Here is a 72089-nt window from a genome sequence, read left to right on the forward strand (position 1 = left end):
TCTGATGCTGGTGCTGTTTCATCACTGTAGCCAGTATCTCACTATCACTATCCTCATTCAGATTTTAAGAAGCTACAAATTATATTCAGCCACAAAATAAGTCTGAAAAGCTGCAAATCAGAACAGAAGTACAGAGAGTTGTTGACTAGAGATGATACACCATCTCATGGTGGTCACTTCCTGTCAACGTTACAGCTCAGAAGCACAGAGAGTTGTTGACTAGAGATGATACGCCGTCTCATGGTGGTCACTTCCTGTCAACGTTACAGATCAGAAGCACAGAGAGTTGTTGACTAGAGATGATACACCGTCTCATGGTGGTCACTTCCTGTCGACGTTACAGATCAGAAGTACAGAGAGTTGTTGACTAGAGATGATACACCGTCTCATGGTGGTCACTTCCTGTCGACGTTACAGATCAGAAGTACAGAGAGTTGTTGACTAGAGATGATACACCGTCTCATGGTGGTCACTTCCTGTCGACGTTACAGCTCAGAAGCACAGAGAGTTGTTGACTAGAGATGATACACCGTCTCGTGGTGGTCACTTCCTGTCAACGTTACAGATCAGAAGTACAGAGAGTTGTTGACTAGTGAACCAGCAGGTTTTTACAACATTGCAGAACGGAGCCCGTTGACAGTAGTTGTTTGTTTCAACTTGTCTCAATGTGAATCTTTGGACTGAACTAGACTTAGGGTTGGGTGATATGACCATGCTACTGTCGAAATGTGTCCACCAATACAGATTCAGCATTAGGGCCTGTGCCCACAAATCGTTTTTTTCTCATCTCAGGCGTCTTTTTTCAATTGTTCTCAATGAGGAGCGACTGTACGCAGCGTGCTTGGAGAAAAAACGCTACACCCAGCCCTGAGCACTTTGAGCTGAAAAGTTCTGAACTTTTCAGAAAGGCGCTGGATGTTGCTAGTGAGTGTTGTACTTTTATCACTGTTCACTTTGTCGGCTTGAGGTTGACTGTGTGCTCAACCTTCTGTTAGCATATGTTAGCTACCTGGCTAATGGTAATGTCAAGATATTGTTGTTATAGAAACAAAACCCATGTGCAGCATGTCATTAAAAAAAGTGCTATGATGAAGTGCTCCCAGGTCGGGGTGGTGGATGGGTCACAAAACACAGAACTTTCTCCAGGAGACCGTTGTGAGGAACCATGTGACCTTTGAATCATTTTAAGGTACGTCCTCACCATTTTTCCGTTCCTAAACTTAACCTCTGTAACTTAATGTTAATTACGTAACTTAAAGTTAAGGATGAAATGTCCTTCATGGGGTGCTAATCTGTAGGATATCATACGAACCGTTCTCTGAGGATAAGTTGCTTTAAGTTGCGTCTTTTTTGGCCGCCTCACTCACCCCTATCAGCATCTATCACATTAGCAAAAACTTGTTGGACTTCAAATTTCACACTGAGCATTATAAAGCAGAAGCACATCATTCTGGATGGATTTAAATTACAGATGAAGAGGAACTGCACCTGTAACTGTTACTGTGGTCTGGACGAAGTTTAAATCAAATCAATCCTGTCTGAATGAAGCTTTTGTTTTAATATATCCCTCAGATTTCATTTAATCTTCACCAGATTTGGTGAATGATATATTTTGAGGCTACATTAACAGGACGACAGGACATTTGCTGAAATCTGAATAATAACACAATCACATTTGAGCTCCCTGAAGAGGTAAAAGTGATGACACGGACATGATACTGGCTGTGTTTGGAGTATTATACCTTCCGTATGAATTATTGTTCTTATCTATTTCAGCAGAGTATTACCATGGAAACCATCCTCAGTCTGAGCAGCCACTGATAAAACTTGCAGCTGAAATATGTAATTTACTTTTATTTTGCTGCTTCACATCAACCTGTTATTATGGAAACATCTGACTGCAACATCGTATTCAGCAGTGTCACAGACAAACCCGGTGAACCATGATTTTAAATGCATTAAAAGCCCAAAATGTTTCCTCCCTCAGTGGCCTCTCCTTATCTCTCGCCTCCTTTCTGGTTCCTTAAATCAAATTGTTACTGTGTTAATGAAGCCTGCGTCATTATTAACCCTCCACACAGGGATTAATTTAATTTCTCTTTCACTGTCTTTGTCTAAATGAACGAGGCGGGGGCGGGAAAATAAAAACAGACAGGTGGGTAAACCATAAAACAAGAATGGACCACACACACACACACACACACACACACACACACGATCGATAATTCACCAGTTAATTTTTAAGACATCCAAATCTTAATGTTTTGTGATGTAAATGTTTGTCTTTTATTTTATGCTATGTATGGCTGCTCTGTTCAAAGCACCACCCAGTTTGTATGGGAGCTAACGTTAGCTAGCTAGCAGCACTGCACATTCGGCAGTAACACCTGGTAAAGCCGTCCTGGTGACAGAAAGCATTGCTGTGGGTCGCCCTGGAGTGTACGCAGCTTCATTGTGAGCCACAAAACCCTTCAAGCATTGTTAACTATGTTAGCATCACTAGCCATGCTGACACTGCTAACAGTGCTAACAGAGCTAACAGTGCTACAGGGTGTTTAATGATTCAAAATTGAGTTACTTGAGACCAGAGGATGGCTGTAGTACTTCCACAACAAAGCTGTTAGGTCAGGATGGCGTTACTCGCAGTAATTGTCGAATGAGCAGCGCTACTAGCTAGCTTGCTCCTACCAGACCTAGTTGGTGTACAGTGCCGTGAACTGAAGAGAAGCAACATTAACCTACAGACATGCATATGTGGTAAAACATTTTCTCGGCTAATTAATAGTTGACATCACTAATGTCACCCTCAGCTACAGGTTAGCCTTGCTTAGCACAAAGACTGGAGCTGGCTCTGTCTGATGTTAACAAACTTCGCTCTCCAGCACCTCTAAAGCTCACTAATTAACACTTTGTATCTCGTCTAGTTAATCGATACAAAAATCAAACTGTAAAATCAACAATTTGGTGTTTTTACGAATGACAATGTGCCGAACTATTTCATGGCCAGGGCCGGTAACAAATTAAAGTCACAGTTCTTTCATCCAGCAAGATGGTTCGGTGGCTAATCAATATGTGCAAGTGCATATTCCTTGTGATGTGAACGCGATATTTTTACTATTGACCTCGCGAGTGTCCCAAAGAAAGATAAAAAAATTTGCTGCCACTGTTAAAAACCTGTCTCAGACTATTACAAACTTCATGCCCCTGCTGGCCTCCTCTTGGAACGCCACTGCTTGTTGGTCACTGCAGGTATATCTTCACTGGGACAAAAGAAAAAACTGGAGTAATGCTTTAATTCCAACACTTACAAACATTTGAGACTTGACTTGTCATAAGAGTTAAAAGCAAAATCCCTGACAACTAAAAAAGAAATCAAACCCGCTCAAGCAGGTCGTCATGGTCAAACACCTTCAATATCAAATTACTGAAGATTTAAAGAACTCTGTATTAACTAAGTAGAAACACCATGAACAGCTTTGAAAAAAGAACATCTCTGAATGTCCTCATTTTAATTGTCAGGAATTAAAGACTTCATCTTGACTTTGCACTTTGCTACTGAGGACTTGTGACTTAGTCTTGAATGACCTGACACCTGATGTGGACTTGACCCAGAAGACTCTGAGACACTTTCCCTGGCACGTCAGCTTGATAGTATTTAATTGGCCAAATCATTTTCTGCAGACTTTGGACAAAAGTTGAGCCAGGTTCAACTTTCTGTCTGCCCCTGTGTCCATGAAGCGAAGCCATGAGGTGGATAAGTGTTTGGCAGCCATCGGAGCATTATCAGCTCGGACACATTTCGCTGTTAAACGGCTGATCAGACTAACCTCATATCATCCTCTCAGCATGGCCAACTAAGCACACAATACAATGTCCTTTCTGACAATCACACAGAGCACTGACTCGGCCTAGACACACAGCCTGTCCATGAACACACCGTCCAGACTGTCATATCATAATCTCACGGCTCCTATAGATAGTCATGTAAATCTGCGCAGACACACACATACCAGCTGTGATGGACTCATTAACCTCGTCCACTGCTTTTAGAAAAGAATGTCCCAAAATATACACAGATATGGAAACATAATATCAGGGGTATTATATAGAAAACAAACATAATAAAGGCTCTCAGTAACACACACAAACACACACACACACACACACACTCATAACAATAATAATAATAATAATAATAATGATACACAGTGTTCTGCTGCACTGGGGCTCCCAAACTCCCAGAGCAGACACACTATACAAGTGATTTCCGACCGGGGTGAGATGTTTCTCAGAGGATACCTTAGTGGGTCAGATGATGGACTGTAGAGTAGATTAATTAATTTGAAAAGTATACTTAAAAAACGATCCTACACTTCTGGTTGTGATTGAGAGTGCATGAAAACTAGTTGAAGGTCTACACTGTTAGCTACAAGTAAAAGATACATGGTTAAAAAGGTTCAAATTAATGGGAAAAACAGTTAAAATATTTAGCTTAAACTAATGGATAAATGATTAAAACAGTGAAAATAGTTTGCTAAAAGTAATCCTGTAAACTGTTGAAATAGCTAACTAAAACAGCTATAATAGCTACTAGTAACAAATAAATAAATGGTTAAAATAGCTAGCTAAAACGGTTAAAGTAGTTGGCTAAAAGAAATAATATAAACTTTTGAAATAACTAACTAAAACAGCTACAATAATTAACTAAAAGAAATTATATAAACTTTTGAAATAACTAACTAAAACAGCTACAATAATTAACTAAAAGAAATAATATAAACTTTTGAAATAACTAACTAAAACAGCTAAAATAGTTAGCTAAAAGTAATAATATAAACTGTTGAAATAGCCAACTAAAACAGCTACAATGGTTAGCTAAAAGTAATAATATAAACTGTTGAAATAGCTAACTAAAGCAGCTATAATAGTTAGCTACTATAAACAAATAAATAAATGGTTAAAATAGCTAGCTAGAACGGTTAAAGTAGTTAGTTAAAAGTAATAATATAAACTGCTGAAATAGCTAACTAAAACAGCTACAATAGTTATCTACTAGTAACAAATAAATGGTTAAAATAGCTAGCTAAAAACAGTTAAAACAGTAACAAAAAGTAATTCACAAATGGTAAATAACAGCTAGTTAACAGTCTCGCATAAAGGGTTAAACGGCTACCTAAAAACAGCCAAAATAGTTAGCTAAAAGTGATAATATAAACTATAGAAATAGCTGACTAAAACAGCTAAAATAGTTAGCTAATAATAACAAATAAATAAAAGATTAAAATAGCTAGCTAAAACGGTTAAAATGGTTAACTAAAAGTTACAAATAAATAAATGATTAAAATAGCTAGCTAAAACCGGTTAAAATATTTAGCTAAAAGTAATAATATAAACTGTTGAAACAGCTGACTAAAACAGCTAAAATAGTTAGCTAAAAGTAAAAATATAAACTGCTGAAATAGCCAACTAAAACAGCTACAATAGTTATCTACTAGTAACAAATAAATAAATGGTTAAAATAGCTAGCTAAAAACAGTTAAAACATTAACAAAAAGTAATTCACAAATGGTAAATAACAGTTAGTTAACAGTCTTGCATAAAGGGTTAAACGGCTACCTAAAATCAGCCAAAATAGTTAGCTAAAAGTGATAATATAAACTATAGAAATAGCTGACTAAAACAGCTAAAATAGTTAGCTAATAATAACAAATAAATAAATGATTAAAATAGCTAGCTAAAACGGTTAAAATGGTTAACTAAAAGTTACAAATAAATGATTAAAATAGCTAGCTAAAACCGGTTAAAATATTTAGCTAAAAATAATAATATAAACTGTTGAAATAGCTAACTAAAACAGCTAAAATAGTAAGCTACTAGTAACAAATAAATAAATCATCAAAGAGCCAGCAAAAAACAGTTAAAATAGTCACAAAAAGTAATTCACAAATGGTTAAAAATAGCTTGTTAAAAGTATTGCATATAGGGTTAAAACGGCTACCTAAAAACAGCCCAAATAGTAAGCTAAAGTAATGGATTAATAGTTGAAAGAGCTAACTAAAACTTTGAAATATTAAAATAGCTAACAGTCATAGAAAAATAGCTAAAAACAGTTAAAATAGCTTGTTAATAGTAATACATAAATAGTTAAAAAAAGCTGTTGCAAAATGCTTAAAGTAGTTAAAAGAAATGTATAAATGGTTTAAATAGCTATAAACAGTCACATCTGAAAGTAATGCTAGATGGTTGTCACTCCAGTGGTCGTGGTACGAATGTAACTGACCCAAAAATCAACTGTTATGTTGATTAAAATATTGGAATAATATCCACTTGTATATCGTGTTGCCATTTTTCTGTGAACATTCACAAAAAGTTCATACAACAACTGATAACAATAGTCACATGATCATTGTTCATTTTAATACAAATCTGGAACCAACAAAAATGTTTATACATTTTCAGCTGTTAGAAAAACAGCAGACGACTGAGCAGACATTTGTTATCTTGTTTTGATGTTTCATTTGTTTGTTGTTGTGTGTGTTGTGAATAATTCAGTCTAATTACTTTAATCTGCAAATGTACTTTTCCAAGATGTCCTCAGAGCTCCAGTACAAAATGGCAGACAAACACCAGAGAACAAAGACAAACCCAAACTCTGAAAACAACGTGTTTAAACTGCTATCTTCAGACTGTTCACAAAGTTAAAGCGTGTTCACACTTTAGACCATTAGCTGTGGAGATGCACTCAGTGTTCTTGAGAATATTGATCGTCTCATAACTTTAATTAAAAGGCTGTGCGATCAGCTAAAAGTGCTACTAATGAAACCTAATTTATTTCTCACCAGCAGCCGACTTAAATCTCCACAATTAAGTCCATTAACAGAAGTCTGTATGTATGCAATAATGTGTGTGTGTGTGTGTGTGTCAGGGACATGTCCTTGCACTGATATATAATGACGTGTGTTTCCGTCTGTTCTTGTTCTTCTATCGTTATGTGGACCACAACTTGAAAGCGAGGACATTTCGTCAGGTCTTCAAAGGACTATTTTCAATAAGGTTTTAGTTAAGGTGAAGGTCGATTTGGGGGTTGGACCAACACGGGACGGGTAAAGTTAACATAAGAGAACACAGTTTGTTAGCGTCTTCACCTCCTCACACAAACAGACGTGTGTGCACTGTTTCAAACTTAACCACAGCTGAAGTCTGCTGTTTCCAAAATATCACGAGTCTCACAAACTGCACACAGTGTGTGTCTGAGAGGTTTTACAGTGTTTACAGCTCAACGCAATCTGTCAGTAACTTTACTTTAACATGAAGACAAGCTCACAGATTCTGTTTCAGAAGCAGCACAGAAAACATCAACAGGCCTAAAACAGAATCAACCAGACGGTCTCCTGATGCAGCTGCTGACAGAACACTAAACATAAATATGAATGTAAGAAACTGAAGGTGATAAAAAGTGCTTCGCTTTGAATTCTGTTCATGTGAATATGGATCAAAGACCGCTAATGAAGACAGGATGTTTGGATGTTTATATTTCTGTTCATTGAATTTTCAGCAGTCCATCATCAGACGGATTCAGACTGCTGCTGTTTGTAAACTGAACTAGTGGGTCGCGTGTTTCCATGAGAGAAGTCAAGTGTACGATACAATGTTGCCAGGCAACTGTTGACTAAAATGGATGCTGCCTGTTTCTTATTAACAATTAATGACTGTGTGCTTTCTGCCTTTTAGGAAAGGAAGGAGAGACGTGACTGACTTTGAGATGACAAAGACGACTGACCTCAATCAGCAGGTATTTTTTTAAACAACCACTGAAATCACATTTAGCAAATATATAAACATCTACAAGCAGCTATAGTTTATCTACTAACAGGGCTGGGGGATAAAGTGATGAATGATAATCTTGATATTATTTTCCTTAAAAGAAATGTTCAATAAACCTTCAGTATGATTAAACCAGCCATACGCCCACAGACTGGAACAGTGATGCACCTTAAACAACGGAAGACAGGCCACTAAGCTAACGTGTATGTTAATACCATTAGCTATTTTTAGTATGACTATTTTTGACCACAGATAACAGCTCAGTGCTACCTCACAACTGAATTCACCACGTACCATGAGCTACAGTAGCTGTTTGTGTCGACTCATGTAGTGCTAACGGTTAGTTAGCAAGTTAATGTGACTGACTAACCGGCTACTTTATTAGAATGACGATATAATGAAACTAAACTTAACATGAATAAAACTTTAATCCATCTCCTTACCTGTTAACGTGATTTCTGCCTGAGTCGTGTCGGAGAGATTTTCATTGGTATTCCCACGTTACTTAACACTTTCCCGCCACTTCACTTTTAAAGATCGGAGGCGCTGTTATGCATCTTGTGAAATAGAACAGCACTGTCGTGTCCAAAAAAACCCAAAACTGCCTCATTACCAGGACACTAGCAGTGCTCTGTGGGCTAACGTTAGCAACCCGCGCTCCGACCCTGCCAGTCTGCACTGATACTAGAGCAATGCTAAGGGGCAGTGCACATGCCACATTTTTGCGCCCTCAAATTCACTGTTTTCAATGAGGGCGTGCAACAGGCACGCTCAAATGCTAGAGCCAGGGAGCGTAATGACCGCATTCTGAGATAAACAAAGTTCAACTTTCTGAACGCAGCAGTGTGCACCACATGTCATGGGACGAGGACCAACCAATCACAGCTGACAGATATCTTTCCTTCTTCAGTAAATATCAGTGTTAGTGCAGAGCTGTCAGAGCGTCACATCTGTCCCACAGACAGACAGACAGAAAGTAGATCAGCTCTGACCTCAGGGTTTTGGGTAAAAAGGCTGTGATATGGTGCTTGTTAAGGTTGCTTAGCAACCTCAGACGCAACCTGCTGCCATGCTTATGAAAGTTGGCACAAAAATGGCAGAAAAGTAGCGCCCAGTGCCCGACTTCGCATTTTCCAGGCAGTGAAAGATGCGGCATGTGCACATCCCATGACAAGTGTGGCAACTTCACTACTGGACTTTGGATAAATTTCAGGTGTCACACGACATTAATTGGATGAAATTCAACATGGAAATATGTGAAAATGTGGACTGACTGAAGGATGAACACCACTGGTGTCCACTGAAAAACCAAATCATGCTAATATAATTCGTCAGTAAAACATCTTTTTTAGATTATTTTTCTGGCTTTATTGTATGGGACAGTCTGGTTGTGGGGGTGTGGGAGGGCAGATGTCATGCTGCGAAGGGCTGCAGGCTGAAATTGAGCCCACAGCCACCACGGCAGGGACACTGGGACGCCTGCTCTACCCACTAAGCCACCGGGCGCCCCCATTAAAACACCACTAAAAAGCAATAAAGCCCTCAACAGTGTCATTATTTAAATACCAGTAGCCTAGGTGATCAAATATTTACCGGTGTCTGGATCAGACACAGCTCTGTGTCTCCTCCGCCAACTGCTATACCCAAAATACAAGCAGACCTGATCCATGCGGCCACATGCTCCTTAATCTGGGTCAGTTATAAGCTTTTATTCAAATATTATAACAATATCAATATTATATAAAATATAGGCTCATATTAAAACGTGCAGGCTGAGGCTGCAGCACTGTTGACCACAGCAATGATTTCTTTGCAGACCTCGTTCTTCTGACTTCTTTTATTGAAACTTTTCAGGCTGCCAGATCGAACCAGTTGGTTAAATTGGACCTGTGACGTCAGCGCTTTCATTTCTTGCTGAGAGAAATATCTCTTCTTTGTCGTATTACGTCTCTACACGCCTCTAAAGCCAGAATATTGAGGGCGGGATATTTAAGGATGATTGTTTTCAGGTGCCATATTTATCAATACCCGATCATTCCTACACTGTGATCGGTGAGATAAGAATGTCTCATGATTCATGTGAACCCTAACACAAGATGATTTCGACACTCGGTTCTGTGCTGGTCTGTAAGATGAATCAAGTGTAACGTTAGCTAGCTAGTTTCTACCACGACATCAGCATAACAGTGATTTCTTATGTTGTGCTTGTTATGAAGAAAAGGACCGGGATACATTGAAAGGACATTAAACTAAAATAATATCATAGTAATTGTAATTTTTTTTTACTATTTAACTTGACGATGATTTCTCAGAACACTGAGTGTGAAATGTGCCTCTGAAAAACCTCTGTTTGGAGGCCACAAAGCCCGAAAACTTCCCCCTACCTGTCTATACCAACAAGAATCAGTAAGCCCTACCCTGAGGCATGGACGCACAAAATGGAGGGTTAAGGGCTAAGTGGAAGGAGCAAAGGGTGCACTGGGATTGCACCTTTAGTCTGTGACAATTTAAACACAAATTGAACATTATAACATTTAATGAAGGCAGGATTAGGGCTGGTGCATGAAGCCAAGTTCAGACCAAAGATTGACGACAGGACGAAACTGTCTGAGAACTTTGTAGATGTCTTTTTTTGTCTGACTCCTTTGGTGTGAAGAACATGACTAACTTTGGCTCACAGCAGATCGTGCAGGACGAGGACCTCGGGTGAAATCCAGGCAGACTCAGGTAACTCAGGAGTTGACGTGAAACAACTGAGGGGGACGGCCACCATACAGGGCTCAACTAACTGACAATAACTAACTTTATAAAGTTTATAAAAGGCTGGAAACAAAGGCAAAACTTCATCAAGCGTGAGATGGATCGGCGGGTCAGTGCGGCTTCTGCAGTGATACGGACGCTGCGCCGGTCCGTCGTGGTGAAGAGGGAGCTGAGTCAGAAAGCAAAGCTTTCAATTTACTGGTCCATCTGCATCCCAACCCTCACCTATGGTCATGAGCTCTGGGTAGTGACCGAAAGAATGAGATCGCCGATACAAGTGATGGAAATGAGTTTCCTCCGTGGGGTGTCTGGGCTCAGTCTTAGAGATAGGGGGAGGAGCTTGGACATCTGGAGGGAGCTCGGAGTAGAGCCGCTGCTCCTTCGCGTCGAAAGGGGTCAGTTGAGGTGGTTCGGGCATCTGATCAGGATCCTCCTGGGCGCCCCCTGCTGGAGGTGTTCCGGACACGTCCCACTGGTAGGAGGCCCCGGGGCAGACCCAGAACACACTGGAAGGATTATATATCTCGTCTGGCCTGGGAATGCCTTGGGGTCCTCCAGGAGGAGCTGGAAAGTGTTGCCGGGGAGAGGGACGTCTGGGGTGCTTTGCTTGGCCTGCAGCCCCCGCGACCCGGCCCCGGATAAGCAGATGAAAATGGATGGATGGATCTTCAATCATCTAAAGTCCAGTTCAAACCAAAGATTGACGACGAGATGAAACTGTTTTAGAACGTTGCAGAGAAAAGTGTCAGCGGTGTGAACTGGCCGGTCTGAGCTCGACTCAAGCTGGCTGATGATGTTACCTGACACTCAGCTGGGCAAATGGCCGGCGGCTGGTTTTAACCTCGGTGAAGGGGTGCAGCATGAGCTGAGAGAGAACCCATTAACTTCTGGAGCAGATCTGAATCTCAGGACAAACACACAAATTATTGTTCTCATTTGTTACCGTTGTGAGACGTTCACTCACAGAACCTCACCCCCCAAGATATTATTCATCTCTTGTGAATTCAAAATGCTGGACACAGAATAATGAGACCTTTAATGTGTGACTCCTGCAGGGACTCTCAATGTGAGGTCTGGGGATCACAAAGGGTCTCTGTGGGGAATCGAGTGGTCCTCTGGCAAACAGGGGAATAATTTTTTATTGTGAGCACAGACTTTAAAAAGAATAAAGGGCCAAAGGAAAAACATGAGTGGTTACATTAATGAATTATAGTAACAGAACAATAAAAAAAAAATCTATTTTGACCAAACCTTGTTCATCCAAACCAAATCCAAAAAACAGAACAATATAAAACTGGAGTCAGTTTGGTGACACATTTAGTTTAACTTTTTTGCATTTATAAGCAAAATACCAACATTTAATAATGTATCTGCACACAGCTGTTGACCAGTGTTGGGCAGTAACGTGTTACAGTGAGAATATTACTTTTTCCAGTAACGATTAGTGTAACTCATTACTAATATAATGTCAGTAATGCATGTTGTTGCCGTGGGTAACAGTATGACCTCAATATGTCAACAAGTCGAAATATTGCGAGTATCACGATATGAATTTTTCATATCATATTAAAAATTCTAGCAGTGTCATCATGAACAAGATGATGTGGCACAGCCCTAATAAGAACTTAAAAAATATATTTTTGTCACTGTGTGAAGACAAAATTAATAACCTGCAGAAAAAACTGGATCCTATGATTTAAAAACGGGTCTTAATATGAAAAATTAAAACAGAACATGCGCTGATAAAGTGCAGACAGAAGAGAATAAAGCCGCCTTCGGGTCCTTGTTCACGTGTGAGTGTCTGCGGTTATTTCTGACAACTTTGAATTATATTTCATCTGTCGGAGGCTCGAGGATTCCACAGGATAATGAAGTGAGGTCACATCTGTAAATAACTGTCTACAGCTTCAGCTCCCATACACATCTCACACACACACACACACACACACACACACACACACAGATAGAAAACAATACCTACTTGAGCAGATGGATTCTAAATACAGCCGTATATTACTGAGAAGTTTCCTGCTGCTGAACTCACAGAGCCACAGATTAACGTGCTGATGGGTTTCACTGCCGTCAGACATGAACGTGGTGACAAATCCTGCAGGTACGACACAACACACATCTTACTATGACGTCATTACTACACTGCATTATGTACAGTATTTAAGGTTCTGGGGCCGGTTGCACCAACTGGTCTTTACTACGCCTGGTCGTAACTCCTAAGACGGTCTTTGTTAAGACCAGTCTTAAGGAGTAGACTTACGCCGGTTGCACCAACAGGGCTTACGCCTGGTCTTAGCTACGCTGGTTTTAGCTGTGCGCGTCCATGTGAATGCCCCTGGAATGCCCCTCGCGGCCTGCCTAGAGGAGCGCGGTGACGTTAAATGATGCGCCGTTGAATCACCCCGTGTGCTTGACAGATGACAATTGACAGTTGACAGTCCCTCTCATCTGTGTTGACAGTTTATTTACAGTTTAAGATTTGAAGAAAACATGAAGGATCAATGAAAAACTTTACCGACACTGAAATTAGAAAATTAAACAAGCTGTACAGCCAGCACAGAGACGTATCACAAATAAGAAAAAACAGTCGGTATGGGCAGAGATAACGGGACACATCAATACGTGTTCAGACTCTGGCTGCCTTCATACAGAGGCTGACATGAGGAAGAAGTGGAAAGATCTTCTCAGCAAGGCAAAAAAATACATCTCTTCCAAAAAAAAATCATCCAACTGGCGGGGGTCCTCCCCGAAAACCTCAATTTACAGTGACATCATTGTTGACATATCTGGGGAGGATTCCCCTGCCTGGTGGGAAGGCTGGTGGTAGTGCTGCGTTGCAGCCCAACACAAACTGTAAATCCGGTGACAGCTCTTCAATAAGTTCAAACAGATCTCTTCTACCGAAGTGAAACCTCTCAATCAGCTCCTCGTCATTATATAGGCTATGTCCAATTGCTTCTGTCCCTAATTACTCTCTCCCGTCTAAATGCCTGCTCGTATACAGACGGTGGATGAGACGTGCCATAATAAAGTTGTGCTCTCTGCGCTCTAGAGCGCATGAACGCAGCTTGATAATGACCTTACACCTGCTCTTGACTAAGTGTAAGATTTACGCCCGGTCTTAGTGAGAAGAAGTCTTAAGCCCTGTTGGTGCAACCGGCGTAACTATAAGGTCGGACTTAGAACGCCAAGTTACGACCGACTTAGCTTAAGACCAGGCTTAAGACCAGTTGGTGCAACCGGGCCCTGGTGCTTCACTTCCATCATGTCATATTTACTTAAAATTAATCTGCATTTTTCCACCATTTTAGGTCATTTTTATTAACTCTTGTACTTATCTTACTTCTGCTTTTTGCTCTTTAAAAACTTTATATCTTATATATTTTGAATATTTTGACTGATATTTAAAAACTATTGTTTTAAAACTGGGCCCAGTGTGTGACCCTGACCCGTGAACCCACTGGTTGTTCTGTTTGTGAACATTAATTTGTTGAAGCATTCTCTGGCACAAGTATTCTTTTCAGGATGAATGAAGTTGACCATTGAGACGGTCAGTAAGATCCACGTGGTCGATCTGGCTGGCAGCGGGCAAGCCGACGCCACCGGAGCGACAAGCATCCGGCTGAAGGAAGGAGGAAACATCAACAAGTCACTGGTCACCCTGGGCAACGTCATCTCTAATCTAGGTCAGAAACAGAAGATGATCATCTACGTTTTCATCCAAGTGTTTTTTAGTTTGTTGAGTGGCTCCTGCTGACTGAAGGATCTATTTCCTGTTTCCGTTTCAGGCTGACATGACGCAGGATGGTGTGAACACTGACCTGAAGAAGTCGGTGTTTGTTCCCTACAGAGACTCGGTGCTGACATGGCTGCTGAAAGACAGCCAAGACAGACAAATCACCATCATGATCGCCAGTGAGACGCAAATATTAAATTACAAACATTTAAATCTTCCAAGAGAACAGTAGTATTTGATGACTGAATTGACATTTTGGAGGGAAATATCGTTGTCAGCAGGAGTTCTTCTGAAAAAGTTCTGAAATGTATATTTGTCAGTAAAACTGAATTCTTCCAGCTCTGTGACAAAACATACAAGATTTTTTTTTTTTTTTTTTGACTCTGCAGGTCTGCCAATGGCGTCCGGGATGTTGTGTGCCTTTTGAAAGTCTCTCATCTCGTGATGTCAACCTTGCACTTCCAGCGGATGTCGATAATGTCCTGCCGACTATACACAAAATCTGCTCGACATGAGCAGAAAAACACGGACAAAACTATGTATACGAGAAAGCTAAGAGCCGCTGCACCTCCTCAGTTCCTTTGACCGATGGACAAAGCTCCGGCAAGATCTGGGCCTGAAAAGTGATGCTGATACAACGGAGTTTTTGTTGAACAGGTAATATTTCATTTTTATTGTGGATGTTGTGACATAGATAACTGTATGCTGTATGTAACTGTATGTTGCTATGCGGGAGGGGGGGTGTCGTTAGGAGGCTCCGAGGGGAGGGGGACACGAGCACAGAGGGAGGGGTGTGTGTGTGTGTGTGGGGGGGGGGGGGGGTGCTTTTTTCAAATCTTTCTCATCGTCTTTCTAAACGTAGACCATAGCTTTAACTAAACCAACTTTACCTTAAGATTTTCATTGAAATCCAAGTTAAGGTTTCCTTCAATAAAACCAGTTGCACAAAACATCTCCTTAAGTTTCCTCCTTAAGATTTCCTTAAGTTTTTCTCCTCATCTTGATCTTACACTTAAGAAATTGCTTAAAGTTCATTCAGCTGTTGCACAGAGAACCTTAGTAACCAAAGTAAGGACAGAAATCAAAGGTACATCTGACTGTATCTCAACCCCAACATGTCTGAGTTTATGGTGATAAATGAGGAAAATAAAGGCGTCCTGAGAGGAGTGCTCCACTACCAGGAGAACCTGATCGACACCCTTAATGATGACTCATTGATTTTGCACTATATATGTGACCAGAGGTCAGTTTAAAATTCGTCTCAACGCCTGGAGTTGGATCGGTCAACTTTCTGAAGCTGCACTCTTCCAGCCCCGTTACAATTAATAATCATTGAGGTTTTATGCAACGTAATCTTTCCATCAGTTATTGGTGAGGTATCTCATGTACACATTCACCGGGTTTCAAATGCCCTCACCCGTCTGCGAAGACCTTGGTCAAGTTCCAGTCCAAACACTGCAGTTTCCTCCAACATTGGTTGATTCACATTTGCTTTCGGATTAAATCTATTTTAAAGTTTCTCCTTTCTTTCTTCTCCCGGTATGATGTTTTTCCGTCACCCACCAGACCGACTCTGTGAGAGGATACTTAAGTGCGACAACAGGTAGCCTCGGCTATCACAAGCCCACGTTCAAACAAATGGTCTCCATGGAAACACCAGAATTTTACTGCTGTAAAATCTTTCAGCGCAATAAATATCTTAACATCTTTCCTTGACCAAAGAAGCCTTTTAAGGGGTTCTGTGAAACACCCTTATATACTTTCCTCAGCTAAGGCAAAACTAAACTCAGGGTGCTTTGTGCAACCGGCCCCTGACTTTGTACACGAACCACACCCCCGACCCTTCTCCTGATGACCTGAAAAATTACATTTGTATACAGCGACTGTGTTTCCCTGAAAACATCCCTGACAAAACAACTAGTATATGAACACAGTTTGTACAGCAGGAGGCACAGCTGGAAGTTTGAGGAATATTTTGAGGCTATTCCCCAAAAAATGACATATTTCATGAGATATTTGTGCTAATGTTAAATCCTAATCTGCAAAGTACATAATCTCCTTTTCTGTGCAATTTACTTTATCCCATTTTTTAAAAATATTTTCTCTGACTATTAAATCTGAGTACTTTTGATACTTGAGTAAATATTTCTCTAAATGCCGAACTTTTACCAGTTAAGGACATTTTCTCACTGAGGTTTTAACTCTGACTTCAGAGGTCCCTCTCCTGCACCTCTGTTCATCTCCGTTCTCACTCTCCCTGCTGCACCGTATGTCTTTGGTCTTTATCCTCGCTGCCTCCTCAGATTTTGCCCCAAGTACGCTTGTTGTCTTAGTATTGAATTACTGTAGTATTGAGCTGTCCAAACAGGACCCGAGGAGATAATAAAGAGACCCGGCAGACTGACCGGGATAATGTATAGTTAATTAAAGTACAGTGAGAACTAAACCCAAAGGGGCAATAAGTGGGATTTATTTACAGTCTCATTGCAGGAAATAGCCCTGTCTGTGAGTCCTGATGGTGCTGGAGATCGATACTAATGATTCACCTGGAAAAACACGTGCCGATGCTTCCACCTCAAGGAAGTCAGAGATAACTCGAAAGGATGGGAATAGTCCGAATTAGACGAAAAGTCAGAAGATTACCCCTGGAACTGAAAAGTTCTGAACCAACGGAATCATCGGGAAAAATGACGGCACTGTACGATACTGCAAATCATGGATACGTTACATTTGTACGTTACCAAGCAGATAAGTTGACATTATATTTCAAGAACGCTTTAATGTGGTAAGGTTTAGGCACAAACACCACTTGGTTATGGTTATAAAAAGACTATGTTTGGGCTAAAAATACCTGATTCTGGTTCCACAATCCCGGCAGGAAACACAGTGATGTCTCAGATAAAAACGGCTAGTGAACCAATGGCACTATCGTAGCTATCTGAAATTTTTTTGGATTGCCCAAATAGAATGATTTCAGTTTTGTTTTTGTTCAGGTTAAGAAAGTTCAGCTCCATCCATGACTGAACATCTTTAAGACAGTTCAGCAGCGCCTGAATAGAGGCCTCACTGTTTGTTTTTATGGGCAGATAGAGCTGTAGATCATCCGCAAAACAATGGAAGGAGATGTTGTACTAAAAACTGACCACAGGGGGAGCATATACAGTGAGAATAAAATAGGGCCCTAGATGGAGCCTTGCGGTACCCCACAACTAAGTGGGGACGCAGCCGAAAAATACTGTCTGAGATGGACAGAGAAACTTCTATTCCATAGATAAGACTGGAACCATTTAAGAGCTGTACCTTTAATGCCTACACATGAGTTGAGACGTGACGGGAGAATGTTGTAGTCGACCGTGTCAAAAGCAGCAGACAGATCCAAAAGGACCCAGAATCAACAGTTAAAAGCAGGTCATTAAAAACTCTTAAAAGGGCGGTTTCTGTGCTACTTAAAACCAGACTGGAATTTCTCAGAGATAACATTTAAGTCAATATGTGATAGCAGTTGCTCATAAACTAACTACTTTTTGTCTAACTCAATTTTTTACACACGGGAAACTCGTTAAAAATAGGAGATAAAGTTCTTTCCCATAGACAGCAGAATGGCATCAGGCGAGTTTGCCTGTCTTTTTTTTCTGGTGTGTCTGTGTGACACTTCAACGTGTTGTTTCGTCACTGTGCACACTGTACAAACTAATTATATTTATAATAATGTGACAATGCTGTGTTTGAGATCTACTCATTTTTAGGGTCAATAACAAAGAGTTAGGTGAGAGACAGACGGAGGTTTGGGTTAAAATGACAACTCTCTGCACCGTACAGCCAATCATAATGTGGGACATTATCTGTAAGCGCAGCCCCTGAGCTGATCTGCCAGCACATCTGATACCAACACCAGCTGTCCCTTTAGAACAGACGTCATGTTAACGCTGTTACTACCTCTGCTGCTGGATTAAAGGCGGGACAAGTCTGCTCCCCGATTCCACGATCGTACCTTTAATACAAAACAGCGAGGCAGTGTAACGGTGTGACATTCATGTCATGAAGACGCAGAGTAAAAGGAACTACTGGCTGCTCCTGATGCCATTAAATATTTTTGACTCACTGCCTGATTCATTTTAACCAGTGCCCATTAATGATGTGTACATTGTCTTATGTGCAATAAAACCAAACCCAGTAGCAACAACATGTATTTTGAGTCATTCAGGTGACCTCAGCCTTTAAAAACAGAGCCTGTTGGTGTGTTTGTGATAAAATGTGTGTATCTATCACGTGTGCTGATATCTGAGCTCTTATCAGTGAACACACCAGCCTGGGTCATGTATCATTAATATGAGAGTTGGACAGGTTTCATAATCACAGAATCATAAATCTAGAGCTCTTGACAGCCCCGACCATTACCCACCATTGTTTAACCACAGCACATTATGTAATGGTCTGCATCAGCAGCTGGCTCTGCCTCTGCACAAACTACTTGACATGAAAAACACAGTCGGCCTCTGTGACTCCTGAATCCCTCTCCCCACTTCTTGCATATAGATTGAACATTAAGATACTAAGTTGTGGCCTTGTAAGGCAGCGAGTGAGAGAAATCATGGCGTGCTTCACTTCAGTGTCAGAGGACGGTGGGAAGAGGACGAGGAGGAAGATACAAGGTCTGCCGAAGCAGTTTAGCTCAACAATTACTGTTGTTCCCACAAAGCAACAAGCGCAGGAGGCATTCGGTAACAAATAAGACTGTCACTAACTGTGTCTCAATTCAGAGGCTGCAGCCTTCAAAGGACGCGGCCTTCACAGTCGACGTCAGCCATGTCCTTTGAAGACGCATCAGTCAAACCGAATGGTCTCTGAATGGGAGTTGTTCTCGCCCCAACCCATTGGTGTTCCTGTTACCTAGCAAACAGCTGCGCTTGACCAAAGGAGTAAGCTAGTAAGTTAGTCTGTTAGCCCTAAATCATGGACCCACACATAGTTATTATATATAGTTTTTATTGAATACTTGAGGAGGTGATTCACCACCAGAGACACCGTCGTGAGATATATTTCAGGCTGATGGAGTGTTTTCAGGTGAACGTATTAAATCAAGATTGTTTAAGCTGTGTGCTTTTAGCTAACGTAATGTTAACAGTTAACCGTTAGCTAGTTAAAACTTGTTAGTTCACTCAATATATAATTGTCACTGGCGCCAAACGCTTCTTCAGTCATCTGTTGCATCCTCCAAATTCTGGGAAAGAAGGCTGCATTTGAAGGAGCCTTCGAAATGGGAAGGCCTTGGTCGAACCAGTTGGACACAACTGATCCACAAATGTAGCATTCGAAGGCTGTAGTGCCTGAACTGAGACACAGTTATAGCGTTCTGGTTTTACTGGTAGTTCACAAGAATTCAATTAAATTTAACTGTTTTGTTGTAAAAGAAAAAGCAAAAATCTGATTGTAATGTGATTGTACCGTTTTCCCAGTGTTGAACTGTTTCTGGGACGAGTAACTTCCTGGAGACAGTTGCCCAGCAACCAGCAGAGACCCCGTAAAAATGCTGAAATGCTTATTTTACACTTTTATTAAACAAACGACATGTAACATGTTAGTGTAGTACACTCTGGAGGTGTTAGCTTTAGACAGAACCACACTAGCTGTTTCTACCCCTTTCCAGTCTCAATGCTAAGCTAAGCTAAGCTAAGCTAACCAGCTGCTAGCTATAGCTCCCTATTAAACTCAAGCCCCTTTTACACTTCCTGTTCAAGGCGGGAATGTTGCGCTGTTCTGTAAAAAGGTATGATCCTTTTTACCCGTAGGTAAAAATCTACCTACAAGCATAAATAAAGTAACCTGAGCCTGAACCTGAACCTGAACCTGGGGGTACAGAGTTGTCTCACCTGAACGCTGGCAGTCGAGGTCGTAACGGTGCAGAAATGACGTCTGTATTCGAGGGACTCATGCTTCAGCTCAGGGGTCGTATATGTAACTGTGCTACTACGTTAGCTGCTGAGGAGTCTGAGTCTGTAGCTGTGCGGCAGCTCGTTCTTTGGCTCGGTGTGTTTTTATCCACCACTCTGTCTCACCATCACCCACATAATTCACAGCGAAACTAAAATGGCTCCAAACAGCAGACCTGTGGGTGGAGGATCTTCTTTTCTGTTCTGGTAATGGCGTTACTAACCACCTTATAACAAGCTAGCTTAGCGTAGCAGCCTCCCAGTGTGCCTCAGACAGCACGTCTCTTGTTCCGTCTTGTTGGTTCCTTGTTGAGAACATTATCAAACACAGTTTAAGATGTATAATTTTTTTTTTTTAACGTAATAGGATAGTTAAATGTAGTGTTTGGGTTGCAATGCATACTGCGCTGAAAGCCTTGTATCAAATGGTTCGATACGAATGCATGTAATACGATATTATCATGATACTTAGGTCACAATATGATATTATTGTGATATGCTGAGTATTGTGGTATTGCAATATATTGCAATTTATTACCTTTGTCGACATCAGTTTTACCTCTTAAGATAAAGTTTTCAGTCTGTCCAGTGTCAGTTGATTTTTCAGGAGAGCGGGTTTAACGTTAGCTTGTTAAATCTCATGTGTCATATCCAAGTCCTCCTTCTGTGTTAAAAAAATCCAAAATAAGTCCAGATGTTTGAATTAAACGCTGACGCCACATTTCTGTCTCCGGTGGGTGCCTCCATCTTTGTTTTGATGAACTTCCTGCCAAATGCCGCTAACTGAGACGTCTGCTGACCTCACCAGGACTGAAAACATCAGCACCATCTAGTGGACTGAAAAAGAAACTGATTTTATTATTCTAGCACCAAAAGTTGTATTAAAATGTGCATTTGCAAAAATTAATGACGTATATAATAAAAGATCGACACTCACTATGCTGTATTTCTTAACAGGCCTTTATGTTGGTGTTAGCATGTCTCCATCTGCTGGGTTAACAATAATTTGACTCAGAGCACTAATTACTTTAGTGACTTATTATCTGTTATTTATATATAATAGTGAATTTATTGGTTTGATGTGAAGTTTGTTTGGATTTTCATTAACGTAAAAAAAAAAATCAAACTTAATTATATTTAAGAATTCTTCTTAATGAGTCTGATAACATGGACGTATGAGGCTTATCCCGATTATGATCATATTCATGTGTCTCATAAACAGAATAAAGTGTTTACGTGCTCAAACACAACGCAGACTTTTGTTGCTGCTAAGAAAACTTTTTAAAGTGCGGCTGTAACTTTGATACGTAACGTCTGAGCCTGCAGGAGTTTCGTCCCTCTGCAGAGCAGCAGTTTGGTTTTTGGCTCAATGCTGAGAAAACAGGCGCTGTCTCCGAGGTTATCAGGTTATCAGCACATAAACACATTAATGCTGCACAGACTCACCCTCACACCCTCCTCCATGATATTCATGGTCAGAATAAAGAGAAGGTTAAATCAATATTAAGGTGAGGAGGAGTCGCTCAGAGGTCATTAGATGTGTCCCAGAAATGTTCCTCTGTCACTATTAATCAAAGGTAATTCAAATGGTTTTATTCCAGCCTCTTTAAATGTGAGGATTTGCTTCTGATTTAAATCAGTTTATTTTATTGTAAATTTCATATATTCAGTTTTCTTGATTGTTCAGATGAAACCAGACGGCTGAATTTCCCTTCAGGGATGAATAAAGTTTTTTCTATTATATTCTTAAAGACGTCACGTTGAACTGTTCTCACTCTACATAATAACGTTGTCTTGCTTTGACAGAGTGACGAGGAAAGATGCAGCGCAAACAAGTTGATGTTAACTGCAGCAAAAACAGTTTATAAACTGTATTAGTATATAAGTGGGGTTGTAGAGGTGGATCAGTGTTGAGGTAAACTGTGATATGACGGTTATACCATGTACATTTATTCATCTATGATACAGAGAATCTCACCTGCGCATGTGCGTCTGCTTCCCTCCTCGACTGTCAGACTTGCTGTTTACACATACTTCTATTTTTGTAAAAAGGTTTCTAGTTTCACATAAAGTGCTTGATCAACAACAAGTAAAAATAATAACGATAATAATGAGAAGAAGAATTGCGTGATTCTGTTATCACAAAATGAAAACAGAAGAGTGTGACTGCAAAAGCTTAAAAATAAAAATTACGACATATACTTTCCCTCCCTTTGTCATTTCTTCTTTTCCCTTTATTTTACTTTAATTATTCTAATGATTCATTTATAAAATTATCATCCACAGTCCTTTACAGCACGATGAAAAAGATGATTTAAAAACTTAATTTGAATTTATTAAGACTTTTTTCAGTCCACACTCAGAGACACATGAGACCCTAAAAAAGAGGCTGGATCATGGGGAGTACCACCAGTTGGTCCAGGAGCTTCTCCTCCATCATGGACGTTTACAGGCAGATTTTAGGATGACTCAGGGGCAGTTTGACAACCTGCTGTCTATCATCAGGCCGTATAGCTCTGGGTATCCAGCAACCACTACCACCAGTTTCTCCTCCATTGTTTACCAACTGATAGCGCTTTTCAGCTCTGAGTTGAGGTTTTTTCAACTTGTTCAGAGCGCTCCAGCAAAAACGCTAGGTGCCCAGAGCGCAGAAACTCGAGGCGCGTAGCAAAAACAGCGAGCAAAAAGTTTAATTCTCATTTAAACTATTAAACTTTTACAAAAAGCCGCCTCCAGCTGCTGAAACACTTTCTGTGTGTTGGACGTAACGTCATTTGTGGGCGCTTATTTCAAGGATATCATATGAAACGTTCTGAGGACACGTTGCACTTATGACTATGTGCTAACATGCATGTATCGACTGGTCATATGATCAAATGGAGACGTGACATTTGACATCATCAACATACATATTACCCAGAAATCCTCACTGCACAGCTGTACAGGTGTAATTAAATCATTTTTATAGTTTATATGTTCCATAGTGTATGTGGAATATGAATTTAATTTGTTGTAGATTTCTACTGACTGTTACAGAGATGTGTTTGTGTTTTGGAGCACAGATATAACAAATGGCTCCATTTTTAATTTCCTCACATTATTTTGTTCCTCTGTGAACACAGGTTGATTTAAAATAAAATGCATTATTATTATGATTTATTATTATTTCTGAGGTGGCAACCTGAATCACTCTGTGCCAACCCCCCCCCCCCCCCCCCCACAGCCACTCTGTCTGTCTGTACGGCCCTGGATCCAGCAGATTTCCCCCTGCAGATTCCACTCTGTGTTGTTAGATGGGCGGGAGGGAGGAGTGTGTGTGTGTGTGTGTGTGTGTGTGTGTGTGTGTGTGTGTGTTGGGGGGTGGGGGGTCTCTGGTCTCGGGGGGCAGGAGCCTTTATAAGAGGCTGAGTCTGCAGCGGTGTCGTTGGGTTTGAACCTGCAGCTGCCGCGCGTCACGAGTGGAAACATAAGCGTGGATTTTATTTTTGTCGGTGACTCCTGTCCGGTTCCCTCTCCGCGCGCCCCGGTGATCCTCCCACACATGTGGAGGTAACCTCAGAGTTTGACAGCCACTGTGTCTCCGGTGGTGACGGCAGCGCACCGGCGGGCAGCCAGCTCCGTGCGCCCGGAGGAGACGCGGCCAGCATGCTGTGCGCCTGGCAGGACTCGTGGAACATGACGGACACAAACTGCAGCGACGGGTTCAACTTGACGCATCAGCCGCAGCCCGGCACCACCGCCGCCACCATCATCGGGAGGAGGAACGACACCGACCCGTTCGGACGGAACGAGGAGGTGGCCAAACTCGAGATCACCGTCCTGAGCCTCGCCTTCGTCGCGGCAGTGGTGGGCAACGTGAGCGTGCTGCTGGCCATGTACAAGACCCGGCGGAAACCATCGCGCATGCACCTGTTCATGAAGCACCTGAGCCTCGCGGACCTGGTGGTGGCCGTGTTCCAGGTGCTGCCGCAGCTCTGCTGGGAGATCACCTTCCGCTTCTACGGCCCGGACTTCCTGTGCCGCATCGTGAAGCACCTGCAGGTGCTCGGCATGTTCGCCTCCACCTACATGATGGTGATGATGACCCTGGACCGCTACATCGCCATCTGCCACCCGCTGCAGACGCTCCAGCAGCCGAACCAGCGCGCGCACATCATGATCGGCTCCACGTGGGCGTGCAGCCTGGTGCTCAGCACCCCGCAGTACTTCATCTTCTCCCTGAGCGAGGTGCACCCCGGCTCGGGCGTCCACGACTGCTGGGCTCACTTCATGGAGCCGTGGGGGCTGCGCGCCTACATCACCTGGATGACGGCGGGGATCTTCCTCGTGCCCGTGGCCGTGCTCGTGTTCTGCTACGGACTCATCTGCCGCACCATCTGGAGGAACCTGAAATATAAGACCCGGACGAGGAGGACGGTGGCGGAGGCCAACAGGAGCGGGATGCTGGGCCGGAGCTCCGTGAGCAGCGTCAGCACCATCTCGCGCGCAAAATTACGCACGGTGAAGATGACTTTCGTGATCGTGCTGGCGTACGTGGTGTGCTGGGCGCCTTTCTTCACCGTACAGATGTGGTCAGTGTGGGACAAGACCTTCTCCTGGCACGGTGAGTCACACTCCACAGACTCCACACACAGTCACTCCGATATTAGAAATAACCTGAGTCCAGAAACACTCTCAGACAGGAGTCCACATTGCTCCGGACTCTGCAGCGCTTCACTGAACCCGAGAGGAAATCTGTGCGGCAGGTGAAGAAACAATAAAATAACCGATTTGAGGCCTGAAGACAGAAAAGTCTGACAATAATTCCTTCTTATCCAATACAGTCACCTGGTTGGAAATTAAGTGAAAGATATTTCGGATTATATTTTTATTTTAGACATCATGATACTTTTATTTGCTCCTAACACATTTAATAAAAACAAAATGACCAATAAAGATCAAAGTTTCTGCCTTTAAATTAACTTTTAATTCTAGACTGATGTCAGTTTTAGATGTTTGATTTATAAATGAACTGAAATCAATACGAGTCATATAAATAAAATCCTCAGACTCTCATCTATAATCTGTTTTTATCAATCTGATTATTTAAAGAAAATTAGAAAATGTCACAACTTACATCACTGTAGTGTGTTTATTAACTATTTAATTAAATTCTAACTGTTGAAACAGTGCAGATGTGTTGACTTTAATTCCAGCGTCCAGCTGTGAATAAATGTTTCCTCACAGCTGATTATAACAATCTGTGAAATCTGCACATTTCACTGTTCATGCTGAGATTTTCAAAGTAAAAGCAGGTGTTATATGTCACTGACTGGAAGCCTAAAAATACTGCAGTACAAACCGAGATATAAACTTTTTCTTATATAAAGTTTCACAATTTACTTTGAGAAGTTGGTCAAAGTTAAAAACATTTTTAGTAAGGCGAAATTTAAATAAATAAATTGGAACATCTGAAATAGTTTGACCACTAAATATCAACACAACTTTTGGATAAATATTAAGTTGATTCAACTTTATTAGTTTTTCAGGTCAAATGAGATCACGTGAGTTTGTCAGATTATAAAAGACTCATAGGATTTACTCAATAATCTCAGAGTTAGCCTACTTAAAAACGTGTGTGCAAAGTGTTTCTTTAATTTTTTTAAGCTGAAGCAGTAGATTGTTTACTTTAGTGATCCCTCACTGCCCCTCTCGTGTTCGCCACCGCACGTTAACATTTAATTTTCAGCTGATGTAAACGTCCTCAGCTCTAAACCAAAGTATCGGACACATTAAATTATGACCTGATGATGGCGCTAGCTGAAAAGTCAGAGGAGTTATTAAGTTTCACTGAAACATCATCCAGCCAAAACCTCCAACGTTTCTCACTAAAATATTTACACTTCTTCTAAACTGTGAATTAAAAACCAGGTGTGTGAGATCACTCTGCAAAAGGGGGAGTAGAAAATATTACATAAACTCTATTAATTAAAAGCCAAACATCTGTAGTTTAATGTTTATCTTATCTTTATTTCTCTGTTATAATTAATTTTACTAAATCATGGTTTCTCCAGTGTTTAAAGAAGTGAAATCTGTTTTTTTTAATTTTTCAATTTTTATTTTAATAAATCGTGTTTTTTATCTGCACTCTGGGGCACATCAGTCAAACTACTGTTGGTTTATTCATTTTGAGAATGTTTTTAATCTGTTTTTCATTTACTTATATCCATTAACGTTTCATAAAACTATAAAATGTGGCAGTGAGGTCGTTCACAGTGAAGAAGAGGAAATATTTCAGTTTCATGAGTCCAAACTTTCCCAAAGATTAAATTAATATTCATTTTTTATTGGAGTGCGACATGTGCAGTCAGTGTGCTGTTCATATGATGGAGTTGAGGACATAAAGTGAGAACCAGCCTGAAGGAGCTGCTGCTGCTCAGCCACCTGCACAATTTCATTACACTGAGTCATGAGCGTCGAGCTGCTGCTCCCAGGCACCAGATTCATTTTCAGATGAACAAGTTTCATCCTTCTTTTTTTGGGGCAGAAAAACTGTCAGAACTGAAGATGCTGTAAAGCACCTTAAAACCAAAGATATTAAAGGTACAGAGCTGTGCTGTGGCTGTCTGCACACTGTGTTCAGTGAGGGGGGAGTCGACCAATCAGCAGCCAGACAGGAACATGAATGAGCTGTGTGTGTACCTAACAACCAATCACAGATCCCTGCTGTTTGTCCAGGAAACTCCTCCTGCGTTTTCATCCTCCTTCATTTAACGAATTATTTTCTCAAAATACACAAAACAGTTTATCCCCGAGCAGAGTCCTGAACGGGTCACTGTTTTCTCTCCTGTGTTTATGAATGAAGGCGCTTTCACACCGCCGTGTGGGAACTCACCACCTACAGTTATTTCAATGAGGGGAAGCAGTTTCCAACACAGTGGTATGAAGCAGTTGACGCCCACATGCACGTGCACAGATCTTGCTGTGCCGTGCAGAGTTCACCATGCTGAACTTCTGGCGGTTGCCACCTGGCTTTGGCTGATCAATAAGCATCAGGACAACCAGAAGAAAAACATGTCCACCAAACTTTGGACGCTAAGCTAGCTCACACTTCTGCAAGTGTTCACTGAAGTATCGGCCTGACATCGCAGCTGTGGACCGTAACAGCAGGAGCCGTTTCTTAAAACACCTTGCTTTTAGGGTGAACACTGTTGCAGGTCAGTGGTTGTCAGGGCAGTTACTATGCAGTGGTGTGAAAGCAGCTTTAACAACAGATGAAAAAAAAAGAAGTTCTGGCATGTGAGATTTTTTTTCAGGATCATTTTCAAAGTGTTTGCTGCTATACTCATTTTGGCCACAAGGGGCTGACGTGCACTACGAGCCCATGTTCCTTTAACCCGGTCTCACTCTGACTCTGAAGTCATCGAAATCACGTCGGCATGATTTGGTTCTGGGCAGTATGGCCTAAAATCAATATCACGGTATAATTTTGGGGGGAATGCGGTGACGGTATGATATCGCAGTATCTTCTTCTCTCTTTTTTTTTTTTTTTACACCTTAAATAAAACAATTTAAAAAGCCATACAAGTCTAGGATGGAAACTATTTATTGTCAGAAGTGAAACGGTTGCTAATCCATCTATTATTGTGTATAAAATGTTATACAGTATGTATAAATGTTAGAGGGAAGGCCGCTCCCGGGCCGGGTCGGCCAGGCCACCTCCATCACGTAGCGAGGGAGGTGTGTGAGGCAGGCCGTTTTTTTTTTTTTGTTTTTTTTTTAAACCCAACCTCGTGTGTGAATTGTTGAAGGAAAAAAACGTCAATTCACGATGTTTTCTTTAGTGTATAATCAGCTGAAAATAAGAATCACTGTGTTTTCGTTACCTCAGAATGAGACATTTATATCTACACAGGGAGCAGGTCCTCGTCGACAGAGATCACCATGTTGCACCACCATGTTCTACAGTAGCCCAGAACGGACAAACCAAACACTGACTCTAGATAGAGACATCTGTATTTACGTTACAGCATCACATCTAGATGCCCTGAAATCCTACATACTAAACCTTTAAACCACTTCAGCCTCTTGAATCACGACGATAAACACTTTGAAAAATAGTTCTAAAAAAAAAAATCATACCAAAACTTTTTTCACCCTTTCTTTAAAGGTGAAAAAAATTAAATAATAATAATAAAAAAGATAAAATTTGAAAAAAAAAAAAATCAGATAAAAAAGTAACTGATAAAACTTATTTTTTCACCTGTAAAAACTTTTCTTGCTCTCATGTTTCAGAGATGACCTGCTTCAGTCATGAACTGAAAATGAGACTCAGAAAATGGATGACCAGAATTTATTTTCTCACTTGCCTCTCAGGGCTTCTGTAGAAAAGTCTTTTATGAGGACTAACTGATGTGTTTATCAAACGTGACACTGCCTCTGATCGTGACTCTGACTGGAGTTACTGCTGTGTAAACTTCTCCGAATCCAATAAAGACCAGAAACTCTGACACTAACCAGTACCAGCTTCCACAAAGGCCTGAATATCAGACAGAGAAGAGTTTTAACCAGCGGTCACTTTAGAAACTAGTTCTCAAATGAATGTGTAATGAGCCATTTACCATAATTTGAAGGTACATTTTTTATACGAGCAGCACAGAGATGTGTTTGAGGATCGTCTGTCAGCAGCTGATTTCTGTAACAGCGTCAAATCTTCATGGTCCAAAGTGAAACTGTGCTGATTACAGGCTCACACAGGGCCTGAGTGGAGGATAAACATTTAGGGGGCAGGTCAGTGACTCAGAGCTGCAGTACGACTCCCTCCAGAGAGAGTGAACACCTCAGATAAGTTGTTGACATGTTGGAGCGTGCCTCATGAATGATGTGTGTTTCCCTGCAGACTCTGAGAACACCACGGTGACGCTCACCGCCCTGCTGGCCAGCCTCAACAGCTGCTGTAACCCCTGGATCTACATGATCTTCAGCGGTCACCTCCTCTCCGACTTCGCCAGCAGCCTGCCGTGCTGGCGCTCGCTGAGGGGAAAGTTAGGCCACCGGGATTCTGACAGCAGCATCCGCCGCACCACGTTGCTGTCCCGCCTGCAGGGCCCGCGCCTCTCTGAGCCGTTCAGAGACCTCAACCCTCCTCCCAAAAACTGTCCACAGGTCCCATCTGTGTCTTGACCGCTGGGAACACTGCTGTGTGTCTGATTGGCTAAAACGACACAGAAAACATGAGCTGGTCTCAATCTGCTGGTTCGTAGCAGCGACGGAAGGTATGACCTCATCTGAGGGTGCGGTCACGCCTGCAGCTTGTTTTCTTTGGTCCGATCCAGAGTGGAAACGTTTACTCTGTGGCAAATATTTGCTGTTTGTTTCTTAAGCTGTTGGAAAAGAGCTCTAATCACTCTCAGTCTGCAGGGTCAGAGAATTCAGGGGTTAAACAGAAACAAATCCACTCACTTTAAACTCAAGTGTTTTCCAGCCTGGATCCTCTCCTCACATGTTTCTGTGTTTAAGAGACTGACGGGAACAAAAACGCTTGAAACTGGTCCAGTGCAGTGATGTCAGTGTTGGTTCATTATGCTTTCAATAGTCCGACACCCATCAGCTGCTAACTAACCAGCTAAAATGATGTGAAATACCAGACAAATGTCCATTTAATGGGCGCTCCACTGACTCACTGACCAGCGTCGCATTTCAAAGTCCTATCTTTTTAGACGTGGCGACAATTTGATGTTTTGTGATGTAAATGTTTTGCCCAGCTAGCTGTGTTAACATGAAAACATAGTGCCCAGTGCCCACCCTCCAGTCTCCACTGGTTAGCTAACGTTAGCCTTGAACACTATGCACTCACGCAGCCGGGTTGGGTGGGAGCTAACTAGCGGCGCCACAGCAATACCAACCATAATGGTATTGCTGCAGAAACATGAGCTCCTTTTACACTGCCAGATTTTCGGCGAATGCTGCGAGCGTTTAGACACACAGAGCCGGATTGGCGAGTTGATCCGAGGTGCCCAATTTTCCTCCTCGTAGGGTAGACATATTGGTGGAACCCTTTTAGTTTAAACAGACTGAGGCGGCCTTCTGCAACAGGAGGGGCTGTTGATGACTTGTGGGAGGAGCTGTTGATGACGCTGCACGTGCGACCCACTGGCGGTGGATAAACAGGAAACAGCTGACAGCAGGAATTAGCGAGCAGCTAATAGCAAGAGGGAAACACAAACCTGACAGACACTGTAAAGATGAGCAACTGGGGAGACAAGGAATTGCGCGCCCTCCTTGTCCTCGCAAACGAAGAGGCCATTAACCATCAGATGACGGGGACGGTGAAGAACGGGCCGACTTAGGAGAGAATCACCGAAGGACTGACCAGCCGCGGCTTCCCTCCCACGTCACTGTTTACGTCACACGCTGAGCTACATGTTTTGTTACTTGCTCACGCCCCCCATTGCCGCGAAAAAGGCACATTCTGTATAAACAAAAGTAGGTAGGCGGCATTTTGCTGCACTCCCCGATTTTGTTTTTATACTGCCAATGCTGAAAAAAGACTGATTGGGCTTTCCTGCAAATTTGCACAATTCTAAACAGGGCTGTGGTGGTCACCCTCCAGTGTCCCCCCGGGTTGCCGATGAGTAAGCAGCTTCATTTTGATTCGCAAACCCTCTTTAGTATTGTCAACTCTGTTAGCACCACGAGCTGTGCTAACACTGCTAATGGTGCTAACAGAGTTTTTTCACAGCCTATTTTAACTGAAAACTGTGTGTGTCATGTGGGAGAAACAGGCGAGGATTTCACGGGTAGTGTGGACCAGACGTTAGAATAACAATCTGATCCTGTCAGTGACAAAAACAAACCCTGTTAGTGGACGGACACTGACGGTGTGAACAGAGTGGTTACATTACAGCCTGTTTCACTGCTGCAGCCTCATCAGTCACTGAGACACAGGAACATGGGGAACAGAGTGCAGGCTGAAACGTACTGACGGCAATCTTTATCTGTTATTAGCATGGTGGTCTTGTCTGCACTCTTTGCTGTAGTTGAGCTTCTTTAGAACTGAGATTCATTTCGTGACGCATGAGGAAACTGCTGCTTTCATATGTCAACATTCTCTTTATACCCATGAACCCTGGTGCTGTCGGGCTGTTTCCTGTGGATTTTCAGATTACAGTCAGTGAGTAAACTTTGTAAAAAGGAGCCAACCTCTCCCACATTTTGACCACAGAGCTAGTTACGAAAATGATGTGGATGTGACGACTGACGGGACCAAGTCAGAGCCGCTCTGTTCCCGTCTGGGTCGGCCAGTGTTGACGCCCTGCAGATAAAATCAGACACTGTTTGATATTTAAAGAGTCTAATCTGAAGTCTTTAGGTTCAGTCGCTGCAGGTCGTTTTCATAAAGATTATTTTAAACATGTTTGGTATTTGATATCACCATCATACATCAAGCTATCCAAATATATATCTCTAAGTTTAAGGAATTACACACATGCACAGAAATGATTTACAGCAGAGTTGCTACACTTTTTAAAAGGTACTGGGGCTGCAGCTCATGGCTTTTCTCCCGATCAATTAAGTTATTTTTGTAATTATTGATTAATGTTCGGTCTATAAAACGTCAGAAATGTAAGCAGAGAGATTTTCCAAAAACAAAGTTTACATACTCAAATCCTTTGTTTTGTCCAACCTTCAATCAGAAACCCGAAAGATGCTCAGTTTACTGTCAGAGAAGACAAAGACAACCAAATATTTATAGTAGACAAGCTGGAAAAAGGGAATTCTGGGTAAGCCTCTTTAAAAAACAACTTAAACAACAAACTAGAGTCACTGCCCCGCAGTTGTATCTCTGTGGAGCCACGACAGCTGACTTCACACACAGAAGATCTGACCAAATGTCTCCTCTTCTGTTCCTGAGATATGGGGCTCTAGTTTTGCAGACTGGGCGCAGCAGGGGCGCAGCGCACCTGCGCTTCGCCAACTGGGTGTGGCCAGGTGGATTTTTTAAGTTTGGCACACCGTGCGCGTTGGCGCAGCTACTCCTCTTTCCCACCTCCGTCCCTCCTACCTGCGCAAGTCGGAAAGAGGGAGGAGAGAAGGCGTGGAGTGGGTTTTACACACATCACACCAATCAAATGAGCCCCTCTCCTCGCCCTTAAATGTGCCGCGCGAAGGTGTAATGAGAGTTTACTCAATTCTCCATGGCAGAAGAGAGCAGCAGCGTCAGACGGCCAAACTTCTCCCAGTAGGAAACTGATGTTTTGGTCCGGGAGGTCCAAGCTCGCAGTGTCCGAATATACGGAACTGCGAGCAGACCTCCACGGGCTGATGATGCAAAGGTAGCCTGGGAGGAGGTCACCACAACTGTAAATCAATGTTGTGTTTCTCTTGTGTGCGCGTGCTCTCTCTTTCTCTCTCGCAGTCTCACTCTGTTTCTTTTCTTTTGACTTTTCTAAGATGACAGATGCTGAATATATACTCCCTATCTGATGCTGTGGCTGTTTGTGGTTGGCTGAGAGGGATGTGAACTCATTAGTTTGCAGCTGTGTTAATCAAATCAGGTTGGGTTTCCATTACGCGTGCCAAACGTGCCAAACAGTGCCAATCCCCTTTGATCTGACATCAGATGTGACGGGACAGTCGATATAGAGATACATTTATGTGCTGATTGCAGATAGTTGCATTGAATAGTGGTTTTGTGGCTATTTATTGCATCGTTAATGTGCCTGATATTATGGAAACCTGCCTGTGAGGTTTTGGTGGCGTGTGCGCACTGTCCGCCGGTCAGCCAAACTTCGGCTTACACTGGCTGCGTTCTGCCTGCGCTGACAGTAGACCTGGTTTCAGATGGCGAGCTTTTAGCGCACCTTCGGCGAAGCCTTTTGGCACGAAACTCACTGCGCCAAGCTGGCCCCCTGCTGCGCCACCACACCCATCTCAGCGCACCTCGGTCTGCCAAACTACCAAACTGAGCGTGCCTTGGGTTGCGCTGCTTGAAACTAGCTCTGCGCGGGGTTTGCCACCCTGCGCCACCTGCGCTGCGCCGGGAAACTAGAGCCCATGACGTTAAAACATGATGATGTCACAGTCAGGCTGACGTTTGACCTTTTGACCTTCATTATTTTATCCTGTTAGACATTTGTGTCAAGTTTGGTCAGAAAGTGGATGAATTCTTCAGTTATGGCCAAAAACATATTTATGAGGTCACACTGACCTTTCACCCCCAAATTCTAGTCCATTCATTCTTGAATAAAAGTGGACGTTTGTGCCAAATTTGATTAAACTCCTGCAAGACCTCCTTCAGATATTGCATTCATAAGAATGAGATGGATGCAAGTTCAAAGTGCCCTTGACCTTTGACCACTAAAACATAATCAGTTTATCGTGGGTCAAACTGAACGTTTGTGCCAAATTTAAAGAAATTCACTCGATGTGTTTTTCAGATTTCACATTCACAAGAATGAGACAGAGGAGGTCGCGGTGATCTTTGACCACCGAATTCTAATCAGCTCATCGTTGAGTCCAAGTGGACGTTTGTGCCAAAGTTGAAGAAATTCCTTGAAGGTGCTTTTGAGATTTTATGTGCACAAGAAAGGGGCAGAAAACCGGAAAACACGATGCCTCCGTCCATGGCTATCGTCAGCGCCGAGGCATAAAAACACTTTCTAACGACTGAACTCTGAAATGCTCGAAGATTATTTTCTATCAGCTCTAAAACGTGCAGAGTCTCCTCTGTTTCCACGTCACAGTGTTACAGTTCAGTTTGTGATTAAATGTCCTGGACTGTTTTTATTTTTACAGTCGTACAAAGTTATACTGAAGTTAATATGAGCTGATTCACATCGTGTAAATTATTATCAGCTGATCACTGTGGCTTTAAATGGAGGTGAATAATAAAGAAAACTAATTTAATGTTTAATAAAGTTTGTTAAAGGTTGTTCAAACTGCACTTTGTTTAACAGAAACAGCATAAACCCTGTGAACACACACACACACACACACACACACACACACACTCCTCAGAGACTCATTCCCAGCTGTGTTGTTGTTGCTGTAAAGATGTTTTATCACTGTAATGTTTTCTGTCATCTATATATTGTTGTAAAATATATATACTGCACATGTTGTAAATAAAAATAAATGTTCTGTATCCTCACATGACTGTGACTGTGCTCTGTTTGCACACACAGAAACACGAATTTGGAAGTGTCCACGCTCAGCAGTCAGACAGGAGTCAGGTTAATCTCCAGGGCTGGTACCTGCGGTTATTCCACAGGCTAGTTAATAACATGTCGGGCAGGAAATCCAAAGTGTGGGATCATTTTGAGAAGGTGAAGGACGAACCCAAGGTGATATGTAAACTCATCTTCATTGGTCGACTACAAACATGACGTATCATCTGAAACATGGAAGTAGCTACATGCCCATTAGCCCACAGCGTCATTAACAGGCGGCTCGCTCAGTGTGTTAACTCACCGTTGTTAGTCAGTGACGTTGCTAGGTACGTATTCTGCGTCCCTGGTGCGTCATGATTTCACTATTCAAGGAAACACAAATTTGCAGACAATAAGGTTGTAGTTTAAGATTCATAAAATACACCAGAATTCACGTATATGTAGGACCATATGTTTTTTCCAGACCACAGAGCCCCTCCCTCAACAAGTCACAGTCACCACAGTTAACACACTTAAATTGAGCACCCTGCACAGCAGCATCACGTCTCTCTGTGACCTGTCTTCATGGACAACCAGGTGACAATAGTGTTTATCCTCAGCCTTGGTATTGTTTGTTACTGATGTGAGATTAAACCTCTTTTAAAACATCTCATACAGCCAGTCTAATTAAGGCAGAACCCACCATTAGCTAAACAACAAGCTAGTCTGGCGTCAAACCACACCGTCTCCCTCCAACTCTCTGATTCCAGTTGTTTGCTTTCTTACTTCTACGTGTCTTTAAAAACCAAAACTCAAATCAAAATAATGTTTACATCTTCCACACCACGGCTCTGATAATTCATTTAAATAAATCTGACATGCAGTTTGGTGCTGCACACGTCTTGTGCCACAAGCGTAGAGAAGGAGGAGAGGAGTGTAAAGCTGCAGACGTCTGCTCTCTGGGATTCTTTAGGAGTATTTAAAGCATATTTAGAGGACAGTTGGGAAAATAACAACAAGATGGAATATACAAGTCTTGTGTTTAAGGCCTGAAGAAAAGAACCATGTTGAATTTGAGTTTGATGTCAGTGAACCAGACATCCCCCAAAAAGACTTTTCTCTTCAGCCCTATGTGAACTTCATACTGAAGAACTCTGAGGTGTTGGTGTGTGTCAGAGCTTCTTCTCTGCACATACAGAACTATTTAACCTCGCTGCAGAACACGCTCCCTCATTTATACCCAGTAAAACACGTGTCGACTCAGCAGAGAACATGAAATAAGACACGTTGATCTAATAAATATTTGACAGCAGTACAGAAAGCCTGAGAGTGTTACTGCATTATATTATATTTTTATTCTCATTTGTCACCTGCCATCTGAATTCTGTTTTCCTTTACATAAATTAAGACATTTCCACCAGAAATTGATGCAGATAATTTCACCAGAATGCAGGAAATGAATTGTTTGAGGCTCAGAATTTCCTGAAGGAGGATCCAGAGACTCCTCAACATAACATGTGTTCCTGACAATGTTCAAACCAAATGACATATGAGCATTAAAATGTAAGTAAGCAAAAGATGTTACTGTATATAACTTTATATTTCCAATTAATTGTTATGAGAGAGGTGCACGGAACTGTCATGTAAGATGATGAGTTCCTGTTTTGTTCAAAGCAGAGCTGCAGCTTTCTTGCTAAATGTGAATCACAATGTTTTTCCCCCCAAGAATTGAGATCACGATTCTCTCACACGACTCTTATATTATCAACACAAACAAGCCAGCCCACGCACTCCCCAAAGTTGGCACAGAGTAGACACAAGAGCTGCACTCAGTGCCCGACATCTGAACTGTACGACTCTCAGCAGAAAACCGCTCGCTGCTCCAATCTGCTGGATCCACCATGGAGACGGCAGCGTGCTTTTTAAGGGAATGGGAGGAAACACTCTGACTGGCTGAGTTCATGATACACCCAAAACACACCTTTGCTTAATCAAGGGACTAAATACAACCCTACTGCCCCTTCAGCTTTACTCAGTGCCCAGATTATGCACCATTAAACTAACTGTAGCTGCACTTTAGACCGTGAGATATTCATCAGTTAAACAGTTACAGGGTCCTTGGCTGCGTCTGTCTGCTGGTTGCTGCTCAGCAGGGTGTGTACGGGGGCTGTGAGAGTGAACCAGGGGTCTCCTTTATAAAACAGTGCGTAGGATCCATACTAAAAATGTATGTACGGACAGAAGCCAAAAAATGGCTTTTATTTGACAGTGTCTACAATCAGTCTTCCACCCCACCATCTGTGCTGCCAATTTCCTGTTTCCAAAATGTCTGTGAGCACGGGGTCAAAGTTTCTCCCATCAAGTCTGTTTTTATAGATCACAACTTCACCGTGGGAAGTGGCGTACGCCTCTTTCAGGCCTCGTGTTTATAAGTGAGACCCCAGAACAGTGAAGTTGTGGGTGAGCAGATAAACAAAGAGCTGAAACTCTCCATAAAGCTCCATGAAGCTGAGCTGCAGTTTCAGCTGATCATCCATTACTACAAACACAGCTTTGACACTGTCCTATCATTTTACTAGAGAACCACACGACAGGATCCTTCCTTTGTTACTTACAGTGAAAACTGGAGCTGCTGAGAACAAAGATGTCTTCCATCTGGATGCAGATGTACTTTATTCTGTATATCTGTGATGCCTCCGTCTCATCGAGCAGCTTCAACTGTCGAGCCTCGATCTGACTATAATGAAAATAAAAAGCTGTCAGTGCTGTGATCACACATTTCATCCTGACTGAGCTCTGAAGAGGGAAACTAAGAGCCTGGAAGAACCTGACAGGTGCTGATGAGAGGAGCAAAGATCTCCTCTTTGAGCTAACGTGAACCAAAGACACACATCCAACTGTGCAACCTGTCTGTGAGAATCAATACACAGCAGCAGCAATTACACCTAAAGCTGACGGATCCACCTCTATCTGACAGGATGATTGGACCCTGATGCCTTTGGTCGATCTGATTCAGTAGTAGAACACCTCCATGTGTTCGTGTGCCATAGAGAAGTAACAGAATAATGAATACATGTGATGATGAACAGAAAACAACCTCTTTCCCGCAGCACATCCTTGTCAACTCCACATACAGCCTGTATCCCAGTATCAGAAACAGGAAACATTTGGGCCCCCTCAGTATAAACACTACCAGCATCCTTATGTTTCAAACTGCCTCTCAGTCTCACAGCAGATCGTGTAGGACGAGGACCTCGGGTGAAATCCAGACAGACTTAGATAACTCAGGAGTTGACGTGAAACAGCTGAGAGGACAGAAAACACAATCTTTACTATAATTCAACCCAGAGCCTCGCTGTTCCCGACTCCAACCCTCAACCAACTCAGAGGGCGTTGCCCATCAGACGGGGCTCAGCACTAACCTTTTAAAGTGGCTATCAGGCTGGAAACAAGGCCAAAACTCAAAATAGTACTCACCTTATATTCTAAGTCATTGAGACACTACAGAGTTATAAGAGTGATGTATCCTCGGGTCATCAGACACCCTCACCCATCAGTCCCCTGCTTGCACCTCAGCAGCAGTTGAGCACGGGGCTTCCCTCCTTGGCCAAAGCCGTCTAGTGGCTCTCTCTGTGGCATTGATGACATTGTTAATGGTCCTCTTCTTTGCCAGCCCCACTATCCCCAGCTTCATGAGGAGTCTGCAGAGTGACCTGCCTGCAAAGCCCCGACACCCCCACCTCAACAGGCTCACAGCGGGCATTCCAGCCCTGCCTCCTGCACTGTTCCGCCAGCCCCTGGTACTTGGCATGTTTCCGCTCTTGGGCTTCATCCATGTGTTCTTCCCAGAGTACAGTGACCTCTACCATGATCACTTGTTTGGTGGAATCTGAAAAGATGACCATGTGTGGACAGAGGGTTGTTGATGCGATGTAGCTGCTTGCCAAGATCAACTCTCTGTTGCCAGTCGGCTGCTGAGGCAAGGAGTCCAGTTACTGATCTTGGTTGTCTGATGTTATTCTCTCCAGCCTTGACAAATGTGAAGATTGTCTTTGGGCGATGGTGTTTGCTGGTGGTTAAGGCTGAGGCCACTATCTCTGCTACTGCCTTAAGCACTTGATCGTGCCCCCAACGGTAGCGGCCTTCTGCAAGGGCCTTTGGGCAGCTGCTTAAAATGTGCTCCAGGGAAACTCTCCCTGAGCACAGTGCACAAAATGGTGACTTGCTCTTGCCCTAGACGTGGAGGTCAGCTGGGCTTGGTAGGCCATCGTACACAGGCTGGATCAGAAAACGGACTCGGAAGTTGAGGTTATCCCATCTGACCCTCCGCTGCTCTGCAGATTCCCACTTCATCCATGCTCCCTGCTGTTTCAGACCCACCATCCTGCTCACTCTCTCTTCCTCCACGCCTGCTTGAACCTCCTCTTGGACAAGAAGGCGCCTTTCTTTGCCCTTGGCTTTGGTAATCAGGGTCCTGGGGAAGTAACCAAGGCCAGCTCGGCTCCTGGCCATATTCCCCACAAGCTCCTTCTGCCTTAGCCGAGACTCCACCACCTCAAGTGCCTCAGCTGCTCTCCACTTCCTTCCTCTTCTGACCTTGATTCCTGCATCTGCCACTTTGGGGTCTCTTGAGTCTCTGTGCAGGAGTGCTTCCCTTGTCCGTGACACCATGAACTCCTCTTTTAGTCCACTGACGGGGAGCTGCAGGGTGTTGCTGTTGCCATACAGTGCTGCGCTACTGAGGCTGCGAGAAAGACCCAGCCGACCAGCACCTGGTCAGCCTGGCTCTGTCTAAAGGTAACAAAATCCACCTATCAGCATCTCTAAACCTCACAGATTAACACGTGGACTGAAGTGTAACCTGGCTGGGACCAGGAACTTCCTGGAGTGGATAAAGTAAACAAGCCTATTTCCAAAAACATTAAACTTTCCATTAAATTCGAGAATTTTTGGCAACATATAGGACTGAGCACCATGGATACTGTGAATTTATGTCCAGAAATCCATTTAGACATCAAAGAAAAAAAGAGGCTGTAAAACCTGCCCGAGAAGTATCATGGTTTTAAGTTTCTTCAGTATCACAGTGATCCAGTGAGAATCATCTGCACATCTGGGGGTTCACTGCAAACAGGAGCTGTTAACAGATCATTCAGCATTTTTCAATGGAGCCATTTTGCCAAAATGTAAAGTCACATAGGCTGAAAGTACACAGCCCATCTGATGAGCTTTCACAGGGTCTCTCTCTACTGGTTTTATTTTTTCCTGTCGTTTTATTGATTCACAGAGAGACCTGTGTGTTCATGTTTAAATCCTAACAACATACTGAGAGTAAATAAAGTGTTTACGCACATGCTCACTACAGATTCCTTGTTATCCTGCACACAGAGGGACTGTTTCCAGCCTCCTATCCGCTCTGCAGGAATTTTAATTTAGGATCAATCACAGCGTCCACGGGGACACTTTTTATCAAAGGGCCGAATGCAGGAAATTGTGAACAGGAAGTGCATTGTTAAAAGACAGGAAGTGCAGCTGAATGTGGCCTTAAGATGGAGCAGCTTTCATCACTAAACGACCTCGGGTGGAGCTCCATCCTGTGCGGAGGATTTAAGTGCTCTCTATCTTTCTATACATCACCCTACACTCATTTTCCTTCATTTACATTCAGTCTGTCTGTACGGATCTGAAACCCAAACAGTTTGTCCTTGGCCTCTGATTGGCTCATTTTTTTAGGTGTGTTTTTGGCATCTGTTCACATGAGTAAGTAAAGACGCTTCAGAGACACAAACACCTCTGGCATCATCCATCAATCGATCACACTGACAGGAAGCTCAGACTGCAGTCAGTGTTTAAAGTGCTGGAATAAAGTAATATATTACCTCAACACAAAGTATTTACCCCAGGACCCCGGAGGTCTGAGCTAGCCACATTTCGACAAATAAAGGCCTGTCCCAAATAGCTTCGTCTGAAGCTGTCGTAAAGCCAGGTCATGTCATGTGTAAGTTCCTCAATGACCTGGTGAGTTATTCATACTCCTTTAGTCTGTAAGGGTCCTCAGATCAAAAGGATCAGAAGTGTTTTTCAACAGAATTAATTCAAGTTGTGAGGATTGTTTTAACAGGATGAAGTGGTGTTGTTTCAGTGTGCCGGGTGCTGTGAAACAAGTGTCATAATATAACACATAATTAATTTGTTATTCGAAGCCTAATTTTTATACAAGTAATATTCATACTGGTTTTAATAAACAATTTGATTGTATTTCCTGATCTTTGCTGAGCAACAGTTTTGTGTGAAAGGAATTAAAGACCTGTCCCAAATATAGGCCTGTTGAGATGGTGATTTAGGCAAATAATAGCCCAGGCTACTAATAGAAGTTTTACAGTATCTGTGGTTTTGCAGAAACATACAGAGCAGGGCTGTATGTTAACTTTTTTAGCCCACATACTGGTGCTACAGTAGGTGATAATTTTGTAGCACAGGCCAGAAAGTTTGTAGCACAAGTATAAAATGTCTATTACCACCTCTACAAATCACAAGTCATGCGGTTCATCATTTAAACACACTGGCAAAGGATATCAATGCAAACAATGCACACAATAAATATAACATTTATAAATAATAGGAAATATGATAAGAAATTGAAATGTTTTCAGAAAAGCATCTTTATTTTTGTAAAAATGTTTTCAGTTCAGACAAGTATCTTATCTCCTTTTTCCACTCCGTGTTGAATTTGTATGTTTTCCCTTTCGTTCTTGTCGGTATATCTTTATTTTTTCCTCTTTCGTTCTGTTTTTGTTTGGGGTTTTTGTCGAGGGGCTGAAAATACCTCTTCATTTTCACCGCCGTCTTGCTGAAGTGAAGTGATGATGGGAGAGCCTAGACGTAACCGCACATGAATTGTGGGAATTGTAGTTGGATATACAGGATACTACGAATGGTCGTTATCACAGTAGACTACAACTACCATGTAGACTAGTGATTTTTTTTTTTTTTGGTAGGATAACGATGAGCCATCACTCATGTCATGTGTCAGATTTTACGAGAAAAAAACAGACCACACACACAAGCGGCTCGCAAGCAGTCTGTTGCATGCGTGCTACTAGGCAAATAAATTCATTGCACAAACATGTTTTTCCATCACACGTGCAACATACATGTTGCACTGTACAGGCCTGTAATGCCATCAATTATTCTGGCGACTGAGCTGTTGGTCACAAAATAGTAATCTAATCTAACTGTGGAATCCAAGTGGACGTTTGTGCCAGATTTGGAGAAATTCTCACGGTGTTCCTGAGATATAGCGTTCACGAGAGTGAGATGGATAAAGGGACAACCTGAAGACATAACGCCTCCGGCCATGGCTGTCGCCAGTGCAGCGTTAATCTACGCAGTCGTCTACAAAGCACCTGTGACTGGCTCTTCACAATGAAGAACATTAAAATGCTCTCATATGTATTTATCAGTGATAAAAACTAAATATAATATTCAACAGTAAAACAACACTATGAAAGGAGACATTTATTATGAGTACTTTTACTTTTGAATCTTTAAGTACATTTTGCTGATAATAATTTTGTACTTTCACTTAACTAACATTTTAAATTCAGGACTTTTACATGTAATAGATTACTTTGAGGCTGCTGTATTTTTGCCTTTACTTTAGTAAAGAATCTGAGAACGTCTTCCACTGCTGAATGTTTACCTCTCTGTATTCTGCTTATGTGATTTACAGCTGCGTGCTGCCCTCTTTTGCATGAGTTTAGACTTGTACATTTTATTTATTTTACTTTTATTCAGCCAGATTCATATTTTTTTAATTAATTAATTCTATTTGTTGGTCAATAAACTGTCAGAAAAAGCAACAGAAGAGCACAACAAGTTGTTGAGTTTTAATCATCTTGTATTTAATCTATTTAAGTAAAGGTTGCAGCTCTCCAGAGAGAAATTCCTCTGCAAGTCAAAAGTAACTATCACCCGAGGACTTTTCCTCTCTACAATAAGTACCAGATTACTTTTTTTTTTTTTTTGGACAAACCTTCTGGAAAATCACAGACCTTTAAAACACAGTGTTATTTATTAAAAATATTCTGCATCTGGATCCGAATTTGCATGAAAAGACTTCTTTTAATTAGAGAAAATAAGTGCAAAAACATGCTTTGGAAAGTTTAAACCTCCTTTAAAAACAGCAAAGACACGAGTCCCTCGACTCACAGTCTTCATCTTTCCACTAAATGCCACTGAAATGTGTTTACAGGTCTTAAGAGATATCCTGCTCTTTAACAGGCAGATAAACAAACAGAAAACAAAACCTCGTCCTCCCTCTCAAACCCTGCGGGAGGGTTTAATTCTGGAGGAACAAAACTTGAAGACAAACACTCTCCAAATGTCACGTCTGTGCAAACGAAGCACTTCCACTGTTTATGTGTTTGTGTGTCTGGTGCATTCAGGAAGTGGTTTCCCTATCGCAGGCCTCAGGCCCCAGAGACAAACACACGCTTCAGGATCAGGAAGTCCGACAGTGGCTAAAAAGTATCTTACGTTCAAATCTGTGAATCTACAACCGATGACAGATAAATACAAACATTACACAATCTTTATTTTGGAACGCACCAAAGAAACAGTAGTAAAACTGAGTACCTGCAAACTTCTATTTTCTGCAACTTAATTCTTCAACTGGAAGGATGAGACAAAGGGACACCTGTCCACCTGTTACAGACGGGGGTGGAAGGATGAGACAAAGGGACACCTGTCCGCCTGTTACAGACGGGGGTGGACGGATGAGACAAAGGGACACCTGTCCGCCTGTTACAGACGGGGGTGGAAGGATGAGACAAAGGGACACCTGTCCGCCTGTTACAGACGGAGGTGGAAGGATGAGACAAAGGGACACCTGTCCGCCTGTTACAGACGGGGCTGGACGGATGAGACAAAGGGACACCTGTCCACCTGTTACAGACGGAGGTGGAAGGATGAGACAAAGGGACACCTGTCCGCCTGTTACAGACGGGGCTGGACGGATGAGACAAAGGGACACCTGTCCGCCTGTTACAGACGGGGGTGGAAGGATAAGACAAAGGGACACCTGTCCGCCTGTTACAGACGGGGGTGGAAGGATGAGACAAAGGGACACCTGTCCGCCTGTTACAGACGGGGGTGGACGGATGAGACAAAGGGACACCTGTCCGCCTGTTACAGACGGAGGTGGAAGGATGAGACAAAGGGACACCTGTCCGCCTGTTACAGACGGGGGTGGACGGATGAGACAAAGGGACACCTGTCCGCCTGTTACAGACGGGGGTGGACGGATGAGACAAAGGGACACCTGTCCGCCTGTTACAGACGGGGCTGGACGGATGAGACAAAGGGACACCTGTCTGCCTGTTACAGACGGGGCTGGACGGATGAGACAAAGGGACACCTGTCCGCCTGTTACAGACGGGGCTGGACGGATGAGACAAAGGGACACCTGTCCGCCTGTTACAGACGGGGGTGGACGGATGAGACAAAGGGACACCTGTCCGCCTGTTACAGACGGGGGTGGAAGGATGAGACAAAGAGACACCTGTCCGCCTGTTACAGACGGAGGTGGACGGATGAGACAAAGGGACACCTGTCCGCCTGTTACAGACGGGGGTGGAAGGATGAGACAAAGGGACACCTGTCCGCCTGTTACAGACGGGGGTGGACGGATGAGACAAAGGGACACCTGTCCGCCTGTTACAGACGGGGGTGGAAGGATGAGACAAAGAGACACCTGTCCGCCTGTTACAGACGGGGCCGAAACTTTGGCTTCAGACCCTTTTGATTTTTTATTTTGAAACTATAAAAGATTGAAATTAAAAAGTAATCTTGCTTAAAATGTTTAAGAAATGTTGCATCTTTAAATTCATACCTTTTGGATATCAGTTCAGTTTTTACTTATTTAGTCATTGACCGTAAACAAAATTTTGACCAGGGGTGCCCAAACCTTTGCACGCCACTCTCCACCACTAAAACTCCATCTCTGGCGGTTAGGAGGTGGCACCATCTCTGAACCATTAACCCTGCCTGCACCCTTAAACCTGAACAAAACAATGTTGTCCTCATCAGTAACACGTCTGAAACATGTACATCTTCATGTTGAAACATGCCTCAGAGACCCATACAGGGAGATATATGAGGCGGGCTCCTTTACAAGAATGCTCTTACAGTTATATATGAAGGACATTAAAGTGCCAAGTAGAATTAAAGAAGGTGCCGATAACAAGGAGGCTGTTTTCTTTCTGACTCTGCACTTCAGAGCTGACGCTCTTACATCTGGGAGACGGGGGTGGTGGTGTGTGTTTGCGTGTCACTGTGCGTTTACATGACGGGGTTCTTGTAAAGTATGACTGTCAGGGGGATAATGAGAACCAGCAGCAGCACAGTCGTAGCCCAACACTGAACCCTCTGCAGGAGGCTCAGTGCTGGACTGAAAACAGTGATAAAATGCCATCAGTGGATACTGTGTGCCTCCGTTAAGATTCTTCCATCAGTTCTAAAAACATTCCAGGATAATGAAAAGAAGTGTTTCCATTAGCATGTTTTTCCTGTCAGGCTTGAAAAGCCTCTGAAACAGCACGAAGCTTAACACGGGACACAAAAAAAAAAACGTAACCATGGATACAGAAATAATAACTACGTGAGCATGAACACTGATCTGTAAAAACAGAAATACATGACATATTTACCTTTACACGATCACATTTAAGAACCAAATCTGAGTTTATTATATTCTGATTGTTTTTGTATTTGTTGTACTTAACACCAGGACTGGGCAATAATTTGAAAATTGATTGAAACCTACGTTCAAAACCTCTAACCGACGTAATCTTGCCCATGCCTGCAATTTTTTTTTCTTAGATTGATCTGTTAATACCTTCCCCACTGTTCATGTGTTCATGTGGTGTTCCTTTAAAGGGCCAGTGTGTAAAATGGGTTGAAAACAGTGACATCAGTGGCCAAATTCTAGATTGCAGGGCTCACTTGCGCACCCCTCCTGTCGGGTAAATGACGGTGGCCTCGCAGGGACAAAAAGCCTTGCGCAGACAAGAGTTTATCAGGAGTAGGTCTATCTAGCGACGAGGTGAATATTTATTTAGAAATCTAAACCATGTTACGATGTAATGAATCCCTCACGAGCAGGAGACCAGAGGAGCGTTCGGGAAAAAGGCCAGTTTATTTGAGCACTCCAGAAACTCCGGTAACACTCCAGGGGGTAAAAGACTCCGTCCCAAACTCTGACTCTTCTAGCGTAACACACACACTTCATACACATATACTCGTTTACCATATTAAGTGGGGATCCCCCTCCCCTCTCTGCTCCACCAATCTCCAGCCCGCACACTGACTGACAGCATAGCCGGTAAACAGAGCTCAGCTGTTTATTTAGCCTAGCAATATCTCCGGACTATAGTAGCTGCAATGGACGACTTTGAACGCGATTTTGAAGAGTTTCTTGTAGCGGACACAGACCCAGAGCCATACCTGTTTGAGCCGGAGCACACAGATGAGGAACTCCATGTGTTTGATGCTGAGCGGGCGAGAACAGAGGCTGAATGCACAGAATGGGATTCGGTGCTACTGCTGCTATTGTTGGGGAGATATATCATCAGGAGGAAAAGCGCCGCAGAGAGTGCATCACAAGGAGTGAAGCTGCGTCTTCTTTTCCTCGCAGATGAGGGTTCGGGTTCATTCTCTCCTGTTGCGTGGTAAGTGTGGTCCATTCGCAAACTTTATAACTAAAAAAACTTTTCACTACTCTCTATCGACGAACTACTACCACTCTCTGCTGTTTCCTCCTCCTTCTTCCTTCCTTCCGCTGTCTTCTTGGTTTATTTATACACGCGAAACGCGTTCTCTGGCGGGCTGGATTGTCCGCTCGAGCTGCCGTACATACATGGCGGCGCAAGATGGCGACCTCTCTAAAGCAAGGCCCTTGCGATATATATATATATAAAAGCGTAATTATAAGGCTACGAAAACCAAACAAATTTTATTTTATAGCGATTATACACTTATATAAACATATTAATGGGTAGAATATTCAGATTCAGATTCAGATTTTATAATAAACCATGCCAAATATTACACACTGGCCCTTTAAAAACATACTACTGCGTGTGTAGCCATGTGACTCTGTCCCGTCCAGTCCGCAACCTGGAAGCAACACTGAGCCACCTGAGCAACTTGAGCAGCTTGTACCAAAGAGAAATGGTGTGTCCGTCGTTTGGACACATTTTTGCTTTCATGAAGACGACACCAAACAGAAAGAAATCAAATGTAAAAACTGAGGAAAAACTGTTTGAGTGACCAAAGGTGACACCACCGATCTGTTTCAGCAGGAGCACAGTCACGTTACCGAATATGAGCAGCGCACGACTCAAAAAAAAAGAGACTGACAAGCCCCTCCACGCAGCAGCTCTCGATAATACAAGCATTTACAAAGTCTACACAATATTCAAAATATTAAATAACCATAAACAGTTCATCTGTGTGTTTTCTTCAATTATTTTAAAATCACAAAGATAAAATATATTCTCTTTTATTAGAATAAAGCTTTAATAGTTGAGCATATTTACAGTACAAACCTTGTCAGTGAACTATTAGGGGAAAAACAAAATAATTGTTTGGTAATCATTATCGAGGTAAAATGTTCAATTATTCGTGATGTTAATTTAAAGTCGTATTGCCCAGCCCTACTTTACACTCCCCTACCTTTATCTGAAGGCTGGAGAAAGAAATTAGAGATGCACCGTTTTAACTGTACACAGCTAATTTGAAGGTTAAATCTGAAAAATATTTAATAATCAGATCATAAATAATCAGGTAGTTGTAATGATATACAGTACGTTACTATACGATACAATACCACATGATGAGATAAGATTAAAACACAATGCAATATTATTCGATACCATGCAATGAGATGCTAAGCGATATGGTATAATAAGATAAAGTAAGATAAGATAGAATAAGATAAGCCATGATGCGATGCTATAGAGACAGAGCACAACATGTCATAATCTGAAAGCCATGCCCCCAAAGGGGAAACGAGGCCCACTTTCCCCTCACACTTTCCCCCTGTTTCCAGCTTGCTGAGTTTTCCCAAAGTCCAAATACTGAAACGTTGCTGTGTGGTGGGCTGCAAAAACCCAGAGCTTAGCTTTAATTAGCTGCCGAGCAGAAAAATGGAACCTTGTAGAAGACAAGGCAGGCAATAAAACGTGAGGCAAGGAACTGTGGGATCCTGACACTCGGTATGCCTATGTGTGCAGCAAACACTTTGTCAGACCCTCCAGAAGTATTTGTTAGAGTAACAGTTAACTGTATTTATGTACGTTAAGCTAAAGCATTGACAGTGTGAATGCAGCTTCTGTTATAATTGTGCCCAGCGCTCCGCAATTCAAGCAGTCCATTCCAGCGGTCCGCTCTAGCACTTCTGTCAGTCTACCAGCATGTAGAGGCATGTCTCAAAACAACATCGAGTGCTGGTAGTAGGAGCAGGCTGACAGCTGAGCATGCCCAAGTGCTCATCTTCTTAAAAAAGAATCTCCACATCATGTTTTTTCCAAGATGAGCAAGGTAAGGAGAAGGGACACTGAGGTAGACCGGCAACATTAAGCTTATCAATATAACGTTGCCTCTCTGGTAGGCATAGTGTGCTAAAATAATCCTTTGCCATCTTATTATTAGCTAACTATTAGCTAGCTATAGCTAATAAGTTTAGCTAGCTAGCAATTCAGTCGTGGACACTTGAAGGCGCAGCTGTGGAGGCAGAATGACAGCGAACGAGTGAAGAAGCGGAGGGGAAAGTGGGCTTCGTTTCCCCTTTGGGGGCGTGGCTTTCAGATTATGACGCATTGCGCTCTGTCTCTATAGAGTGCCGAAGTCACGCCCCTTCTGGTGAAGCTTATGGGACCTTAGATTGGAAGAAATATGAATGGCAGTGAATGAGGAGAGCAATATTATCTTTTGGTCCCGTTTGAGTTGTGACATGAAATCCAAATATGTCGTTAATGAATTTAAAACATAAATTTTAAGGTCAAGAAAGTCATACTTTGTGGTAAAACTGTTGAGATATAAGCTTTTTAATTAGAAAGAGTCAAGAGTACACAGGAGGAGGTCTCGTATGTGACGTCATAGCCTTCGCTCGCTTCCTGCAGCTTGGAGTGACTGCAACCTGGCACAAAACACACAGACATCTTCAATCATAAATCCATTAATCATAAAACAGTGGAATTTCAGCGGGGAGGCTAAGCTGCAGGAAGCGAGCGAAAGCTATGACGTCACATACGCGACCTCCTCCTGTGTACTCTTGAGTCTTTCTAATTAAAAAGCTTATATCTCAACAGTTTTACCACAAAGTATGACTTTCTTGACCTTAAAATTTATGTTTTAAATTCATTAACAACATATTTAGATTTCATGTCGCAACTCAAACGGGACCAAAATATAATATTTCTCTCCCCATTCACTGCCATTCATATTTTTTCTGATCTAAGGTCCCATGAGCTCTACCGGAAGGGGCGTGACTTCCGCACTCTATACAATACCATACAGTAGGGTACGATAAGACTTTATTAAACCCACACTTGAAATTCCCGTTACAGCAGAGAATCAGAGATAAGATACAAAAAGAAGAAAAAGTCATTGAGTGCTAAAAACAAGAAGAAAAAATGCTAATTATATAAAATGAAAATAAAATAAATATAAAATCTATAAACACATTTCACTTATACAGACACTGTATGTCGAGATAGTTTGACAGGGTAATTAAAATACACACATGGTGTGTAGAATATCTGCTGTGAAGATATGAAAATATATCATCATCAGCCATGTTACTGTGATATTCTGTCAAGTTTTTGTTCATGTGTTTGTGTCCACTTCCTGTTAGTAATATATGTCAGTAATCAGCACTTATTCTTTCTATTTATTTATTTATTTATTTATTTGGGACTACAGATGCAAATTAGCAGCTTTGCTACAATCCGGCATGTTTACAGAGATGTTTGATCATTGTTCATTAATGTGCACTGTCCCTATCCAAATAAAGTAAACTAAACTATGTGTCTCAGTGTGTTGATGCTCTCCATCCTTTTCCTCATTTTCCCTGGGGTTTGACTCTGCTTTGATTTATGGACTTTGCCTTTTGGTGTGATTTCCCTGAACAGATTTTTCTGCCTTCACTGACTGCCTTCACGTGTTTGACCCCTGACCTCCAAAGTAAAGATCTGGATTTGATTAACTGTTCTTGGTGTTTGGTGTTTTCTCTGAAACTGAGTCCCAGTCTTGTACTAAATCATTCCAGTACAATCAGGCCATGACAGACTCACAGAGGTGCTCAAGGGAGGAGACTTCATGATGATGAGTAGCAGCTGACCTTTCTTTTGTGTGGAGTGCAGGAGCTGCGTGTCAGACAGGACAATATCCAAACCGCCATGATGGACTTGTTTTAAGAAATACCTTCCCAGATGGATGCAACAGATGCTTGATCTCCTGAAGCCCTCAGCAGCGGCTCCACCTGCTCAGCCTTCTCCTCACCCAGAGCCCCGTCTCCCTGACACGTATGATGGTGATCCCTCTACTTACCGCTCCTTCCTGTCTCCTTCTATGACTTTTGAACCTCACCCTTACTCATCCAAGAGCTCCCAAGTGGCATTCATGATAACATGACAGCAAGTGCTTGAGAGTGGGACAGGCAATCTGTCACATGTCGCCCAGCCAAGAGTTCTGCAGAGGCCCTACCTCAGGTCTTCAGGTCCCCAGGCAGAGAGGCAGCTCGGGGGCAGTTGGCCTTGAGGCAGTAAGGCAGTCGAGTGGCTGGTCATGCTATCTGCTGAGTGGGATGAAAATTCTTTGGTCGTGTTCCTGCACAGTTTAACTGAGGACATTAAAGATCACCTTGCCTCACTCCATCTGCCCTCCAGATCCGATTCTCTGGTGGCCCTAGCTATAAAGACTGACAAGCAACTCCATGAGAAGAAGATGGAAAGAACTTGAGCCGTCAGGAGACCAACAGGCCACTAGGAGCAGCCACCATTATTACTTTTGGCTCCTCCTTCAGGTTCAGCAATGACGGGCAACAGCAGTGCCTCCCTCCGGACAGGAGGAACCCATGTAGCTGGGGCACACCTGCCTCTCTCCAGAGGAATGACAGCACCACCTAAAGGAAGGGAGGTGCATCTACTGTGGGCGGCTGGGTCACTTTAACGAGACATGGACTCACTTATCCACCTCACCAGGATCTATGGTGAGGACACTGGGATGTCATTCAGAGTGGACAAGTGTGGCCGCATGGTGGCAAAGAGAGGGTATGTGATCAGACCTGAGGGAGTGCAGCTACCAGAAGGAAGGACAGCAGACATACAGGACAGTGACCAGTACCTGGGAATACCCATAGATATCATATACAGTAGATGCCTCGTTGACGGCTTTGGCCCGTTTCAGCAATGCGTCAATGTCGCTGTCATCTTGGGGAGGTCACTGCCGGCTGGCTAGTACTGTTGTGTATGGAGATAAGTCTTCAGCAAACTTGGCGTGCTCACTCAAAAGTCTCAAAGTGTAATTGGGTGCCGGTCCAAAATATTACAGCAAAGCAGAAAAACCCGACAGCACTCACTAATAAGTATAATACTTTTTAATATAGTGGACTGAACAGCAGCAGTCGAACAGACGCTTTCAGCTCATAGCCGTCCTCAGCGTTTGGAAATGGCCACTTTAGAATGAAAATACAGACAGTACTTACTGACCCTCATGCTGACAAGAAGTCCAGTGCAGTTTTTAATCCATAAAAAACTTGTTCGGGGTTAGGTTAGGGTTAGCTAGCCGGAATAAGAGCTACACTTGAAATGCACGGAACCCACATTTTGAAAATGTAAAAAAACTCTGCTAATGCGTTTCAAAAACGTCAGACATGCCACGACATGCAAAACTGACTTCAAAAGACGTAATTTACTCCAGTTTTATAGCATCATTTCTGACCGTGGTCAGTCAGCCTGCCCCACAGGCTGCTGTGTTTACATGGCAACTCATGCGAGACTCGAGAACTAGCACCACTACTAGCCAACAGCTAGTCTCATGTGAGTTGCCATGTAAACACAGCACTCCTAGCTGTTATCCTCCGATACCGTGAATGAGTTTTGTAGATTAAAAACTTCACTGGACTTCTTGTCAGCATGAGGGTCAGTAAGTACTGCCTGTATTTTCCTTATAAAGTGGTCATTTCCTAACGCTGAGGACGGCTATGAGCTGAAACACGTCCGTTCGACTGCTGCTGTTCAATCCACTATATTAAAAAGTATTATACTTATTAGTGAGTGCTGTCGGGTTTTTCTGCTTTGCTGTAATTTTTTAGACCGGCACCCAATTACACTTTGAGACTTTTGAGTGAGCACGCCAAGTTTGCTGAAGATTTATCTCCATACACAACAGTACTAGCCAGCCGGCAGTGACCTCCCCAAGATGGCGGCAACGTTGACGCGCAGTAGCCACAGGAATGAGTCATCTGTGATTATATATATCTATGGGTATACCACAGACCAATGGGAGCCACAGTGAGGATGCAAGGAGGTCCACCACAGCCACCTGCCTACAGAGGGTAAGACAGGTGCCAAGAAGCCAGCTCAGTAGGAGAAATAAGACCCAAGCCATCAAGATGTACGCCCTGCCAGTCATCAGGTACCCAGCTGGAACAGTGAGCTGACCACAGGAGAAGATGGATGTCACTGATGTCAAGACACGAAAACTCCTCATAATCCATGGAGGGCTCCACCCAAAGTTCAGCACCACGAGGCTCTACGAGCAGCAAGGATTAGTGAGTGTCCGCGCCACGTATTCTTGGATGAGAAGGAAGAGGAAATATCGTGGAAGACCAAACCCCTCCGTTTGATGAATCATCTGCAGATAAAGGAAGTGGCTGACTTGCTAATACTTGTTTATTTCTAAAGACATATTTGCCGTGGAGTACTTTACCACATATTGTCTTATCATCGTATCGTCCTTTTCAATCACTGCAAACTGACAGAGCATGGGTCAGTAATCAATGACACTAAGTATTGATGCCTGTGCTCCATTCAGATGTCATTCAACCATGATTATAATTATTAATTCAACTGCTATAACATGACTTTGTGTCTGCTGTGTGAACAGTTAATAAAAATCAGCAAAGTGAAACACAGACAGAACCATATATGTCAAGTTTAATGACCAGCCAATCATCAGCCTCCTGCATCAGCTCATGTATCAGCTGGTGGAAAGTCCAGTCCAGATCACAGTGTCATTTATAACGACGTACAGTCTGAACCTTATCTGACAGTGACTATAAACAGTCCATTGGAAAGATGCCCACATAATCTGATCAGACACAGCAATGTGAGTCGGCTGCATCCTGTGTGGGTGCTGACAGGGCCGCTCTGTGTTGTTATTTAGGACCACCATCATCAGCTGCACTAATTCACTCAGCATTTAAGATGAAAGCTGCAGATCAGTGAGTCCCAACATCGTGTCCTAATGAATTATTTTATGTGAATAAACAGAAATTATGATTTGATTAAAACTGCATCCGCCAACCAGTAAAGCTGTAATTACAATTTATATCCATGTGCGGCCAGCCTCACGTGTAGCCATGACAGTTGACTTCAAACATGGACGTTGCTGCAAAGAAACTACAAATTCTTAAACATGGATGCTTCACACACAGAAGATCTATCCAACCAGTTCCAAGATTAGAGTCACCAATTCAGTATCTGACCAAATGTCTTCCCTTCTGTTCCTGAGATATGACGTTGAGTAACGCATGGAGAAGTGTTATTGCAGAACATTTTAATGTCACAGTGAATTTGACCTTTGGAAAATGAAATGTTATCACTTTTTCACATTTATATGAAATTTTGTCACAATGGGTTGATGAATTCTTGAATGATAGACAAAAAAATGTTGTTGTTTTTTTTTAGGTCACAGTGACCATGACTCTTGACCTTTAACCAGCAAAATCAAATCAGTTTATCGTTGAGTCCAGGTGGATGCTTGTGCCAAATTTGAGGAAATTCCATCCAGGTATTTTTGAGATGTCCTGCTTACGACAATGGGACAGATGCAAGGTCACAGTGACCTTTGACCTTAAAATTCTTATTAGTTCATTGGACATTTGTGTCAAATTTGAGGAATTCCCTCAAGGCATACCTCAGATACCACATCCATCAGATTTAAACAGACACCAAGTCCCAGCAAACTTAAACCAACAAAATCAAAATCAGTTCATCGGTGTGTCCAAGTGGACGTTTGTGCCAAAGTTGATGAAATTCCCTTGAGGCATTGCTAAGTGTTTACGAGAATGGAACGGACAGATAACCTGAAAACATAATGCCTACGATCACGGCTATCGCCAGCGCGGAGGCATTAAAAGGCGACATTTAACAAAAGTAACAACAAATGTAGTGTTTATTTTTGTTGATTTAATAAGTGGTGACATTTTGGTTCAAAATAAAATGTGAAATAACATGATTATTGCTGGCCTCCATGGGCCCCCAAGCAGCTGGGCCCCAGAAACCTTTCCCATTTTCTGCCCTTACACGTGGCCCTGACCCCTGGTGCAGACACTGGAGAGAAATCACATCTGTGTTGAATTTATTTTCTTTAAAAATCCACCCAGGTGTTCAGAGTTCAGGCTTCTTTTATAACTCACATGTTCACAAACTCAAATATTTAGCTTTATTTGAAATATTCCAGTCTCGGCCAAATTCATATAAAGAGCACGAGGGAGGATCATCAAACACATGATGTTTAAACAACAGTAAATCTGAGCACTATGAGCCGGACCTGAAATAACACTGAACCTTTAACAGGCAGCTCACACTCAGACATAACTACATCACAACGTGCAGGTGCATCGTGCAGCGATACTCCATCATCATAATGGGTTTTCCATGAGAGATGGAGTCAGAGTTCGGCCTGTGACAGAGAGGACACACAGGGCGGCTGGTTTTACTGACACTAAACACAACAACACAGACACGTTGGTGTTTTAAGACCCGTCAGATGGAGGAGGTTAAATCAGATTCATCTGAAGCCGCGATGATCTGCACAGAGAACATGTTCAGGGTGAACCTGAGAGATGGGAACTGATGTGTTCAAACACGTGTTAGGACAACAATAAAGACCACACACAGCCACCTGATGATGGCTGCTCCTCAGTCTGAGCAGAGAGGCCATCATTGGGCATGTGCAACATTCACCTCAATCCTCTGACATCACTCCATCACACTGCAGCTTTACTGGACTTTGCTGCTGCTGTCTCCCCTGTCTTACAGAGGCTACAGAGGGCTGAGCTTTAAAGCTACAGTGATGATACTGGTATCGCCATGTTATGCTAGGTTCTCAGGAAGGGGGCGAAATAACACTCCAAAGTTAGGCTAAATTTGGCGAGGGAAAAACAGCATGGCCATTTTCACAGAGGTCTCTTGACCTCTGACCTCCAGATATCTGGATGAAACTGGGTAATATGGGTCCTCACGAGTCTCCCCTTTACAGACGTGTTCACTTTAAATTAGTCTCACAAAGTTTGGGGGAACAAACTATGCACTTTTTTGCGTACAATGTTTACTACAGATTTATGAGTAGAAGAACTCGACACACAGTGCTGAGCTGCATCTCAAATTAATCTGCAGGTTTCCAGCTGTCAGGTGATATTTCCACCTCTATGTGACATCTACTGCTGACCTGCTGTCTCACCCAAAAAGACAAACATGGGTCTACAGTCTGTGGGTCTCAGAGGGTTAACTGTGTGCTGCTGCAGCAGAGCAGCTCTGATTTAAAAAAAATAAATCTAAAAGTCAAGATCAGTCAGTTTCTTTGAATTCATCTGATTCCCAATCAAAACTCTCTGGTAAGAACTGCCTACTGTGGTGGAGTAGAAATATACCGTCACTCAAAATGGAAATATCAAAGTAAAGTCCAGTGGAGGGATTCAATCTGAGGAGCTCAGAACCTGTGAACTCTGAATCTATCAGTGTGTGTTTCTACAGTCTGAATAATGTACAGACACGTTTTTATTTGAAGCTATTTTCAGCCACAGGTTAAAAAACGTGACAGCAGTTCACAGTGAGGTCTGTGGTTTACTCATCTTTATTTAACCTCTGAGCACCACAGAGGGAGGAAGTGTTTGATTTAAACCACAGAGTACACCGACATGCTGGATAACACCGCCCTCTAGAGGTGAACTGATGCAACTGCAGCATTAAATGACAGTGTGGTGAAACATCTGGGGCCAGATGAACCATGATATGGACAGTTTCAATGGACAAAAAATAATCCCACAACAGGAATCGACAGTAATGCTCAACAGGTTGCCATTGGCAACCATTTTGAGAAACTGGGAACCAATTCTTGGCATTTGGTTGCCATCTTTCTCAGGCATTCCATCATCACTGAACTCATGTTCACGTTAAAGGCTGCAGTTTATGTTGCTGTTAATCTGCACTGTCAGTGTTTCTAATTAAAGTATATTAAATATGAAAGTAGGAAAAGTTTCCCAGCAGTGGTGATCTGTCGTATTGATGTTATTTCCTTATTCCCTCTCTGATGATTTGTCTCCACCTAAAACAAATCTGCTCATGCTCAACGTAGCTAAACATTTTTATCTTAAAAAACCTTGATGTGTTTTCTCTTTTTACTGTGACCTGATAGGGCTGGAGGAAGTGTAAAAAGTACTAATACCACACTGAAAATTCTCTACTATGAGTAAAAGTGAAAGTCAGAACCTTATTTAAGTAAAATATGTCATCAGCTAAATGTACCTAAAGTTATAAATAAAGTAAATGTCAGTTGAAATCAAATGTCACAAAAATGATCTGAACCTTGTTGACTACTGTAAACTGTGAACTCGCACAGATGTAAAACTCTAAAGGGAAACTCACCTCTTCATATGTCATTTGTTTTGTTTGTAAATAAAAAGTGACGTCTTTCAGGGAACTGACGGGACAACAACAACTTTACACAGTGGCGAAACCAGCAAATTAATTACACTACTTTTACGGTTTGACACAAAGCGGTGTGTCACACTCACAGCACAGTTTAACCCAAGTGAGCCTCACCTGTTCTCCTCTGTATCCGCTGTCAGTTCCGGTGACGTCAGCCATATAAGTTCAGTTTTATCTCGTTGTCCCGCTGCTGCCGTGTTCGGCAATCCTCCCAGAGAGTGGCGTAGAGCCTAAAATTTCTGTTCATGATCAGGAAATATCTCCCCGGATAAAAAACACACAAGCTAACGGCGAGCTGGCAAGCTAGCAGTTAGCGGTTAGCAGTTAGCATTGAAGCACCACTTCACGTTAAATCCGGTTATTTTTACCGGATGTTTGTTTTATAAAAACATCCCGTAGCAGATAAACACCGAATAACGTTAATTTGATTATCAGCTTTTCTTCTAAAGACAAACTTTATTTAAAAAACTATAAAGTATAATCCACCTCGTTAATGTCCCCGCTGTACGGCCCCCTTTAAATCAGACTGTGATGACCGGGAGATATCAGCCAATCAGGACAAAGGTGCTCTGGCAAGCAGCCAATCAAATTGCAGCGGGTCAAAGGTCAATCACCACCACGTCTCTGAGCATGCGCAGTGTTGTTTAAGTGCCCTTGCGAGCCTCTTGAGCCAAACACGATTAAAACACCATTTAACATCCACAATATTATAATTTAAATAATGTGAAACTACAGTTTTATATTTTAACCTCTGACTTAACATTATGAAGCCTCATAATGATAAATAACACCAGCAACGAATCCAGAATTATATTTATTTCTAGTAGTAACTAAGTACATTTACTCAAGACTTAAGTACAATTTTGAGGCCCTTGTATTTGAGTGTTCTTGTTTCACTATTTTATCCCTCTAATACACAATATATCAGGAATGGTAAATATATATATATAAAAAAAAAAGTTTACTCCAGTACATTTAGTTACTTTAAAAATTCTGATTACTGAAACAGAATATAATAAATAATAAATGATGATGTGTTATTACAGATTAATCTACCCTCTATCGTTCTGCAGAATACTAGAGTACTTTTACTTTTGGTACTTTATGTTGATGCTAATACTTTTCCACATTTACTTTAATTAGATTTTGCAGGCAAAGTTTTACCTGATGAGCTTCTTCTATCTCCAGTGCGTCTCTTCTCTCTTGCCTCTAGATATTCCCTCCCGTGCACCTGACTACAAGAACCTGAAGGTGTGATGAGCCTCTGCAGTTACAATCTTTAAAACTGTGTCAAGATCATAAATGTAGTTTAAACTATCACAGATTTGTGTAATAATAACAAACATGAGACCAGAAACCCAAAATAAGAGTTTAATTGTAGTTCATTTACAAAATACAAGAAATACATTTAAAAAGTTGTCCAGAGTTCAAACAAAAGGAGCCGCAGTAGAAATTATAGAAAATGTTGCTGAGCTTTTGTTTGATGGTACACTGTTTTATTTATATTGACAAAACATTTTTTTAGCTTCAGTCTGTGTGGACTTCAGCTTTTATTGTGAAGGAGCACAAACAGGAACATGATCTTCTCTTTTTGTAATGACATGAAAACAAACAAAGACACACAGATTTGATCTGATTTAAAGGAACAGTTTGACAGTCGTTGAGATTTAAATGAGAGGATTTGATCCCACTCTCTCACTCTCGTGTCTGTGTGGTGCAGATGTAGCTGGTGTCAGCAGCTGGTTAGCTTAGCTTAGCATACAGACAGGAAACAGCGAGTGTGGTTCTGTCCAAAGGCAACAAAATCCATCTCCAAGCTTCTCTAACGCTCACTGATAGATATATGGAGTCAATTATTAGTTTGAGACGTGTTGGTAGAGTGTTGTTTAGTTGCCTGTAAACAGAGCCAGGCTAGCTGTTTCTACCTGTTTCCAGTCTTTATGCTAAGCTAAGCTAACTGGTTTCTGGGTGGAGTTTGAGTTGGGTTTATCTTATCTAACTCCGTCCTCCACCAACAGAGGGATAAACAAACTGTTCCTTTAACAGATTAGGGAGGAGATGTTGTAGAAAATGTGTGTGTGTGTGTGTGTGTGTGTGTGTGTGTGTGTGTGTGTGTGTGTTAGTCCTCCCAGGCGAAGTCGAACGGCTGGAAGTCGTCTCTCAGCTGTTTGCAGCTCTCCTCCTCCTCCTCTCTGCTCTGTTTACACTCCCTCCAGTCGGCTCGAGTCGGGATGTTCAGCACCGCCTCGCTGGCCAGCACCTCCCTGAATGGAGACATATATATACTGTATGTTTTATATATGTTTTCTTTTTTTAAAACATATTTTATTAGCATATTTTCATTAGTATCTGTCAAAAAACATTTAGTGACACCTGTTTTTCCAACAATGAATAATGAATGTAAATAAAATAAATACATATGTATTATCATTTAAGGGGGACAGTGTACAGGCCACTGCAGTATGTCTTCAAAGTTCTGTCAGAATTTAGGGCTCTGAACAGGCTCTTTACATCACTGATCAGAGCTCACGTGTGTGCGCTTGCGTGAAACTGTGAGACATGGGCACCGCGTTCATGTGTGTTCACGTGCATTCGCTGGTCCATGAGCGCGGTGCACAGAGAGGCAGTCAGAGCTACAGGCTACAATGAGGCTAAAAACAGAGTTCAAATGAGGTTTTTCCAAACAACTTTTTATGTCGGGGCTTCAGGACACTTGGATCACTACGGACGAGCAGTATGGAGATATTTTGTGGATTCAATGATGTGTTTTTGGACGTTTGAATCTGGGGCGCCGTCAGCCTCCATTAGGTGGAGTTGTGTTGCTACCTCCTCTCCCCTTGGATCTCTGCAAGTGATGTGAGGACTCTAAAACTTCACCTGAGCCTCCCTCGCCATATGGGTGAGTAGATAATGGCTGAATTTTCATTTTGGGGTGCACTATATCTTTAACTCCAAGATCTGTTTCCATATTTGGAGGTGTATCTGAAGCTAGGAGGTCATACAGAAACAAAATATGCCGTCTTGTCATGTTTGTCACAGGTAAAAGGTTATCAATTCCCAATGGGGGTGGGGCATCTGGGGAAGACATTTAAGATTCTTTTTTTTTCTTATGATCGTCAACTGAAGGTCAGAGTTTTATTCAAACTCTTAAAGGTTCAGTGTGTCAGATTTTGGAGGATTCAGTGGTGAGGATTGTTCATTTATCTCTGCCTGCAGAGTTCTGACAGTGGGAGCAAAAAAGTTTTCTTAACTCTTCATTTTAATGTTTAAGATTGCTTCTTTTTTCATACAATTGTAGGCTGAAGTTTAAACGTCTGAATCATTCGTCACTGATGATGTAAAGATTCATTTATAGACTGTTTCACCTTCCAAACTGCAGAGGGAAATGTTTCTGGATGCGGTAATAGAGTTTGTCCCCTGAATCCAACTCCACGTAGAAGTACGGAGTCCCTGGAGGAGCAATCTGACAACACACACACACACACACACACACACACAAAAGCAGGTTTCATATTTAAGCTGAATATGAGAAAAACATTTCTAAACCTTGAGATTAAAAACAAACTCCTTTGTCACAGTGGGACTAACACACCCAGATCATGTGACTCCTGCATGTATACAGTCAATCAGACCCAAACTGGCCGAGGCGCTCTGAGCATGCTCCACAGTTTCCGCCCCGGGCTTTGACCCAGAAGTCCAATAGCATTAAATGTGTAAGAGAAGAAGAAGCCGGTAACAACATGGAGAAATCTACATCCAGAGCCGTGACTTTTTGGACGGACCAAATGTACAGAGCTGTAAAGTTGTCCACCATGGTAGCAGTTAGCTGCTAGCTAACCGTAGCTAACTTGTTTGTCCATTGTTTGGTCTGTGACGTAATAGGTCAACAGGAAAAAGGTCCAATACTAACAAGCTGAAAGGGGGCATATCTCCACCTATCGTAGAGGAGTCGCACATACTTGGCTCAATAAATGGATTCCCCTCCCGTGCTTGTATACTGGGACAAGGACAGTAGGCCAGTTAAATGTCCTCGTCCAGCTGGGACTGGAGTGTGTGTGTGTGTGTGTGTGTGTGTGTGTGTGTACCTGTTTGAGGTCGGTGTGTTGAGGGATCTCCATCAGCTCCATCTGTTGCTCCTGAGCCTGGACCATGAACGCCTCCTTGATGTCCTCTGTGGCGCAGCGGTCCAACGGCACCGGGACCACCTGAACAAAGAGGTTCATCCAACACTCCACTGAGTCATCAGTGACAATCAGGGGGTGGACGAAATAATAGAAACACCCACCAGATGTGTCAACATCCCTAAAAAACTGTTCAAAAATCTAACACTTTATCTTTTTGGCGAAGTTTTTATTTTTTACAAATCATGTTTTATACTTGTTTTTGTTTCTATGTGAAATGTCTCTGGGTTCAATTTTTTTGGATAAAAGGTGCATTAATTTGAACGTAATTAATTAATTTTGAGTGAGTGCGTGTTCAGTGGACATCTACCCACATGTCTCCATCGACAGACAAACTGATCAGCAACTATTTTGATAATCAATGAATCATGTCAGTCGCCTTTATAAAGTGAAAGTCCCAAACTGGATCCTGCTTCTCAAACTTTATGTGGCTTATGTTTATTTATTGTTTACGTGTTGTGTGTGTGTGTGTGTGTGTGTGTGTGTGTGTGTGTGTGTGTGTGTGCACCTGTAGCTGCAGGTGCTGGCTCCTGTAATTCCTCTCAAACAGCACGCAGCGCTCTCCTCTGCTCTTGTAGAAGCTCCTGAGCGCCGACTTGTACTTCTCCATCTCCTCCACCACCTCTGAGCTCAGCTCCACCACAGACTGGTAGTGACCGATGGGGAGGATCAGCAGGTGCTGAGGAGTCAGGCCGCCTTTAGCCAGAGCCAGGTAACACTGGGAGAATAAACCACAGTGGTAAGTAACGGCTGCATCAGTCAGGCTGTATATTCCTGATGATCGTTGGTGTGAACTCACGTGTGATCCGATGCTGATGACCAGGTGTTTCTCCACTTGAGGACTCGCCAGACAGAACCAGCAGGGACCAGACGGCTGAGCTACAATACAGTGAACATGACTCAACATTAAAACCCTCGAAGACATTAATAAAATATACTTATAGCCTTCCGACACCATCCACTATTAGCAGAGTTGTATTAGTGTTTTAAAGTGTCAGCAGCTCCTCCGTTCTCTCTGCTTAATGCACTGTGGTAGAACAAGAGATATATTCAGTTCTCCTGGAGCGCTTGGACTCACGGTGTCTGCGGGGCTGTTTGGGTTGTCCCTGATGACGTCCGTCTCCCGCCTCATGCTGCTGGTCTCGTCCTCGTCCGTCTCCGTCCGAGTGTCTCTTCCTGCCGCGGCCTCGGAAACCTCCGCCCTGCTTCTTGCTCAGGTCGAAGAAGAACTGATGGGACGGCTCCTGGAAGAGACGACAGGAAGGACGGAGAGATGGGTTGAGTTTTTCAAAATAAAATTACATCACATGGAGCACCTGTAACACCTGGAGCTCAGGTTTTTAAAATGAGTCGCTTAAATTACTTTTAAATCAAAGTTTCTCAGCAGCAGCCATGATGAGAGCTGGCTGAAACTAATGTGCTAAAAAAAGAAGCTTCAGTGCTTCCTTTCCTTATCTCCTTCAGCTTAGGAAAGGAAAGGTGAGTTTATTGGTATTGCACCTTTAAGAGACAATTTAAAGGGACTTTCATGATGTGAAGAAATGTGTCGGTACAACATTTACAAACATCATAAAGTACAGTAAAATCTATTAAAATAGAATCACAGAAGACAAAAAAATAACCACAAAACCATTATTGTGCAGTGATAAGTTGCCCTGAATGGAACACACACACACACACACACACACACACACACACACACACACACACTCTATACCTCCTCCTCTGTGGTGTTGAAACTTGTCTTCAGTTTGTCCGTCTTGTCCTTCGCGGAGGATCTGTACGGGTTCTCTGTGACGTCCTGCGGCTGCTTCACCAGCTCTGTGGGATCCATCGTCTTCATGGGGATGATGTTGAAGGCATACAGATACTGCATCAGACAGACAGACAGACAGACAGACAGTTGAGGATGTGAAGGAGTCAGACATTAAATATGATGATGTCCTGTGACAGTGTGAGTCATACAGAATCTAAAAATGTGTGTATCACGTCTGTGTGTTCAGATTAGATTCATGATTCAGGAGACACACACACCTTCTTCTTGGCGGGGTTGTTGACGGTTGCCAGGGCGATGAAGCGACTGACGTGCTGCGCATTTTCCTGGAGGACGACATGATTCCTGAAACACATGAACAGCAGCGTTAACACATGAACAGTGTAACAGGACTGGGACGTTGGAGGAAGATTTAAAACACATGACTGAAGTTAAAGAACCAAACCATGTAAAAATACTTCAGTAAAAGTTCTGCTTTAAAATGTTAAAGTAAGAAATGATGAGTAAAGTGTTATCAGGAGCAGAGGTGCTGATCCTACCTGTACGGGAGTCTCTCATAGTGAGCGCCCTCCAGTGCAGCGAAGTGATATCGTGGTTTCAGTTTGTCGGCGAGGTTGGCGACAGAGCTGCTCCCACATGACTTTGTGTTCACTTCCTGTCACACACGACACACATGGAAACAACAGCAGAGTGTCAGAGGTCATTATTTGGACCTTAATCTAACTTCATGACCCACACAGTCGCTGCTCTGGAGTCTTCCTCAGCAGTTTAAGTCTGACAAGCCGTTACAGAAAAGTCGACGTTCAAATGTCAAGTTCTGGTTTAATTTCCCGACAAGAATCATTTTCATTCCACTTTGTTTCACTCCAGATTTTCCCCTGTTCGTCCACAGTTTGAGGAGCACGGCACTGATGAGAACATGAGTTGTTTTGTCACTGACGGGTTCACATTGTTATTCTGAGTGTGTGACATGAGTCAGATCTTTTTTGTTTCACCACAAACAGCCCTGACGTCACCGTCACCAACTCCTTCACTAACACCAGTGTGTGTATATTGAGGACGTGTTACCGAGGTGTTTCCGTATTGCGACACTCCTCGGGGCCACTGTGACGTCAGCAGGATGTCGACCCCTCTGAACTTGGAGCTGCTGGTCAGCGGGGCCACGAGGGCCGACAGGTCTTTGGACGTGAAGCAGTGAGCGGGGGCCGGCTCCTGCAGGGCCTCTCTGCCGCTGACGTAGGCGATCTGTAACCCCGACACGCCCGTGAACACACCGCGACGACCTTAAACACACACATATTAACATGTTTAATGATGGGAGCGTTACTGTAGAAACCAAAGCTCTCTGAGTGGAGTCTCACCCAGATACGTGATGTTCTCAGCCAGCTCGCAGCCGTCAGCGCTGGGGAAACTCTTCACCGTCTCCTGGCTCGCTGCGCCGAGGATGTAGGTGTGGATGGGAGCTGAGGAGGCACAAAGGAGACTTGAGTTAGAGAAGGAGACAAGGTGCTTGTGCTTTAATTAAAGGAATCAGTCTTCTGGGTTTAACTAAAGAAATGACAGAGATCTGAGAGGTGATGAGATGCTGCTGAAGCTGCAGATACTTTTACTGCTCACTGACTTTTTTAAGATTTCATTTTTGTATCATTAAATTTAAGATAAGGGGAAGTAAAGCAGTAAAGTTCATGGCAAAAGGAAATGATTTAACTGAATTAGATGTTTGACATATTTCAAAGTTTGTTTTCTCTTCAGCTGATGTACCATTCTGACACATGCAGCTGTGTTTAAAGGACAGTGTGTCAGATTTAGGCCCCGATCACACATTGACACTGCAAACACAACGCTGCAGGTCGCAGCAGGACGGGAAGGGGAATTAAAACACAATCAAAATGCAGAGAGTCTGCTCAGCTTTGAGTTTCTGAGTTCCAGTTAAAGTTCCCACAGGTGTGAAACAGGTGTGATCCAGATGTTCGTACCTTTCTTGGCTCCAGTTTTGTACTGCTGCCACTCGGCCTCAGCCTCCGGGGTCGTCCCGAAAAACTCTCCGACACACAGCAGCAGCTGAGACAAGACAAACATCACTGATGAGCCACGACTTCATGATGATGACGACAACATGAAACATGAGCAGCTGGAGAACCTCAGGATCATTTACTGAAAACTGAAAAAAAGACGTCAGATTTTAACTGAGTTGAAATCTCACATCAAACTGTCCCGTCTTCTTCTGGATGGTCTGGACTCGGTTGAACAGAGCGTTCAGTCGGCCTTCTACATCTCCACACGCCAGACTGCAAACACACACACACACACAGACTTTAATGTATGTCTCTATAGCAACAGCAGAATACGGGACTGAAACAGGAAGGACAATGAAAACATATGTCGTCGCTCTGCTCGCCAGAAATACAGCAAATGTTCCTTTAACCTTCTGAAACTTGGAGCAACGTCACTTGTCTTGTGCTGCTTTGTGACACCTTTCACAAGTATTTAAACCTTTGACCTCTGAGCTCACTGGTGTGATTTATTACACACACATGGGGGGGGGAGGTAACGAGCAACTTGGTGAGAAATGTTCCACAAATTCCACAAAAATTAATAGATTTAGAAAATTATTTTAAAAAAGCTAGGGAGAAACTATATTCATAAATATCATTATTATATATTTAAAATTATATTCCAGAATTATTATTATGAATTATTATTTCGTGGCAATTTTTTCTGTTTTTCGTGGTATTTTTTTCTGTTCTTTTTTTTGTGGTATTTTTTTGTTTGTTTTTCGTGGTATTTTTTTCTGAGTTAGGAGAGCAATAGAACAACAGACACAAAAATTAATAGATTTAGAAAATTATTTTAAAAAAAGCTAGGGGGAAACTATATTCATAAATATCATTATTATATATTTAAAATTACATTCCAGAATTATTATTATGAATTATTATTTCGTGGCATTTTTTTTCTTTCTGTTTTTTGTGGTAATTTTTTTGTTTGTTTTCCATGGTATTTTTTTCTGTTTTTGTGGTAAATATTTTTTCTGTTTTTGTGGTATTTTTTTTGTATGTTTTTCGTGGGTTTTTTTTCTGTTTTTCATGGTATTTTTTCTGTTTTCGTGGTAATTTTTTCTGTTTTTGTGGTAATTTTTTTTCTGTTTTTCGTGGTATTTTTTTCTGTTTTGTGGTAATTTTTTTTCTGTTTTTTGTGGTAATTTTTTTGTTTGTTTTCCATGGTATTTTTTTCTGTTTTTGTGGTAAATATTTTTTCTGTTTTTGTGGTATTTTATTTTTCTGTTTTTTGTGGTATTTTGTTCTGGGTTTTTTTTCGTGGTATTTTTTCTTTTTTTTTCGTGGCAATTTTTTTGTTTTGTTTTTCGTGGTATTTTTTTGTTTGTTTTTCGTGATTTTTTTGTCTGTTTTTCGTGGTAATTTTTTTGTATGTTTTTCGTGGTTTTTTTTTCTGTTTCCGTGGTAAATATTTTTTCTGTTTTTGTGGAAATTTTTTTCTGTTTTTCGTGGTATTTTTTCTGTTTTTTTTTTTTTGTGGCAATTTTTTTGTTTTGTTTTTCATGGTATTTTATTTTTCTGTTTTTTGTGGTATTTTTTCTGTTTTTGTGGTAAATATTTTTTCTGTTTTTGTGGTATTTTTTTCTGTTTTTTGTGGTATTTTTTCTGTTTTTTGTGGTATTTTTTCTGTTTTTTTTTGGTGGCAATTTTTTTGTTTTGTTTTTTGTGGTATTTTATTTTTCTGTTTTTTTGTGGTATTTTTTTCTGTTTTTGTGGTAAATATTTTTTCTGTTTTTGTGGTATTTTTTTCTGTTTTTCGTGGTATTTTTTCTGTTTTTCGTGGTATTTTTTTCTGTTTTTCGTGGTATTTTTTCTGTTTTTTTGTGGCAATTTTTTTGTTTTGTTTTTTGTGGTATTTTATTTTTCTGTTTATTGTGGTATTTTTTTCTGTTTTTCATGGTATTTTTTCTGTTTTTTGTGGCAATTTTTTTGTTTTGTTTTTCGTGGTATTTTATTTTTCTGTTTTTTTGTGGTATTTTTTCTGTTTTTCGGTGTAATTTTTTTTCTGTTTTCCGTGGTATTTTTTTCTGAGGTAAGAGAGCAATAGAACAACAGACGCTTTCATTCCTTTCTTGAGAGCTCAATATAATGGAAGCAAACATGACCCGCTTGTTTAGTTGAATCCAGTTTTACTTTGTTTTGGGTTTGAGACACTGGGAGATCCTCTTGTCTTTAAGTCATATAGATGGTGTTATCATTAGTTTGTCGACTTTACGCAGACACCTTAAGACTTTACAGTTGTTCAGACGAAAAGCCCATTCAGATCTGCTGGACACTGCAGTGTTTCTCCAGAATCAGTTGGACACATATGGCAAAATACATGCATGAGCAGGAGTCACCATGGATGCAGGGGTCACTTGCAGGTGACAGGTGGGAGGTTCCCGCGAGATTGTGAAGTATCTCATCTCCTCATTCAGGAAAAAAAATTACCACGAAAAACTGATTTTTTTTTATTTGTCAAGTGAATACAATACGCTTCCGTAACCCTGAAACTCACTTCTATTTCTATTTTTATTTTTTATCTTTTTAGCACAACACTGCTGCATTTCCACACAGCCTGAGGAACACACTCACACATAAATTTACACAAGTGAATTATAAAGACAACATTTTAATTCGGCTCACATAACATGATCCATATTTGCCTTTTACATCAGTAACACCTAAATTAAATGCAGCGGAGTCAGGTCGTAACTCAACATTAAGTTACTGTCAGATTAAATATCTCTAATAATTCATGTGTTTAGTTTGAGTGTTGGTGAGCCGAATTTTTCCTTCCGCATCTATAAAATCGTTTATGCTTTTAAATCACGTCTAATGATGTTCATAAATGTTCAGATGCGTCACGAGATCTTAAATCATCTAAATTTTGAATGAGGTTCGGCGCGTTTCGTGATTGATTCGGACTCTGGAGGCAAATAGTGAAATCTGACCCTCTCAGGTTGAGACATAACAAACCCTCCATCGTTCAGCACACTGACTAAATATTATATTTATTATGTAATTAATGTACGACACGTTTCACTGTAACGTTACATTACAATCTAACAGCCTGTCACATCGTGTTCAGGTGAAATAAAGTAAAAACACAATAAAATCAACATTTACTGAAACGAGTCTTCATTAAAATCACAGTTGAAATAATAATAAAGTCACACTCACACTCTGACCGGTTGTTCCGCCATGTTTTCTCTCAATTTTATCTTCAATTGTTAAAAAGTCAACATTTGGATTTTTGTAGCTTGAACATTTGGTTCGTCGCTAAAAGTGGTCCGATGGAAACAACAGCGGAACCTTTTCTGTCTCAACAAATCACGTTTCGTTTAACAAGAAAATGTCGCTGTAGAAAATATTTTTTCAAATATTCACATTTATTTAATATTAATGTTGTTTTTTTTTTTATGTCTACGTCATTTTATTTAAGACATTAGTAAAAATAAATAAGTCAGGTTGTAACCCGGACCTATTTTAGGACGGAGACGGAGGTTGCCAGGTTTGATTCTTACACATACATTTAATCAACCGTCTTACTGTCTTTTAACGGAGCTTTCAGCCACATCACAGCTTTCACCAGTGAGCTTAAGTCACATTTATTAGATTATGTATTTATAATTTAACAATTATTCAGGTCAAGATTCAACTTTTTACACTCAATAAAATAATGAATATTAGTTTCAATTAAACTGAACTATATGTGAAAAAAAAAATAGAATTCAAACAGGATAAAACAATATGTTTGTCAAAACATTAATTTTGAAATATATAACGATACGTTTGGAAAGTAATTGCTTTAGAAATATATATAAATTATGTTTATGTTATTTAAATTAGAATAAAAGACCTGGAGTGTACATGACATCTTAATTAAGTGTTGTTGTTTTTGTGTGTGTGTGTTCTAATTCATGAATACACACAACATAAAATTATTCTGAAATAAAATGCATGTGTTATTTAAGCATCTTATGTGTTATCTGCATCATTTATATTTAAACAAGTGGACAGAAGTATCAGAAATGTGTGAAAATATACAGTAAATAAATGAAAGCATATCTACAGCATGTCCTCTATATGTTACCATACTTAAGTGAAATTTTGACATGTTTGTACTTCAGTATTTTACCTCTCCTCCATGATATTTTGGGGTCAAATATTGTACTTTTTACTTAACCACATTTATTTGAACGCTTTAGTTCCTCCGCAGATTTCAGCTAATAAATGAATAAATGACCCAACAGTCATTTAAATGAGTTCCACCTTCACTCTGCAACATTAAACTGATCAACACATTAATGAGTCAGTTATTATAATCCACTTCATGTCATATATATTACTCTCCATAATGAGACTGAATTATCATCAACCAGTGTTTATTGAGGGAAACTGATAAAGTGATGAAAAATGTCCATAAAAACAAATAAGTAGCAGCAATGTCTATTAAAGATTATAAACAGCAATAATACAACAGTTAAATAAATAAAAATGGAGTCTGCCATAAAGGACAGATACATATAAACAACAATAAAAACAGTAATATGTAGAAAATCATGTCAATTAACCAAAACAGCAACACTGAAAAACAACCACATCATCAGCATACAGTTGATTTACAGTTTAAATATCTCTTGCAACTTGCTCCATTTATGTGGTGTGAAAAACTAGAAGCTAATTTACGGAGCTCTGAACTGATCTGAGGAGCTTCAAAGGATAAAACCTCCTGTGATCGTGTGTGATGAGACATGGATTTGATTTCTAAAAGAGAAGTGAGGTAGAAGAGGAGCAGTGCACCCGGTTTAATTCTCACTTTCTTCGTGACTTCAGTTCCGTCATATCAACCAGTTTCAGTGTGTCGTGATCGTACTCCAGAGCAAAACTGTGCACAGAGAGAGAACACAGGCTCTCAAGTAGATGATACACAACATATCTGACACTGCTTTAAACAAACAACATGTTCCTGATTTCAGTTTGTGATGAATCTCCTCCACCCATTTGTTTTTATATCTCATCATGGCAAGTTCTCTGAGCCCACATCCACCCTCTGTGGGTGGAGAGATCCCTGAGCCCATGCTCATGACATCCGAAAACCCGACTTGCCAGTCTGTTGTTCAGTCGGTCAGACATTCTGTTCACAGGTTTACATGTTTAAGGACTCCAAGGAAGAATCAAATTGCTCTGTTGTGCACATTCATACTTTTATTAAGATGTCCAGATCCCCAAACCCCAGACGAGTAGGCAAGAATGACAAGTACTTTTTCTTTTAGTACTTTATAAATGTTGATGCTCTTACTTTTTTTTTTTAATTTTAAAGGCACCGTATGTAAGAATGTGGCCAAAACAGTTACTGCACTCAAATTCAAAATACTGCCGCGAGTCGTGTCCGTCCCCCCCGAGCAAGTCCAGCTTCTTTGCTGCTAACGCTGCTGCTGGGACACAGCGGAGGAGGAGCTGGCTGCTAATGCTATGTATCGGGACACTGCTAATGCTGCTTGCCGGTCGATGACCCACCTGCACATAGGCTACAATGTATGATCAAAAATGAATAACAGTTGAAAGTATTCGAAATGTCCATCCCCGTCTAGCTATGATGCTAGTTAGCCAATTTTGGCTAAAGCTTACCTGTCGAGGAGAAGAGTAGCCACTTTGACATCCGATTTCAAATTCTTCTCCGCTTTCAACCGTCTCCACCGTTCAGAAGCATCTCCTATATAGACCCTCGCTTTGCCTCGAGTTTTGTCTTGGTGTTTTTGGGAATCATAACGAGGTCGTTTGGGTTTAGTCGCACCGTCAGCCATTGTAGCTCAGTCGTAACTGTAACTGATGCTGAGACTCTACTGACTGCGTGACTGGTAGATGGCGGTGGGTGGCGCAACAGACCAAAACACAAATTCAAAACATAAACATGATTTGCGGACCGTAAAAAATTTGTTTTAAATGCGAATATTCTGGCTGTACTATTGTTGTCGGTGAGATCAGTATGTTATATGAACATTATTCCTTAGTCTCGGTGACATATTAGGAGGATTTTATGACTATTTGCTTTAGATTTCTTACATATAGAGTGTGCCAGTAAACCCGGAACTCCGTTAGCACTTTTAGCACTTCCGATTCTCTCGTCTAAAAGTCAATACGTTTTTTGAATGGGATTTTGGTAAAATGCCTCAAATAAGGTCTGTGGTTAACAAAAGCTTAAGCCAGTTTCAGGTTTTGTTCTACGACATAAAACACGTCAGTAAATACCCTGCTTGTGAATTTTGAAGCTTTTACGTGTCGTAAAAAAGGTGGTTGCTAACAAGTTGCTCAATACGACTACAAACCCTGTCGGGGACATTAAACGTCATCACCCCCGAACAGGCGAGAGTGCTGGCAGTCCGCCATTACAGCTTCTTATTTAGCTTAAACAGTCCGATTTCCCCATTATACAATGTTTTCAAAATAAAGCGGCCGAAATCAGTTGAAAGCTTAGTGGCGGTGACGTCAAGAGTCATGTGACCGTGGAGTAGTCATGTAGTCCGTTAAAGCCTAACGTTAGCTTTTCACTTCTGGCGATCGCATTTAAGCTTCAAATGTGGTATGAAAGGTGTTCATATGTGAAGATTATCTCGCTGAACAAAACCTGTAAGTATCATAAACTTGTGTTAGCCACAGAGCTTATTTTCTGACATAATCCAAAACGCAATGCAAAAATCACATTCACTTTCTCTTCCGGGAACCAGCGCGATGCTAAACTTCTGGGTTTTGACATCACCTTTAATTAAAGTTTTAATGCAGGACTTTTACTTTTTACAGAGTATTCCTCCACAGCAGGATCACTACTTTAACTTAAGTACAAGGTCTGAGTTATTCTCCCAGCACTGTTCAGTATACAGTTAATAGGTTTAACGTAAATTAGTCTTCAGTTAAGGTTTTTTTTTCTCAGAGATTTAATGATAATTAGTTTTTATTCTGTTTAGCCTGCACCAAATGTTTATTATACAATTTGATTTCTTTTATAAGGAATGGAATTAAAATTATTTTCATTATTAATTGCAGATTATTTTCTGCTCGTATTTTTCAGCTCTGACGTTAAATGAAAAGTCAAAATAAACTATTTTCATTTTGTTATTTTTACTTCTACTACTTTTAACCCTGTAGTTTTCCGGATAATGTTCAGACCTGGCGCCCCGGCGGCCCTCGGACGGCCGGTCCTGCATCCTGGCACTTACCTTCATCCTGGTAACTCACAAGTCCCCGGACCAAAAACAGGAAGTAAGTAACCAAATCAAAAGTAAAATTCACTTTCTGTTCGGTAGTCGGAGGCGCGGGAGCGAACCGGGAGCTCCACGCGGGAAAAACCCGAGAACAAAGAGGCAGAACAGCGTCAAAGCGCACAGACGCCATAAGCTTCACCTTGTCCACTAAAACATGGCGCCGCACATTTTGCCTCTTTCATTTAGCTGCGGAGCTCCGAGGATGCTAACGGTTAGCATCAGCTAGCGGGGTGCTGTCTGTCTGTTTGTCCGTAAAGATGACATCACTGCATTACGGCTTCTGTGCATTTAAACTGTAATAATAATAAAATGGAGTCAACATCACGCAGAGTCGCGCATCATCTCTGCGCTAAATACCACTGTTATCGGCATCGTTCCAAATAGCGATACATGGGACCTTACACCAAACTCCATTTTAAAAAAGATCAATTCTACATCTTCTTGCTG

At 41.9% G+C, this 72089-nt stretch overlaps 3 protein-coding genes across 4 annotated transcripts in view; 2 read left to right on the top strand and 1 right to left on the bottom strand.

Annotated features, from left to right (window-relative positions):
- The first annotated feature begins 23676 nt into the window (after window positions 1-23676).
- On the top strand, window positions 23677-34393 carry LOC117249002 (arg8-vasotocin receptor-like). Its single transcript, XM_033614296.2, has 2 exons — window positions 23677-24865; window positions 29141-34393. The coding sequence occupies exons 1-2, from the start codon at window positions 23908-23910 to the stop codon at window positions 29422-29424; spliced, it is 1242 nt and encodes a 413-aa protein (XP_033470187.2). The 5' UTR covers window positions 23677-23907; the 3' UTR covers window positions 29425-34393.
- A 23348-nt stretch (window positions 34394-57741) lies between these two features.
- Window positions 57742-67702, bottom strand: cwf19l1 (CWF19 like cell cycle control factor 1). The gene is made up of 14 exons (XM_033614253.2): window positions 67561-67702; window positions 64545-64629; window positions 64318-64402; window positions 63703-63804; window positions 63410-63624; window positions 62881-62996; window positions 62602-62686; window positions 62285-62437; window positions 61646-61811; window positions 61367-61446; window positions 61076-61285; window positions 60472-60591; window positions 59752-59849; window positions 57742-58650 (listed from the first exon to the last, which is right to left on the bottom strand). Exons 1-14 carry the CDS (start codon window positions 67581-67583, stop codon window positions 58506-58508), a joined length of 1683 nt encoding a protein of 560 aa, XP_033470144.1. The 5' UTR covers window positions 67584-67702; the 3' UTR covers window positions 57742-58505.
- Window positions 67703-71524: 3822 nt separating this feature from the next.
- The window catches only part of dmtf1 (cyclin D binding myb-like transcription factor 1), an 11691-nt gene continuing 11126 nt past the window's right edge, over window positions 71525-72089 (top strand). Inside the window, exon 1 of one of the 2 annotated variants that reach the window (XM_033614290.2) lies at window positions 71525-71640. The gene's annotated coding sequence lies outside the window, so the exon portion shown is untranslated. Of the gene's footprint in view, window positions 71641-71684; window positions 71854-72089 lie in introns of those variants that run through there. The other variant, XM_078165324.1, reaches the window with a different exon arrangement.

Source organism: Epinephelus lanceolatus, chromosome 23, assembly GCF_041903045.1.
Source record: "Epinephelus lanceolatus isolate andai-2023 chromosome 23, ASM4190304v1, whole genome shotgun sequence".
Taxonomy (NCBI): Eukaryota; Metazoa; Chordata; class Actinopteri; order Perciformes; family Serranidae; genus Epinephelus; species Epinephelus lanceolatus.

Excerpts from the sequence above, each read along its gene's own strand:
- LOC117249002 (XM_033614296.2), top strand. The coding sequence starts at position 23,908 with ATGCTGTGCGCCTGGCAGGACTCGTGGAACATGACGGACACAAACTGC. Across the intron at positions 24,866-29,140 it reads CAAGACCTTCTCCTGGCACG|ACTCTGAGAACACCACGGTG; the intron begins GTGAGTCACACT and ends GTTTCCCTGCAG.
- cwf19l1 (XM_033614253.2), bottom strand. The coding sequence starts at position 67,583 with ATGGCGGAACAACCGGTCAGAGT. Across the intron at positions 62,997-63,409 it reads CGCAATACGGAAACACCTCG|GAAGTGAACACAAAGTCATG; the intron begins GTAACACGTCCT and ends CGTGTGTGACAG. Across the intron at positions 62,438-62,601 it reads ACAACCCCGCCAAGAAGAAG|TATCTGTATGCCTTCAACAT; the intron begins GTGTGTGTGTCT and ends TGTCTGATGCAG.